General features: G+C 48.8%; 1 protein-coding gene across 1 annotated transcript; it reads right to left on the bottom strand.

Moving 5' to 3' along the window:
• Nucleotides 1–36,672: 36,672 nt before the first annotated feature.
• LOC119954805 (sulfotransferase 1C2-like) lies at nt 36,673–48,140 on the bottom strand. Its single transcript, XM_038780346.1, has 8 exons — nt 48,130–48,140; nt 46,511–46,695; nt 43,353–43,509; nt 41,233–41,553; nt 40,057–40,082; nt 38,699–38,793; nt 37,331–37,511; nt 36,673–36,836 (listed from the first exon to the last, which is right to left on the bottom strand). The coding sequence occupies exons 2-8, from the start codon at nt 46,677–46,679 to the stop codon at nt 36,724–36,726; spliced, it is 1,062 nt and encodes a 353-aa protein (XP_038636274.1). The 5' UTR covers nt 46,680–46,695; nt 48,130–48,140; the 3' UTR covers nt 36,673–36,723.
• Between the last annotated feature and the right edge of the window lie 23,949 nt (nt 48,141–72,089).

Here is a 72,089-nt window from a genome sequence, read left to right as displayed (position 1 = left end):
AATGTTATGACGTGCCATCCTGGTGAATCTCCTCTTCACCCCCCCCCAGTGCAATCACATGCAATATATTCTGACGACCAGAATTGCACAGTACTCCAGCTGTGACTTCACCAAAGTTCAATACAACTCCAACATGACCTCCCTGCTTTTTTAGTCTAAGGCTCGCTTGATAAATACAAGTATGCCATATGCCTTTTTCACCACCCTATTCACCTGTCCTTCTGCTTTCATAGATCTATAGACAAACAGGCCAAGGTTCCTTTTTTCCTCGGAGCTTCCCAGTGTCAGACCATTCATTGAATATTTCCTTCTCATATTACTCCTTCATTTGAGAGTACCTTTAAGGCATGGGTGTTTATCAGTGATGTCAGAGTGTGGGTGGAGCCTGGCTGTCTGTCAGCTTTTTACTTTCGTTTTAGGCTGTTTGCTGCAGGGTGTGTTTTAGTTTCGTTTTCAGTGTTGGAGCTGAAGCCAGACAGAGCAGGTGTACTGCTGTTCTCTCTGCCATCAAAAGACTATCTCTTGATCATTTGGTGAATTCAGAATTATAAATGTTCTCAGTAGTGAATGTAAACCGAATGTGCTTCTGTTCAAACGTGGTTGTTTTGTCTTTTGGATGCTGTTTGGGAAGTTATTAAGCATTGCTTAGTGTTGTCTTCTTTGGGGGTTGTATTTGAATTAATGGCTGCTAAGATGTTCACTGTATGTTTTAAAAAGGTTAACTTGAGTTCATAGAATAAACATTATTTTGCTTTAAAAAATACTTTTCCATTTCTGCTGTACCACACCTGTAGAGTGGGCCGTGTGCTCCCCATACCACAATCTATTTTAGGCTATTTGCTGCAGGCGTGTTTTAGTTTTGTTTTCAGTGTTGGAGCTGAAGCCAGACAAAGCAGGTGTACTGCTGTTCTCTCTGCCAGCAAAAGACTATCTCTTGATCATTTGGTGAATTCAGAATTCTAAATGTTCTCAGTAGTGAATGTGCTTCTTTTCAAACGTGGTTGTTTTGTCTTTTGGATGTTGTTTGGGAAGTTATTTGGGAACTGTGGGTCAGGTGTACTCCATGATACACTTTGGGGTTCTCTAAACCCCTGGCCCACAACACGCTGGACACTCGCTTCCAGTCACCAAATCTGTCATCACCCTCTGTATGCAACAACGAACACAGTTTTGCATCAAGTTACCCTCTGTCCCATGTGCATTTGTATTCTTGCCCTGAGGCTGCCAGACCTGACTAATCTATTCCTCATCTTCTGCCTGGAGCACAGAGGAATGCAAACCGCTGTAGTATCCCAGAGGCTAGGGATAGATTAAGAGCAGTCGAATATTACACTGCCTAAATGGATGTGGTAACTATCGGCATGCACCGATGTGGGCCGGCTTTACAGTGCGCCTCATGGGCATGACAGAAGAACCACTTGTGAGAGGGAGTGAGTGACTGATATGTGGATGGAGCAAGAAAGTATATGGGAGGTGAGCCCCGTACGGAATGGGCAGGGATGTGACCAAATAATACCAGCGGTGCAAACAGTGCACGCTGGTGGAAACGGGCCGTTCCTGCAAGATTAAAATGGGAAACCAACCCTGGCCTTTGCAGCGGCTACTCTTGTGGGAGGAATAACCTGGATTTGTCAATGGGACCCTTACCCAGTGGCGGACTGGCCAGGGTGTAAGCTTGCCCGATGGCAAGTGGGCCCCTGATGAAGTGGGCCCCCTATATCAAATAAAAATGCAATAAAGAAACAAACACAGACAACTGTTTTAGTAATAAAAAGGAATAAGAAAAAATAAGAGAACAGGACACAAATAAGCAGTGCATGAAAAGGAACGAAGCAGGGAAGGTAGTGGAAGGATGTGGAATAGGGGGGCCCGGGTCGGGCATAATTAAGGAAATTCCATGTTTTCAGCAAGAGTGTGTGAATTTAAAGATAAAGTTACAATTCGTGATTTGAGATGGTCGGCAACGTCAAAGGATATCAAGCAGTAGTCTTGGTTCAGCCGGTACATCGGTCCGGGGCCCGGTGAGCCAAGAAAGGGCCCATGAATCTCTGAAGGGCCCTTAAAATTATAATTAATTAGATAAATAAATCTCCAACTTCTTTCCTGAGATTTGTATTCTAACTTAATAAAATATAATTGTTTTTAGTAAGAGTGATACCAAATAAAAATGCAATACAGAAACAAACAAATAATCACTCAGTGTATGAAGGAACAAAGCAGTGTTAAACGGATGTGAAAAGGAGTTGGGGGGGGGGGGGGGGGTGCTGGTTCACCCAGGTTGGACATAGTTGGAAATCCACATTTTCAACAAGAATTTAAAGATAAAGTTACAGTTCATGATTTGAGATGGTCGGCAACTTGAAAGGATATCAAGCAGTACATAGGGTCATGAGGTCACCGAAAAGGAGAAGCGGGATCTTTGACCGTGAATCATGAGGTCAAAGATATTGAAGTGATAAGCCATGATCGGTAAACTCAAAGGGTTGCGACTTGTAACACTACACTGGTATCAAACTGGACATGTTAACTTTGGTCGTGGGACCATTCTTAATGTCTTACTATAGTCGGACCAAACTTCTAAGTTTCAACAGTTGTCTCAGTTGCTTGCTGGTGTGAACACTGGACAGTGGATTGTCTCCTCTTCTGAAGCTGCATAGGTCACAGTAGTATTGACTAATGAACATAGCCTATTGAAGTGTAAGTAAGTTATTTTATATTTTTTATTAAGTAGGCGTTTATCTGGCATTCCTTCAAGTTATTTGTGCAATCATCAATATTCATTTTTCCCAATGTGGGCTATTTTTAATTAAGTTTTTATTTCAGGAATATTACCCCTACCAGCATGGAAAAGAAAAAGCATAAATCTGGGACACTAAAACGCAAAGAACAAAAAGAAGCAGAAAGGAAGGAATCAGCCAAGCGATGCAGGCCTATTACAAAGTTTATAATACCACAAGCACAATCCACATCAATATCCAGTTCTGCAACAAATAATCAAGAAGCAAGAAACAATGCTCATGGTAATGATGCAATGACATGCGAGTTACAAGAACAGAGAAGAACTACTATGAATGTAGAGACAAATACAAGTGCATCCATTACTAATCAACCCAGGCCCAATATTTATTTTGACTTCCTTGTTCCGGTATCTGTACTGCCTGCAGTTGCAACATCTGAACACATAGCTTAAACTAGTGACAGGGAATCAGATATTCCTTCAAGCATAAATGACTTGGTTTCTGAAGCACATCCTGTAAATGAACCTACGCAAGAAAATGAAAGATCAATTACTGGAATCTTCCAATATCCATCACGAGCAAAGCTAAAACAGATTTTTGCTGAACATCCACTTCAGCCACTTGATGATCTGCCATTTGATGCTCGTTTGTATGAGAGGAAAATTATGAATGACTCAGTCCCAAGAAAATGGCTAACATATAACAAAAAAAATAGATGCTTATATTGTTCATACTGCTTAGCCTTTGAGTTTCCCATTACTTGTAATCCATCACCCTTTGTACGTGGCTTTAGTGACTACAGGCGTATTAGCCAGAGCTTGACTTTACATGAATCGAGAACAACACATGTCAGAAATGCTCAGCAATATATCAGTGTGGTTAATGATGGCACCTTAGATATATTTTTTGCAGCATCACTAATTAAAAGGAAAGAAGAAGTATTGAAGTAGCCAAGTATTGTCATGAGGATTATAGACATTATAAAGATGTTAGGCAAGCAAGCACTTCCTTTTCGAGGTCACAGAAATGAATCGGCCTACACTCTAGATAATGAGGTTCTGAATCATGGCAATTTTTAAGCTACATTGCAGTTGATGGCAAAATATGACCTCATTATGGCAGCTCACGTTTCTGCAGTGCAAAACAAGTCTAAACAAATAATCAAACGATTAGAGCAACAAGGAAAGGCTCAAAGTAAAGGCCGTGGTGGACCTGTTACATGCCTGATTAAAACAACAATAAACATGTTAATTAAAATTATGAAGAATATGATACAAGAAAGAATTAGTCATGAAGTTTCTCAAGCAAAATATAATTCTATTCAGGTTGATTCAACACAAGATAATTCATCCATCGATTAGTTTAGCATTGTTATTCGGTATGTGTTCGGTAACGTTCACAGCAAGGCTTTGGAATTTGTAAATAAATGTAATGACAGGATTTCACAGATGAATATGGATGAAAATCAAACATTGGAAATTGATGCGTTGGAAACAGCATTGCCAGTTAAGAGGCAGAGGAAGAAGAAAAGAATGGCAGATGAGCTTATTGATGATGAAAGAAATTCCTCAGATTCTCTAGCTGATTTTTGAGTAAATGTGTTTAAGGTATTATCTGTGAGCGACTACTTTCAGTTGTTCCAAGTAATGATGGTTCAGGACAGGGACTTTTTGATCTATTGATTGAAACATTACAGCATCTTAAAATTGACCCCCAAAAATGTTTATCTGATAGCACAGATGGCGCTGCAAGCTACCATGGCCAGTATAATGGTTTACAAAGTAAAATTGCTGATGTGGCTGATCAACATGTTCATATATGGTGCTATGCCCAAGTCTTGAATTTGGTGATAACTGAAACAACAAAATGTTGTGTGCCTGCAGTTTCTTTTTTCAATTTGCTCCAGAATATAGCAACTTTTGTGAAAGCATCATACAAGAGAATGGCTGTATGGATAGAAGTTGTTGGAAAATATCTAGGCCAAGAAAAAATGAAACGATTAAAGCTAATTGGTGAGACCAGATGGTCAGGTAAATCCAATGCAGCAACAACTATATTTGGACGTTTTGGTGATGCCGCTGCCAGTACTTTCGTAAATCTATTGACATGCTTATCAATGATACAAGATTCAGAAAAGTTTGATGCAAAAACAAAACATGAAGCAAATGTTTTACTTCAAAGTCTTCTAAAGTTTGAAACCATATTGACAGCATTTACTTACTTGTATATATTTGAAACTACAACCCCGTTATCAAGTTATCTACAGACACGTGGTTTAGATATGTTTACTGCATGGAGTTTGGTAGATTCAGCTACAACAAAGTTGAAGGAACAGAGAAGAACATTTGATAACGTTCACAGCAAGGCTTTGGAATTTGTAAATAAATGTAATGACAGGATTTCACAGATGAATATGGATGAAAATCAAACATTGGAAATTGATGCGTTGGAAACAGCATTGCCAGTTAAGAGGCAGAGGAAGAAGAAAAGAATGTCAGATGAGCTTATTGATGCTGAAAGAAATTTGTCAGATTCTCTAGCTAATTTTCGAGTAACTGTGTTTAACCTAATAATGGATTGCATTGTCCAGTCACTAGAATCACGCTTTGTACAACACAAACAGTTGTATAAAAATTTGTCCTGCTTGGACCCAGCAAAGTTTAAAACTATTGCAGAGAAGGGCCTTGAAGATGAAGCATTGGAAGGTATTATTAAGCTGTTTCCACAAATCAGCAAAGATCAAGTAATATTGGAATTGTTTTCTTTTGCTTCAAACTTTGATATATTAAAGCTATTGCTTAATGAATATTCGTTGTCTGAGGAGAATTTGGAATCATACATGTTGCTATCCATTGAAAAGGAATTGTTAGACGAATTGGATGCAGAAGCAATTATTGGCAGATTCACACAATCATCTAGCGAACACAAACGATTGCTCTTAATATAGTGGACTGCATGCAATGCTCTATTGTGCTTTTGAACTATCTGTTAATGTGTAAATTGTGCAGTAAACTATTAAAAATTATCAACCAATTACTTAATATTTTTTTTAAAAAAAATTAAATTATAACATTCTGTATTTACATTTGGTATCTACTGCCAGCACATGTACACTGTAATTACTAAGAAATATACATTTTTCCACCAAAATGTTAATTGTACCCTTTTTTCCATATGTATTTTTTGAAAATTTTATTTTTTCGTTATGAAAATTAAATGATAGCATTGTAGTTGTGGGTGGGCCCCCCTTGTCTCCTGGCAACCAATATTTTTAGACCCAGTCCGCCACTTCACTTACCACCCCCCCCCCCCCCCCCAGGCAAGGTGACGTTGTTTATTAAAATGACAGATCAGGAAACGTTAAATACGCTCGACAACCCGAATCGTCCGATTGTGAAATGTAAAGTTAGAGGGGACCGTTTAGAAATTCATTGTCTGAACCCCTTGCCAGGCACCTAACCGTACTAAAGATCAAGGGGTGATGTGTGAGAGATTGTGGGCTTTGTACCAGGGAAGGGAAGCAGGGGACCAGACTGCAGAGGAGCCCGATAATCGGGGGGAGGGGGGGGGGGGGGGGAGGGGAGATATTGTAGGAAGCAAGGACCCCACCAGGTAAGGGTAGGGACCAGGCAGAAACCTACCACCACCACTGTGACACCGGAGATCCCCGGCTTGGATACAACCACGAGCCCAAGGACCACCCCCAGGTCCGAATGTGATGAGCAAATCACTGGCCACACTATGGGACACGTGTTAGTCCTGACCGACACTGACCAATCAGTGACAATACGAATATGTCAAATGGATGGATACGAACATGTCAAAGTTCTGGTTACTCTCACCATCCTTGACCTATCAGCCAGAGCTACGGCCAGGGATTATTTGTGCCCCTGGAACAGGAAACTCTGGAGGGGAGTGGCCTGAAAGCGCGTAATCGACAACAGAGAGGGAGAGTGGAACTAGCGGTTGGACGATATGGGGCAGGAGGTTCACCAGTTATTGCCCTTGACATTGCAGAGATTAGTGCAGAGACTGAGGTTGTGAAAGGGCCAATGAGAGCGCCAGTTAAGGACATATACCAGGATGGCGAAACGGCTACAGACTTCAGCCAGCGAGTCAATCAGCTCGCGTGGAAGGAGTGTGCAGCCGTATCAGACAACGATTAACGAGTTCATTGACAGACAGGGAGAGATTTCACAGCTAGTGCACAGGGTGCAGGCATGTGACATGTATGTAACATACGCCTTACAGAGCCTCCAGGACAACTACTGCAGCTGGATTCGCACCGAGTACCGAATTGGGTGAGCAATGACCAATTGAAGGCTGGCATAAAATCCGCCCACCGAGCCTTGAACTCCTGAGGGAATTGACGTTGGCCAATCACGTTCCCTTTGAGAATGATAACCACATCCTCCTAGTGGGAATGACGTTGCATATTCCCCGGAAAGGGAGAACAGCACTCACCAGCTTCTCTAGGTGAACAATTAGGGACACGATGGGAAGGAGGTGTTGGTTAAACTAAAGGATGCCCCTGAAAATACAATCCAACAGGCAGATAGAATTTACCCAATCGACCTCGGAAATGCACAGGAGGGGGAACTAATTGGTTGCGCCCAGAGACGGCCATTAGTACAGGAGATTACTGCGGGTACACTATATACGGGAACTGTATGTTAGCGGTCAAAATGAACAGCCAGACTGTGTTTAATAGTGCTCAACACTGGACCAATTGCTATATTGTGATGTCACATAGCAACTATGCCAAGCGTGGCAATGTGTGTGAATTGCCTGGGCATCATGTTATTCTCACCAATTTATCTGAGCCAATTATAATTGCCCACCATGAGCTAACTCCCCACAGGAATGAGTCCATCGTGGAAGCAGATGACCTCGAGCGAACTGATGATGACCAACAGACTGACCGATACGTCCAGAAGGGATTTCCACGCATCCAGCACTTGGAGCCAGACTGGGAAGGGCTTAAGCAGGAAGCCAAACAGATTGATCACCTCTGGAATAAGGAGCGGGAGCCGATTAAGCGGGAGCCGACAAGGCTGAGGAACTGTTTAAATCACAGAACTGTTTCTCGAAGATATGGACTTGGGAACTGAATGCCAATATCCATCCATGGATCCACATTATATCGCGCATTGTTGCAATTTTGCAGCTGTTTGTGCTGTTCGCCTTTCTTTATCACACTCTGCTGCCTCAGACAACGAATTAGTAAATGGCAGAAGGACAGGTGCCCCGTAGATAAAGAAGAAACGCTGCGGCTCTTACCTAATGGCCATTCCACATATAACCCTGAACCCAACAAGTTCAGCATGTCTATTCAACGGTCTATTCCTGGACTAGCCATAGGCCAAAATGTGGGACTGAAAGGGGTTCTGAGCTGAGACCACTTAGAATCTTATAGAAAGGATAACACTAGAATAACCGTTAGTGACCTTATTTCCTCCGGATGCCTTCCCCCTACGGCTTCCAACCTCATAGTCCCCCAACTCCAGACAGCCCGCTTTTACCTACTACCCAAAATCCACAAAAAGGACTGTCTCGGCAGGCCCATTGTGTCAGCATGCTCCTGCCCCACTGAACTTATTAATCTTATCTTGACTCCATCCTCACTTCTCTGGTTCATTCCATCCCCATCTACATCCGGGATTCCTCTGATGCCCTGCGTCATATTGACAGCTTCCAATTCGCGGGCCCTAACCACATTCTATTCACCATGGATGTGCAATCCCTCTACACCTCCATCCCACATCAAGATGGCCTGAGAGTTCTTCGCTTCTTTCTCGAAAAGAGACCCGGACAATTCCCATCCACCACCACTCTCCTCCGCCCGGCTGAAATCGTTCTATCTCTCAACAACTTCTCCTTTAACTCATCTCACTTTCTCCAAATCAAAGGTGTAGCAATGGGTACCCGCATGGGTCCTAGCTACGCTTGCCTTTTTATGGGGTATGTGGAACATTCCTTGTTCCCGGTCTATCCGGGCCCCCTACCACAACTCCTTTACCGATAAATTGATGACTATTTTGGTGGCGCTTCATGCTCTCGCCCAGACCTGGAAAAATTCATCATCTTCGCTTCCAGTTTCCACCCATCCATCACTTTCATCTGGACAATTTCAGACACTTCCCGTCCTTTCCTTGATCTTTCTGTCTCAATTTCCGGCAATAGACTATCGACTAATATCCACTACAAGCCCACTGACTCCCAGAGCTATCTGGACTACAGCTCTTCGCACCCTGTAAGGACTCCATCCCTTTCTCTCAACTCCTTTGCCTCCGTCGCATTTGTTCCGACGATGCCACTTTCCAAAATGATGCTTCGAAAATGTGTTCCTTCTTCCTCGACCGTGATTTCCCACCTACAGTCATTGACAGGGCCCTCAACAGTGTGTGGTCCATCTCCTGTGCCACTACCCTCACCCCCTCCACTCCCTCCCAGAACAAGGATAGAGTCCCCCTCGTTCTCACATTTCATCCCACCAGCCTCCGTAAGCAAATCATAATCCTCCGCCATTTTCGCCAACTCCAGCATGATGCCACTACCAAACACATCCTCCCTTCACTCCCTCTGTCAGCATTCCGCAGAGACCATTCCCTCCGAGACAAACTAGTCCACTCCTCCACCATACCCAGTACCTCTCCCATCACCCATGGCACCTTCCCATGCTATCGCAGAAGGTGTAACACCTGCCCCTTGACCTCTTCCATGCTTAACATTCCAGGTCCAAAACACTAATTCCAGGTTAAGCAGCGTTTCACTTGCATCTCTTCCAATTTGATCTACTGCATTCGCTACTACCAATGTGGACTCCTCTATATCGGAGGGACCAAATGCAGACTGGGTGATCGCTTTGCTGAGCATCTTCAGTCTGTGCGCATTTATGATCCTGACCTTCCTGTTGCTTGCTATTTTAACACAAGACCCTGCTCCCATGCCCACATGTCTGTTCTTGGCCAGCTGCAATGTTCCAGTGAAGCGCAACGCAAACTGGAAGAACAACATCTCATCTTCCGGTTAGGCACGCTACAGCCTTCCGGCCTGAACATCGAATTCAACAATTTCAGATGATCAGCCCCACCTCGGCCCATTTGGTTTCATTTTATTTTCACTGTCTTTTACTATTTCATTCTTTCCTGCCCCTTCCCCTCCCGCCACACCTACAGTTCACCCTCTGATGTTAGTTTCTATGCTGTTTGACCTTTCACATCTTTAGTCCTCTCTGGGGACTGCCATTAGCACTCTTTCCCCTTGGTTTCTGTGACCATTAGCACCCGGTTTCCCTGGGTTTCTGTGGTTATGACTCATCTTTCATTCTCACTCCACAGTATAAATATTTCCCACTCTCTCTGTCTGTTAGCTTTGACAAAGAGTCATCGGACTCGAAACGTTAGCTCTTTTCTCTCCCTACAGATGCTGCCAGACTTGCTGAGATTTTCCAGCATTTTCCCTTTTATAACACTAGAATAGCTCTCCATAAGTTAATTCATTGAGGACTGAAACTAACCATAGAAAATATATCCAGTGATCATTATTAACCATTAAACATGTATTCTTAGAAAATTGCATGAACAAGCATTTCAACTCTTGCTAATAGTAGTGGTTGCAATGTATGCTGTGATTTAAGCCAGATAACTTGACCACATTACTGGGAAAGACAGAATCATGTGGAAATAATGTGGTCAGCAGAAACATATCCAGAGGAAGCAGTTCTCATCAGGAAACCCAGACTTCCCACACAGAGACAGACAATGGTACGACGAGGAACCACACTATGATAAGAGAACATGGGAGTGAGGGATAGCAAAGGACAGCTGATGAGGGGGTCTTTAAAGAACAACAGGTGGCCAGTGGGCAGGACATGACTACACCATGACTAAGGGCAGCACGGTAGCATTGTGGATAGCACAATCGCTACACAGCTCCAGGGTCCCAGGTTCGATTCCGGCTTGAGTCACAGTCTGTGCGGTGTCTACACATCCTCCCTGTGTGTGCGTGTACTTCCTCCGGGTGCTCCGGTTTCCTACAACAGTCCAAAGATGTGCAGGTTAGGTGGATAGGCCATGATAAAAAATAGCCCTTAGTGTCCAAAATTGCCCTTAGTGTTGGGTGGGGTTACTGAGTTATGGGTAGGGTGCACTTTCCAAGAGCCGGTGCAGGCTCGATGGGCCGAATGGCCTCCTTCTGCACTATCAATGCTATGTAAAAAAAACCATGAGCATATCACGGAGTTACCATAGCGCATAAAGTAAAATGCATTGATCTATAGCTATGAAATTCATTGGTTAAGATATAATCTATAGTTAGAAGGATCGGATCTAGTCCAGCTGAGGCAGGGCTACTGATTTTTGGCAATTGTATAACTGTTGAACCGAGAGCAAGGTAAAGCAGTTCTGGTTTTGTCACTAATCCAATTTACTCTCCCTCGTACGTAGACCAAACTTGGAAAGTAGAGCCTTCTTAACCAGCGATACTGTCTCGGAGAGTCTTTGTGTCAACGGAGTCGAAATTAAGGGAGGAAATTCCCCACGTAAATGCCAACTCAATACTCAGTCTCTGCTAACGCTCCAATGATACCTACATGAACTGTTTAAACGTTCTCTCGAGTTTATTTGAGCCAGAGGTGCTACTATCTGCATTTCACAGACAAACCCTCACACTCATCAACATTCAGGACTCGCTGCAGAGTGGGATGCCCACAAGGGAACTCCTGCACCACATGTCAGTTTCTTATCGATTGTCTTGGATAGGAGGAGCGACATGGAGTTCCCACAAATCACAGGTACGGGCTTTCCAGGGGAGGAGGTGCCCGGTGCCACGTCAATCAATCATCCCACTCTCCCCCCCTCAGCAACAGCGAGCTGCGGTGAGGAACCGGCCCTGGCCTCCACACCACGGGGATTAACAAACAGGCACAGGAAACTCAGGAATGCGGGCCATGACTTCTCGGAGCGACTGACCATTAGATTCTGGCTCAATAAAGGAGCTGATGGCACTTTTCCGATCAAGGAACGGACTCCATGGGCCTGAGTCGGAGATTCACCATTCAAACCCCAAACTAATCCCAGAGTTCAGTGGAACCACCCAGAGAAACACACTGACAATTGGAACTGAATCACTGAATGGTCACAGTTACAGAGGCAGCTACACCCAGAGTGCAGGGGAACCACCCAGAGAAACACACTGACAATTGGAATTGAATCACTGAATGGTCACAGTTACAGAGGCAGCTACACACACAGTGCAGCAGAACCACCCAGAGAAACACACTGACAATTGGAATTGAATCACTGAATGGTCAGTTACAGAGGCAGCTACATCCTACAGTGCAGCAGAACCACCCAGAGAAACACACTGACAATTGGAACTGAATCACAGAATGGTTACAGTCGAACGTGGGATCTCACTGAAACAATGTGAGATCTAGAGATGGTGTTTGAGTGGACGGCATCCTTTCTGTTATTGTTGGTTGTTCAATGTGATCAACACAGTCCAGTGTTTGGAAAGAGGTCACTTCATCAAACTAATATTTAGCATCACTGAACTCAATGTCATAATCTCTCATCATATATTTAAAAATAGATTGAAGGATTTTGCAACTTCAACATCCCTGAGGTGGTTCCACAGGGTATCAATGAAAGAGCTTGGCAATATATAACCTCAGAGTTTAAGACAGAGAGACTCACAGCAGCACGAAGGGACACATCGCTTCACACTGAACATGCTTTATCCAATTGAAATTGCTGAGAAAATATTCTACCCAATCATTGCTATTGTTGGAGTTCCTGGTAAGTGTCTATCACCATTGAAGTTGTGGAAATCTGTGTGTGAGCAGCTCTCTGATTGTAAACTGAGACTAAACATGTGTGATGCTGATCTCGTGCTCAGTGCTGTACAGGCACCTGATCAATGATATTATTGCATTCCTGTTGGGGGTCGTTCTAACTCAGCACCTTGTCCTCCTGTCCACATGCATGTCCTTGGCCAGCTGCAAGGTTCCATTGAAGCCCAACGTGAGCTAGAGGAGCAGCATCTCATCTTCCAATGAGGCGCTTTGCAGCCCTCAGGACTCAACATTGAGTTCAACACCTTCTGACTGGGATCTTTCTCTTCCATCTCATCGCCCTTGTTTTGTTATAACCCGTTTATTAATCTAATTCAACGGGTCCGAATCAGGAGAGGGTCAACTGCTGACACTGGAATCCTGGGGAAAGTCCAATGCTGTCGAGGAAATATGACTGAGAAAAGATTGTCTGGGATAGTTTCTAAAACGGGAGAGGATGTATTCACGGGAATAGTGAGAATGGGAAGGGTCGGAACTTGACTATGGAGTGCTCCTGGGACAGGGTGCCTTGCGATTTGCTGAACCTGGGAAGGGTGTGCCCTGGGAATATTCTGTGGACTGGACAGGGTCCATTAGTTCCATGATTATGAACTGGGGAGGTCCTCCACCTGTTTTATTTTTCCAGTGATCATTGAGGATTCCAATAATCCAGGAGTGGTGCCCAGCTCAATCAGGATCCCAGTCCAGGGAACGTTCCAAACTGGGGTGTCGTCCAATAATTGGGAGTGAGGAAGGATGACAATCTCTGGTACATTTCAATCCTGCTTGTGACACCTGGCCAGTCTGAGTTAATCCTGTAAATCAGATTGATTCAGAAATGTAACCTCTCCCAAAGATATTTGAATTATGTACATTTTCCTACCACTGCCATCAAACTGATATGGCTTCAATCCAGAATTTCTACCACACCCTGCTTAAACACATTTCCTACTTCCCTCTCTGCAATTCAAATACACCCCTCCTCTACCAACACCCTGCCCTGTTACCTTCTGGCTGCTGTTCAGTAAAGAAACAAGAGTCCCGCTCCTTTCCCAAAACACCTTTATTTTCCTTAAACATACTCTAAACAAAACACGATCACCACACCAAACCAGGCCATCTGCAACCTCTTGACATATCAGTGTCAATTATATGATACTTAACACCAATAAGACATCTAATGGTTATGTCGCTCAACCCATTCCTTAACGTCCCCCACCACCCACCCTCTGCCCAGATTATTGTCACTGAGCTCCTGTACTTACTGTCAGCTAAGACACAACGAATGTTTAATCAGTAATCTCCAGGTTCTTCTTCCTACTTTCTTTGACAGTTAACTTACTGGGAAGTGCAGTTCTGTGTCGGGGAAAGTGTGGCCTCTCTACCTGCACTACTCGCTACCTGGTGGCCATGGCCACAGCAGATCTGCTGTTTATTATCACTCACCCCATACTGACCTTCATCAATGATTATTATTTCCCCTGGAGTGTCCTGTCACTCACCACTGGGTGTAGTGTTATCAATGCCCTGCTGTCTGCATCCAGAGACTGTTCTGTATGGTTCACCCTCACTTTCTCTTTTGATCGATTTGTGGCTATTCGATGCCAGAAACTGAAAACTAAATATTGCACTGGGAAAACTGCGGCTGTGGTTCTGTCAACAAGCGGCCTTCTGCTCTCTGTCAAAAACATCCCCTGGTACTTTACATATGACCCTGGAGTGATAATCGACAATGTCCAGTGGTTCTGCCAGACAAAGAAAAGCATTTTGACTGAGCCCGGGTGGGTTGTATTTAACTGGTTTGATCAGATTTTAACCCCATTGATCCCATTCTTCTCAATCCTGTTGATCAACGCTCTGACAGTCAGACACATTTTAATCATCAGTCGAGTCCGGAAGGCACTGAGGGCTCAGAGTCAGGGAGAGAATCGCACAGACCCAGAGATGGAGAACAGAAGAAAGTCAATGATTTTACTCTTCAGCATTTCTGGAGCTTTCATTCTCCTCTGGACGGTATATGTTGTTACATTTTTCTATTTGTATTTGAATGGATTATATTACCTCACCATTCCCCAATATAATTTACAACAAGTCGGATATATGCTGCAGGGTTTAAATTGCTGCACAAACACATTTATTTACATGGTGACTCAGTCCAGGTTCAGGGAGCAGATCAAGGTCATGATGAAATATCCGGTTACATTAATTATTAAATTGATCAATAAACAAAACTGACTGATATCCCACAGCCAATCAGGAGCTCCAACTGCTGAATGTCGGTCCCTGATCCAATCCGGAGTTTCTGCAGTCGATAGACAGCCCCTCATCCAATCAGAGACTCCGCTTTCAGAATGACAGCAGCTCCATCCAGTCACGCAGATTCACCGTGTGAGTGCCAGAATGTTTACCCAATCAGAGAGCTCAGTCTGTTATTGTGAAAGCGCTGCTACCTATCAGCGCGCCTGAATCCAATAGTGATCCAACTCTATTGGACAGGCATGTTGAGCCTATGGGATGACAGTTTCTGAGTAACTTTGTAATGTGAAGTTACCCGACTGTGAAAACACACACATACACACGCACGCGCACTCATACATGCACATAGACACATACATGCATACACATACACACACAGCCAGAGACACTCACAGACAGGTACACACGCACGGCCACACACGCGCACATGCATACATGCGCACACAAACATATACATACACTCACACGCACACACTGACACACACATATACACACATTATCTGAAAACAAAGAATGTGCAGGTTTTCGGCGAGAAGACAGGGAAGTGGCACTCAATGAATTGCTTTTTGGGAGAGCTAGTACAGACACGATGGGCCGATTGGCCTCCTTTGCTCTGGAACAATTGTGCGATCCAGTGATGGATTCGACAGAACGAGAGAGGAAATATGAAGGTCGAAAGACAATGGTCCCTGATCGAAACAATACAACCAGCAAGAAATATTGATTTCCATCTATCTGGTCAGTTGCCATTGTTCTCCTGTCAACTTTGATCAAATTCTCCCGGAAACTCCCAACTTCCCCACCTGAGACCTGTTGGACTTTAACCTGGTGTTGTAAGACTTCTTACTGTCCCCATAATGCATCCCTGGTTTGTGTCTCCATATCTGCCTCTGTGTCACATTTAATGCACAAACATTACCTTCGAGCGGAGCCAGCGCTGTGATGAATGTCTCAGTGCTTTGCTGACTGATGTTTGTGGATTTTATTTCCAGATTCCTAGACACAGTGAGAGAGAGATGGAGAGATCAACAGATGGCACATGGGGAGAGAGTGAGTGAGAGAGAGAGAGAGAGACATTGAGAGAGTTGGAAAATGTCTCCCTGTTCCTGCTCCCATTTTGACTTGGTGTCGTTTTGTTTATATTTTATCTCCTCACCTTATTGTCCAAAACACATCAGTTCCCCTTTCTGTCCGTTTCATTGAAATTCCCTCTGCAAAATTTCCAGAACACAAATAATCGCCTTGTGGAAAATGATGAGGAGCCTCGATAGTGAGGATGGGAAGGAGTGAATGGAGCGCTGCAGAAACGCTGAACACATTTCAAAATGACATTGATTTTAACTTGAAGCAATAACTTCCCCCTATCTACACTGTCCAATCACAGCCCCACAGGAGAAGGTGCAGTACAAAGTGACGTCACACTGTCCCCATCAAATACTGGCAGCAAAGGTACAGCATGGGGTTACACACAGATTAAACTCCCACGACAGTGTCCCAATCAAACACCCCCGGCACTGGGAGTAGCGAGTCTGTGAACATCTCCCACAGGTGCGGGGGCAGTGCTGTTGCAAGCTTTTTGTAGAAGTCCGCCGGGAACCCGCCCGGTCCCGGCACCTTCCTCGCCTGCAAGAAGCTAATGCTGTCCATGATCTCTCCCAGTGCTAGTGGCACTTCCCAGTCCCGTTTTCTGCTCTCCCCTACGACTGTTATGTCCAGTCCATCAAGGAACCGTTTAATCTATTTCAAGGTGAGAGGGGGAAAGTTTAAGAGAGATGTGCGCGGAAAGTTTTTTACGCAGAGGGTGGTGGGTGCCTGGAACGCTTTACCAGCGGAGGTGGTAGAGGCGGGCACGGTAGCATCATTTAAGATGCATCTGGACAGATATATGAATGCGCGGGGAACAGAGGTAAGTAGACCTTGGAAAATAGGAGACATGTTTAGATAAAGGATCTGGATCGGCGCAGGCTGGGAGGGCTGAAGGGCCTGTTCATGTGCTGTAATTTTCTTTGTTCCTTGTTCTATCTTGGGGTTAAATACAGATTAAAATTCTCTCTCAGAATCACAGAATCATATAGTGAAAAATGAGGCACTTCAGCCATCGAGCCTGCATCGAAAGACACTTGACCTATCTTCCTAACCACATTTGCCTGCATTTGGCCCATAAGCATATATGTTACGATTTGCCAAGTACTCAATCGGGTACTTCTAAAGAATGTGAGACAACCCGCCTCTCCCACGTTCCCAGGCAATACATTCCAGACTATCACCAGCCTCCGGGTATAAAATCTTTCCTCAAATCGCTCCTCAACCTCCTGCCCCTGTCCTTGAACGTGTGCCCCAACATGACTGATCGTTCCACTAAGGGAACAGCTTCTCCCTGTCCAATCTGTCCATGCCCCTCATAACCTTGTTCACCTGGATAAGGTCACCCCTCAGTCTTCTCAGCTCCAGCGGAAACAACCTAAGCGATCCAACCTCTCTTCATAACTTAAATGTTCCATCCCAGGCAATATCCTAGCGAATCTGCTCTGCACCCCCTTCAGTGCAATCTCATCCCTCCCATAATTTGGCAACCGGAATTACACACAGTTCCAGCTGTGGCCTCAGCAAGCTCCAATATAACTTCAACATGACTTTCCTGCTTTTGTAATCTGTGTCTCGACTGATGAAGGCAAGTGCTCCATCTGCATTTTCACCACCCTATTAACCTGCCCTTCTGCATTCAAGGATCTCTGGACAAATACAGTCCCTTTGTTCCTCCGAGCTTCCCAGTGTAAGGCCATTAATTGAAAACGTCCTTGTCACATTACTCTTTCAAAGTTCTCACACTTTTCTGGGTTAAATTCTATCTGCCACTCTTCTCATCATTTGACCATCCCGTCTGTATCGTCCTGTAACCAAAGACAATCAACTTCTGTGTTAACCATCCACCAAATTTTCCTCTCTCTCAGGGAGATATCTGTACACTGACAGTTGTCTCTCAGTCCCCTCTCTCTCTCAGGGAGATATCTGTACACTGACTGGTGTCTCTCAGTCTCCTCTCTCTCTCAGGGAGATATCTGTACACTGACTGGTGTCTTCCGTCCCTCTATTCATCAGCGAGATATCTGTACACTGAATGTTGTATCTCTGTCCCCTCTCACTCTCGGACATATTGTACACTGACTGGTGTCTCTCAGTCCCCCCTCTCTCAGGGAGATATCTGTACACTGACTGGTGTCTCTCAGTTCCCCCCTCTCTCTCAGGGAGATATCTGTACACTGACTGGTGTCTTTCAGTCCCCCCTCTCTCAGGGAGATATCTGTACACTGACTGGTGTCACGCAGTCCCCTCTCTCTCAGGGAGATTTCTGTATACTGATTGGTTTCCCTCAGTCCCCTATATATTTCAGGGAGATATCTGTACACTGACTGGCGTCTCTCAGTCCTCTCACAGTGAGATATCTGTACACTGACTGGTGTGTTTCAGTCCTCTCTCTCAGCGAGATATCTGTACACTGACTGGTGCCTCTCAGTCCCCCCTCTCTCTCAGGGAGATATCTGTACACTGACTGGTGTCTCTCAGTCCCCTCTCTCTCAGGGAGATATCTGTACACTGACTGGTGTCTCTCAGTCGGCCCTCTCTCTCAAGAAGATATCCGTAATCTGTTCAATGATGGATCAGAGTTGATGGGAAATAAATGAGTTTGTATTTCTGGTAATTGGGGTGGTACAGGACGTTGCTAAACTTCAATGAGCTGTGAACCATCTGTCTCTCATATTATTCATCAAAATATTCATTCTGTGAAACTGTGAATTGATTCTTCCAGTCTCCAACCTCACTTGTGTGAGAGAGAGAGTGAGTGAGAGAGAGAGAGAGAGATAGAGAGAGTGAGACAGAGAGAGAGAGTGTCCCAGATAGAGCGAGAGACAGGAAAAGAGAGAGGTAGAGAGAGAGAGAGACAGAGAGCACAAGACATAAAAAGCGAGTGAAACGGACAGAGTGAGAGACACAGGGGGGAGAGGGTGAAATAGAGGGAGAGAGTGAGATGGTAAGACAGGGAGAGAGAGAGAAAGAGACAGAGTGAGACAGAGAGACAGAGAGCACAGGACAGGCAGAGAAAGTGAGAGAGATGGAGTCAGCGAGAGCGATTGAGGGAGAGAGAGAGAGAACGTGTGAGAGAGACAGAGTGCGAGGGCGCCGGTGAGAGAGGGGGAGTGAGAGTGAGACAGGGACAGAAGCGAGGTGGAGAGTTGGAGTCAAAGGGGAAGAGATGAAGAGAGAGATAGAGAGACGGAGATAGAGAGAGACAGAGACAGAGGGAGAGAGACACAGAGAGAAAGAGAGAAGGGCAGACAGAGAGACAGAGAGAGAGTGAGCGCGAGAGGGAGAGAGAGCGTGTCTTGGAAAGAGAGGGAGACAGAGAGAGAGTGTGTGTGTGCGTGGGTGAGAGAGAATGAAAACCAGAGTATGCCACGGGACAGAGGGAGAGAGAGTGTGAGGAATGGAGAGAGTGCGAAAGAGAGAGGGAGAGAGTGTGTCAATATATTTGGGCATCATTCCCATGTTGATGTGTTTGGATTTTCCTCTTCGCATCCATTCCCTCCCTGGGATCAACATACCCCTCGCCCCCTGTTGACGGAGGCTTGGTGACTTCCTGCAGGGTCTCTGGCCAATGGTAGCCCCCCAGGATGTCGATAGTGGGGGATTCAGCGATGGTGATGTCATTGAATGTCAAGGGGAGATGGATTTGGACATGGATGGCTTCAGTGTCTGAGGAGTTGTGAATGGTACTGAGCATCGTTCAGTCAGCGGCGAACATCCCCACTTCGGACCTTACGATGGAGGGAAGGTGATTGATGAAACAGCTTTAGGTGGTTGGGGCCGAGGACACTCATCATCGCCCCTTGACATTTGAAGGCATTCCCGTCGCTGAATTCCCCCATCAACATCCTGGGGTTCCCATTGATCAGAAAGTGAACTGGACCCAGTCATATAAACACTGTGGCTCCCAGAACAGGTCAGAGGCTGGGAATCCTGCGGAGAGTAACTCACCTCCTGACCGCCCCCCCCCCCCCCCGCCCCAAAGCCTGCCCACCATCTACAAGGATACAAGTCAGGAGTGTGATGGGACCCTCTCCACTTGCCTGGATGGGTGCGGCTCCCAACAACACTCGAGAAGCTCAACACCATCCAGGACAAAGCAGCTCCCGCTCGATCGACACACTAACCCCCACCTTCCACATCCGCTCCCTCCCCCACCGACGCACAGCGGCAGCCGTGTGTCCCATCTACAAGTTGCACGGCAGCCACTTGCCGAGGCTCCTTCGACAGCACCTTCCAAACCCACCACCTCTCACACCGAGAGGGACAAGGGGCAGGAGAGGCACGGGGAACACCCACCGGCTGTAAGTCGCCCCTCCAAGCCCCACCCCCTTCCCCACCCCCAACCACCGCACACACCCCCATCCTGACTGGGAAATATATCGGCCGTTCCTTCACTGTCACTGGGTCAGAATCCTGGACCTCTCTCCCTAACAGCACTGTGGGTGTACTTACACCACGTAGAAGTCTAGTTTCTCAATATGGTGCCTCAAGGGGCAATTAGGAATAAGAAATAAATTCTGGGCCGAGTCAGCAATGTCCCACATCCCGTGAATGATTTAGTACAAAGGCGGGACACAGCTTCAGACTTTCCTGGTGTGTGCGTGTGAGGAGAGAGAGACAGTGTCTCAGGGAGCCGCCCCGCATGCTCTACAATCTATATTGACCCTTTTCAATGGCTGGATCGTCTCTCCCAGCCCAGAATAGACGGTTCAGGTGGTCGGTTAAGGGGGGTGGGCAATCCGGCCTACCTGGTAAGGCTTGTCCCAGGGCTGGTCAGGGCACAGGGCCCAAAAGGTGAAAGGTCAAACCCGATCACCCTGCTCTCGAACCCTTGAACCCTGGAACCTACCTTTGCCTATGAACCTGGAGATGTTCTGATTCATGATCTAGGGGCAGCACGGTAGCATGGTGGTTAGCATAAATTCTTCACAGCTCCAGGGTCCAAGGTTCAATTCCCGGCTGGGTCACTGTCTGTGTGGAGTCTGCACGTCCTCCCCGTGTGTGCGTGGGTTTCCTCCGGGTGCTCCGGTTTCCTCCCACAGTCCAAAGATGTGCGGGTTAGGTGGATTGGCCATGCTAAATTGCCCGTAGTGTCCTAAAAAGTAAGGTTAAGGGGGGGGGGGTGGTTGGGTTACGGGTATAGGGTGGATACGTGGGTTTGAGTAGGGTGATCATTGCTCGGCACAACATCGAGGGCCGAAGGGCCTGTTCTGTGCTGTACTGTTCTATGTTCTATGATGTCCATCGGGAAGTTGGTGTAACTGGTCATCGGATTGTCCTTCATGACCTCGAAAGAGGAAAGGTGAACAATCTTCTCAATGACGTCCTCCTGCAGAACCTCCTTCATGAACTTGGCCACTTTTTGGATCTCCTGTCTGGGATTCTGTAGGGTGGGGATAGGCCAGAGTTAGAGACCTCTGGGTCAGTGAGACAGGGGGACTGAATAACCAGAAACGGGAGTCAGAGGTTAGTGAGACAGGGGGACCGAAAAACCAGAACCGGAGTCAGCGTTCAGTGAGACAGGGGGACGGAGAAACCAGATCCAGATTCAGGGTCAGTGAGACAGGGGGACCGAGAAACCAGAACCGGGATCAACGGTCAGTGAGACAGGAGGATCGAGAAACCAGAACCGGGGTTAGGGGTCATTGAGACAGGGGCACCGAGAAACCAGAACCAGATTCAGGGGTCATTGAGACAGGGGGACCGAGAAACCAGAACCAGATTCAGGGGTCAGTGAGACAGGGGGACCGAGGAACCAGACACGGAGTTAGGGGTCAGTGAGACGGGGTACCGAGAAACCAGAACCAGATTCAGGGGTCAGTGAGACAGGGGGACCGAGAAACCAGAACCAGATTCAGGGGGTCAGCGAGACAGGGGGACCGAGAAACCAGAACCAGGGTCGGGGTCAGTGAGTCAGTGGAACCAAGAAACCAGATGTGGCGTCAGGGTTCAAAGTGAGGGGCAATGACCATCCAGACTGCGGATCAGAGATCTAACCTGACCAATTTTATTTCTTACTCTCTTGCTTCCCCTTTCACTATCTCGCTGTCTCTCTCTAACTGTGTCCCTCACTGTCTTCCTCCCTCTGTCTCTCTCTCCCTGTCTCCCTCCCACTGTCTGTCTCTCTCTCTTACGCTGCCTCTCTCACTCTCCCCCTGACTCTCTCCCACCTTCTGTCTCCCTCCCTCTGTCTCACCCTGTCTCTCTCTGTCTCTCTCTCTCTGTCTCCCTCGTACTCTCTGTCTCTCTATCTCTCACGATGCCTCTCTCTCTCCCTCTGTTTCTCTCTCCCCTTCTGTCTTCCTCCCTCTGTCTCCCTACCTGTCTGTCTCTCACACACTCTGCCTCTCTCTTCTTTCCTCTGTCTCACTCTCCCTCGTCTGTCATCTCTCCCTTCGTCTGACTATCTCTCACTCCTTCTGTCTCTATCTGCTTTCCTCTGTCTCTCACTCTCTCCTTGCCTCCCTCTCTCTCTCTTCCTTCCTCCGTCTCTCTCTCTGTGTCTTCTCTCCCTCCACCCTCACTCTATTTTTCCGAGGCTCTTGTTACATATGAAACATGGCAGAAAACACAAAGTGCAGAAGGAGGCCATTCGGCCCATCGAGTCTTCACCGACCCACTTAAGCCCTCACATCCACACAGTCACTCTGAATTGGACACCAATGAAATCTTCGAGCGCTAGATATTCACAAAGCGTCTATAAGGTAAAGATGAATCTTTCAACTCCTCCTTAACTAACCTCCACCTTCTAGCACTGTCCTGCAACTTTCGTGATATTGCTGACTCCATGAACAGAGACCAAATCGTGTTTGGAGTTCACTCTGATCCTCTGAGAGAGCAGCTACTGAAAATCAAGCATATGACCCTGCCAGTCGCGATTGAAACATGCACAGTGCACGAGCACGCCTAAAATCGCGATGCCCAGGACAAATCGGCTGAAAATGAGAAACTTGCCTCCCACAAAGCAGAGTGTGTGCAAGCCATCTGCCGGACGCAGTGCCTCAGCATTGTTGAAAGCGGCCATTTGCGCGCTTTACCCGGGGCCCCATGCATGCGCGATGTGAACGGGATAACGAAGCGGCCGACACTCGGACTGCGCATGTGCGAAGACGCATGGAGCGTCATAACGCCGACGTCATGACATGCTTGAACTGCGGCAACGCACACTAAAGGGACACTGCCCTGCAAGAGGCAGACAATGTTTAAACTGCAGGAAGCCTGGACACTATACAACCTAGTACAGGTCTGCACCACCAGTCAGGGGCAAGCTCTCCCAATTCCGACGACGGCGCGTTCAGAGTGTGCAACGATTACAGGATTCTGATCCTGGCAGCACAATAGCTCCAGAGGTAGACTGCCTGGACTCCGCCTACTGTGTGGGCATCACTACCAAATGTGAATATGTCACATCCAACTCATCACAAATTCAATCCATCCTCACTGTGGATTCTGCGGACGGGTAGCATGCGGTGATGCAGGTCAACCGCTGCTCCATCCAGTTCAAGCTGGACACAGGTGCTTCTGTCGAGATCTTCGTCTCATTGTCTGGGAGATTTCAAACTCATCAATAAGCCCTACAAGGTCCTTCCAGCATCCTGCATTCTCCTGGACTACAACGGAAATGCCATCACGGCACTGGGTTCCTGCCATCTACCCGTCTCCAACCGGAGCACCCATGCACGGTTACGTTTTGAAATTCTCAAGCCAGACAGGGCATCCCTCCTTGCCGCACATGCCTGCAGTAGCTGAACCTCGTACAGCGGGTTTACACAACGACATCCTACAATGTGGAACTTCAGGCCGGCATTGATGACATCCTTGCTCAGTATACAGAGGCGTTCAATGGGATGGGTACGTTGCCATATCGATACAAGATTCTGCTACGACCTGATGCCAAGCCAGTGGTCCACGCACAACGCCGGGTCCCGGCTCCGCTGAGGGAGCGCTTGAAGGCACAGCTCAAGGATCTTCAGCAACAGGACATCATTTTCAAGGTAACCGAACCGACTGACTGGATCAGCTCGATGGCATCCGTTAGGAGCCTTCGGGAAACCTGCGCATCGGCATTGATCCCAAGGATCTAAATAATAGTATAATACGTGAACACTACCCCATCCCGAAGCAAGAGGAACTCACCAGTGAGATGTCACACGCACGTTTTTTCACCAAGTTAGATGCATCACATGGATTTTGGTCAATCCAGCTGGATGAGTCCAGCAGAAGGCTCTGCACCTTCAACCCAATGCTTGGCAGAAACTGCTATAATTGCATGCCATTTTGCATTGTCCGGAATCGGAGATCTTCTTTCGCATCATGGAGCAGATATACAGCAGGTATTCCGCCGTGTCCATGTAAATGGCCTGAAGCTGAACAGGGCCAAATGTTGCTTTGGCATGTCGACACTCAAGTTCCTAGGTGACCAGATCTCTCAGCAGGGCGTGCGCCCAGACACAGACAAGGTCAAGGCCATCGCAGCCATGAAGGGCCCTGACGACGTGAAGGCGGTGTTGCACTTCCTGGGCATGGTCAATTTTCTGGGCAAGTTCATCCCAAACCTGACCTCACACACCATGGCCCTACGAAACCTGGCGAAGAAGTCCACTGCCTTTGAATGGAAGGCAGCACATCAGGCAGAGTGGTTGGAGCTGAAAGCCAAGCTCACCACTGCACCCGGATTGGCATTTTTCGACCCAGACAGGGAGACGAAGATCTCGACAGATGCGAGCCAGGATCATAGGCCTCTTCTTGTATGTGTGACTCTCTCCCTCTGTGTTTGAGTCTCTCCCACTGTGTCTCACTCTCTCTCTCCCTCTGTTTGTGACTCTGTCTTTCCCTCTATGTGCAACTCTCTCTCCCTCCCTCTGTGTGTGACCCTATCTTCCTGTTTCTCTCTCTCCCCTGTTTCTCTCTCTTTTTGTCTGTTTTTCTCTCTTTCTCTTCGTCTCTCTTTCTTTCTGTCTCTGTTACTCTCCCCTCTCTCTGTCTCCTCTCGCTATCTCTACTCTCTCTCTCCTCTCTATCTCCCACACCCTCGGACACTCAACTTCCTCCACACTCAGTCCCCCACACTGCCGTTACCTCCTTTATATCATCATAGAAGAGGAAAAGAAACAGATGTTTGATCTTCGCTTCCCACCATTCCTTCACATTGTGGTATCAGGAACCGCAGCTCACTGAAATAGAACAAGAACAGGCACAGTATGATTGCAGCGAGATTATCCCAGTTCCGAAAGAAAAGAACAGGGACAGTGCATAGGTAGCTTTATCTGTATCTAACCCTGTGCTGTACCTGTCCTGGGAGTGTTTGCTGGGGACAGTGTAGAGGGAGCTTTACTCTGTATCTAACCCCATGCTGTCCTGTCCTGGGAGTGTTTGGTGGTGACAGTGCAGAGGGAGATTTACTCTGTATCTAACCCCGTGCTGTACCTGTCCTGTGAGTGTTTGCTGGGGACAGTGTGGAGGGAGCTTTACTCTGTATCTAACCCCGTGCTGTACCTGTCCTGGGAGAGTTCGATGGGGACAGTGTAGAGGGAGCTTTACTCTGTATCTAACTCCGTGCTGTACCTGTCCTGTGAGTGTTTGCTGGGGACAGTGTGGAGGGAGCTTTACTCTGTACCTAACCCCGTGCTGTACTGAGGGAGGAGGGAGTGAGGGAGTCCCATATTTTGGAGCCTGAGGGAATGGGGAGCAATGTGCCATCAATTGACATGATGTGGAGATGCCGGCGTTGGACTGAGATCAATTGACGTCAGACGAGGAGTCAGGAGCAAAACTGGCTTGAATCACTTTAAAGGCACCTACTGGCAGCCGGTCCCAGAATGCGGGCAGGGCCGGAGGTCAGCCACCTTTGTACATAAACCCGAGGGGGGAGGCACAGGCGGACCCAGCAAGGACAAGCCCAGGCATGTAAAAATACAACAGAACAAGACAATACAATACAGTGGTTTACCAAAGGGAGTGAGGGAGTCCCAGAGTTTGGAGACTGAGTGAGGGGAGGGTGAGGGATGTGTCCCGGGTCCCTAACTTACAGTCCTGCTCCCAGAAGGATTTGGGAACCAGATGGATCGGGAGGTGAGTTTTAATCAGCCTCGGAGACGCAATTTGCAGTTCAATACCTCCGAGATGGAGATGTTACAGCGTTCCGCTCAAATAATCCTGCCGATATTGTACACGACTCTCCCCCGGGGTACGGGCCCCTCCCCACGGGCACCGACTCTCCCCGGGGTATGAGACCCACCCCACGGGCAAAGACTCTCCCCGGGGTACGGGTCCCTCCCCACGGGCACCGACTCTCCCCGGGTTACGGGTCCCTCCCCACGGACATTGACTCTCCCCGGGGTATGGGTCCCTCCCCCCATGGGCACCGACTCTCCCCGGGGTACGGTTCCCCCCCCACAGGCACCGACACTCCCCGGGGTACGGTTCCCCCCCCACGGGCACCGACTATCCCCGGGGTAGGGGTCCCTCCCCCCACGGAACTGACTCTCCCCGGGATACGGGACCTTCCCCACGGACACCGACTCCCCGGGATACGGGTCCCTCCCCACGGGCAAAGACTCTCCCCAGGGTACGGGACCCTCCCCACGGACACCGACTCTCCCCGGGGTACGGGTCCCTCCCCACGGACACCGACTCCCCTGGGTACGGGACCCCCCACAGGCACCGACTCTCCCTGGGGTACGGCCCCCCCCCCCCACGGTCACTGACTCTCCCCGTGGTACGGGTCCCTCCCCACGAACACAGACTCTCCCCGGGGTACGGGTCCCTCCCAAAGGGCACCCAATCCCCCCGGGGTGCGGGTCCCCCCCAACGGGTACTGACTCCCCCCGGGGTACAGGTCCCCCCCACGGGAACCGACTCTCACTGGGGTACGGGTCCCCTCACGGGGACCGACTCCCTGGGTACGGGTCCCTCCCCACAGACACCGACTCTCCCTGGGGTACGGGGCCCCCCACGGACCGACTCTCCCCGGGTTACGAGTCCCCCCCAGATACTGACTCTCCCCGGGTACGGGTCCCTCCCCACGGACACTGACTCTCTCTGGGGTACGGGTCCCTCACAGACACCGACTCTCCCCGGGTTACGGGTCCCCCCCAGATACTGACTCTCCCCGGGGTACGGGTCCCTCCCCACGGGGACCGACTCTCCCCGGGTACGGGTCCCCCCCACGGACACTGACTCTCTCTGGGGTACGGGTCCCTTTCACAGACACCGACTCTCCCCGGGGTACGGGTCCCTCCCCATGGTCACCGACTCTCCCCGGGGTACGGGTCGCTCCCCTCGGGCACCGACTCTCCCCGTGGTACGGGTCCCCCCCACGGGCACTGACTCTCACTGGGGTACGGGTCCCCTCACGGGGACCGACTCTCCCTGGGTACGGGTCCCTCCCCACGGACACCGACTCTCCCTGGGGTACGGGTCCATCCCTCAGGTACCGACTCTCCCCGGGGTACGGGTCCCTCCCCATGGGCACCTACTCTCCCCGGGGTACGGTCCCTCTCCACGGGCACCGACTCTCACTGGGGTACGGGTCCCCTCACGGGGACCGACTCTCCCTGGGTACGGTCCCCCCATGGGCACTGACTCTCCCCGGGGTACGGGGGCCCCCCACGGACCGACTCTCCCCGGGCTACGAGTCCCACCCACGGGCACCGACTCTCACTGGGGTACGGGTCCCCTCACGGGGACCGACTCTCCCTGGGTACGGGTCCCTCCCCACGGACACTGACTCTCTCTGGGGTACGGGTCCCTCACAGACACCGACTCTCCCCGGGGTACGGGTCCCCCCCAGATACTGACTCTCCCCGGGGTACGGGTCCCTCCCCACGTGGACCGACTCTCCCCGGGTACGGGTCCCTCCCCACGGACACTGACTCTCTCTGGGGTACGGGTCCCTCTCACAGACACCGACTCTCCCTGGGGTACGGGTCCCTCCCCATGGTCACCGACTCTCCCCAGGGTACGGGTCCCTCCCCACGGGCACCGTCTCTCCCCGGGGTACGGGTCCCCCCCCCACGGTCACTGACTCTCCCCGTGGTACGGGTCCCTCCCCACGAACACAGACTCTCCCCGGGGTACGGGTCCCTCCCAAAGGGCACCCAATCCCCCCGGGCTGCGGGTCCCCCCCAACGGGTACTGACTCCCCCCGGGGTACAGGTCCCCCCCACGGGAACCGACTCTCACTGGGGTACGGGTCCCCTCACGGGGACCGACTCCCTGGGTACGGGTCCCTCCCCACGGACACCGACTCTCCCTGGGGTACGGGGCCCCCCACGGACCGACTCTCCCCGGGTTACGAGTCCCCCCCAGATACTGACTCTCCCCGGGTACGGGTCCCTCCCCACGGACACTGACTCTCTCTGGGGTACGGGTCCCTCACAGACACCGACTCTCCCCGGGTTACGGGTCCCCCCCAGATACTGACTCTCCCCGGGGTACGGGTCCCTCCCCACGGGGACCGACTCTCCCCGGGTACGGGTCCCCCCCACGGACACTGACTCTCTCTGGGGTACGGGTCCCTTTCACAGACACCGACTCTCCCCGGGGTACGGGTCCCTCCCCATGGTCACCGACTCTCCCCGGGGTACGGGTCGCTCCCCTCGGGCACCGACTCTCCCCGTGGTACGGGTCCCCCCCACGGGCACTGACTCTCACTGGGGTACGGGTCCCCTCACGGGGACCGACTCTCCCTGGGTACGGGTCCCTCCCCACGGACACCGACTCTCCCTGGGGTACGGGTCCATCCCTCAGGTACCGACTCTCCCCGGGGTACGGGTCCCTCCCCATGGGCACCTACTCTCCCCGGGGTACGGGTCCCTCTCCACGGGCACCGACTCTCACTGGGGTACGGGTCCCCTCACGGGGACCGACTCTCCCTGGGTACGGTCCCCCCATGGGCACTGACTCTCCCCGGGGTACGGGGGCCCCCCACGGACCGACTCTCCCCGGGCTACGAGTCCCACCCACGGGCACCGACTCTCACTGGGGTACGGGTCCCCTCACGGGGACCGACTCTCCCTGGGTACGGGTCCCTCCCCATGGACACTGACTCTCTCTGGGGTACGGGTCCCTCACAGACACCGACTCTCCCCGGGGTACGGGTCCCCCCCAGATACTGACTCTCCCCGGGGTACGGGTCCCTCCCCACGTGGACCGACTCTCCCCGGGTACGGGTCCCTCCCCACGGACACTGACTCTCTCTGGGGTACGGGTCCCTCTCACAGACACCGACTCTCCCTGGGGTACGGGTCCCTCCCCATGGTCACCGACTCTCCCCAGGGTACGGGTCCCTCCCCACGGGCACCGTCTCTCCCCGGGGTACGGGTCCCCCCCGGATACCGACTCTCCCCGGGGTATGGGTCCCTCCCCACGGTCACTGACACTCCCTGGGGTACGGGACCCCCCTATGGGCACCAACTCTCCCGGACTGGTCCCTCCCCACGGGCACCGACTCTCCCCCGGGAGCCTCCCAAGTGACCCTGGAGCTGTCGGCCATTAAACCCCTGGAGCCGGTCGGCAAACCCCCGAGAGAGGAAATACCTCCTCATTTACAACTCCAACCGGAGAAAAGGTAAAATCCCCACCTTTTATACTCCACCCTCCCCCCCCCCCCGCCCCCCCCCCCCCCCCCCCCCCCCCGCTCCTCCCACCTCCCCACTGTAACGGTCTCACCAGTTGGTCTCTCCTCCGGAAACATTTCGAGGAAGGGGACTCGTTCATGGACGGGATCTCGTTTCTACATCATCACATCACTGTTCTGATTAAAAGTTTCCTGGATCCACGTTTTCGCTCTGAAGAGAGAGAGAGAGAGAGACAGAAAATCAAAGAGAGACAGAGAGAGAAAGACAGAGAGAGAGAGAGACAGAGAGAGAGAGAGAAAGGGAGAGAAAGAGACAAAGACAGACAGACAGGCAGAGGGACAAAGAGACAGAGAGAGAGGGACAGATATATAAGAATCAAGAGAGAGGAAGGGAGAGAGAAAGTGAGATGGGGGGAAAGAGGACAGATGGAGAGAGAGATAGATGTTGAGAGAAAGATGGAGTAATAGACAGAAAGGCAGTGAGAGAGAGCGAGGCATAAAGTAACAGCGACAGACATAACGTGTAAGAGAGAGAATGGGAGAGGGCGAACAGAGAGAGTGGGAGAGATTGTCAGAGAGATGGAGGAACAGAGTTAGAGGGAGAGACACACAGACACTTGAAACTGCCCATGTGTGGCCGAGAGAATCAAATTCACACAGATTCCAACAGCCCTCCTCAAGCCTGGGTGCTCCCGCTCCACCATGAACAGAGTGCCCTTATATTCCACTGTGAGGCCTGGGCCGCGCTCCCTCCACCGTGAGGCCTGGGCCTTCCTCATCGACCATGAGGCCTGGGCCCCTCTCCCTCCACCGTGCGGCCTGTTCCCCACTCAGCTGATTTGAGGTAGAACAAAGAACATAGAGAACAAAGAAAATTACTTCACAGGAAAAGGCCCTTCGGCCCTCCCAGCCTGCGCCGATCCAGATCCTTTATCTAAACCTGTCTTCTATTTTCCAAGGTCTACTTCTAGATGCCTCTTAAATGATGCTATCGTGCCCGCCTCTACCACCTCCGCTGGTAAAGCGTTCCAGGCACCCACCACCCTCTGCGTAAAAAACTTTCCACGCACATCTCCCTTCAACTTTCCCCCTCTCACCTTGAAATCGTGACCCCCTTATAACTGACACCCTGACTCACGGAAAAAGCTTGTTGCTATCCACCCTGTCCATACCTCTCATAATTTTGTATACCTCAATGAGGCCCCCCCTCAACCTCCGTCAATCTCCGGTAGGTGGCGATGAGCAGGTCATCGATCTTTGCTTGGAAGTTTTTCACTGTCTCCCAGTAATCAGTCACCCAGTCGGGTAATGCGACATATTCCAGCAGTTTCAGCTGCGGCCTCCTGACTGTATTGTCTCGCAGCTCCGGATGATCGTCCAGCTCCATCTCCAGGATCCTGAAACTGGGCAGCACCATCGTCAATTCATTCAGCACCCAGAGGATCCCCCCTCTCTCACCACCACCAACCCCACCCTCTGACCCTCACCCACAGGGACCGAGAGGCTCCCGTCTCTCTCGCACCCCACTCCACCCCGCCCACTGAGGCTCTGAGAGGGAGAGAAAAGTGTGAGAGAGGGAAAAAAGAGAAAGAGCGAGAGAGACAGATTAAAGAGAGGCACAACAAGAGAGATAGAGCAAGAGAGAGGCAGAGGGGGAGAAAGGCACAGCGAAAGAGTCAGAGGGACACAGACAGATAAATAGACAGAGAAAGAGAGACAGTGAAAGAGAGAGAGCACGAGAGAGAGACAGAGAGAGACAGGGAGAGAGACAAAGAAAGAGGGAGAGAGACAGAGAGAGAGAGAGAAAGGGAGGCAGAGAGAGACAGAGAGAGACAGCGGGGTAGAAAGAGCTCCTGCTCTAACCTTGTTTCTCTCCAAGTCTCACATGGTTGACGTTGTTTTCCAGTTTTGTCAGATGGGATGTGCAAATATATGAAGCAGATGATGATGTGGCTCTGCCCAGGGCAGTCGTCTGTTAGACTCTCGGGGAGAATTTTGGGGATGTCAGAGCTCCAGGCCTAATCTGTAACCTGTTCTGATGTAGTTCTAAGAAACAAGTGTTCAACAGATCCCCCAATATGTCTGCCGTCTGCCCCACCCCGAGAGCCCAAGATAAAAGGACCCAATTATATACCGTGGTGGCAGCGTTGTCGACGCCGCGGTAAAAGACACATCGGTGCTTTATCGAAGGAATCACTGTGAAGAAACACGTGAAAGCAGCTCTGGGCGGCTGGAGGTGCACTGGAGAAGAGAGGAAATGATGGCGGAACCTCATGGTCAGGCCGTGTCCTTGCCCCAGCCGCCTGACTGTCTCGAGGGGCAGTAGGGAGGTCCACAGTGGGAGTTATGGGAACGCAATTATCTCCAGTACACAACAGCGTCCGATCCTCACGTTAAAGAGGCAAAGCTCCATGTAACTACCTTCCTTTATTCAGGCAGTCCAGCAGCAGACGTCCCTCAGCTCTGTCTACTCAATATAATGAGAAAATAACTCTTTATTTTCATTGTGTCCTGGGCTGGGGCTCTTTATAACTGGAAGATGTTGCCCATTTTCAGACTTGACAGACAAACCTGGAATAATATCTCAGTGGAATGTGGAACATCTTTTTCAGGATATTTGCATTGTGCATGCAAAGGTTGTTTGGGGGCTCCTGAGTTTTGGGTCTTTCGGATGTGGCTGTGGGATATCGCGTGGAGCCAGGTTCAAAGAAGCCGAGATGGATGCATAACATGAATACTCTTTCCTAATTGGCTGATCATGAGGCTTTGGGGGTGGAGTCTATATTTGCGGGTTTGCTTCCAGCTATGGCTGCAGTGTTGGGGCAATTCCAGGGGTGGGCAAACAATCCCTCCTCACCCCAGTCCTATCTCTAAATTGAGTGAGAGGGTGGGAGCCCCTGGAGTGAACTGAAAGCACAAAAACACTCAGGCTGCACGGTGTGGGACACACACACACACACACACACACTGCTCCTCAACCACCTCCTCCTCCCTCCCCAAAAAAAGCTTAATCGCGCCAACTGGGGGAAAACCAGAGTGAAACTCAACCGGCTTCCACTGAGACATCTTGGAATCTGCATGATCAAAGACAAATGAAAGGCGGGTGTGAGTTATCCCAACTTCCTCCCCCCCCCCCCCTTCCGCCCCCTTCCCTAGTGACCAACTTTCGGATCCTCGTCAATCTCTCTCTACCTCTGCTCCGGAAGTGAAAAGGCAAAAAATATATATTTTTTATCATATCGCTCCTCCGCTTGACACTTTTCAATGATCATCCTTGTTAATTCCTGTGTTTTTTAATTATCAATTTATTGCTTTGAACTTGATTTCACTTTTTACTCAGCGAGTTGTTTTTTTCTTTTTGCATTCGTCAGACCTCAGCAGTTGCTGCTGAATTTGATATTTAATGTTGCTCTAAACCAAATTTGAGTTGGCGGCTGTTAGGTTCCCTGCTGAAGGGAAATGAGACGCTCGCAGGATGTACGACAGCTCTTCAGTGCCCGGGTGAAAAGGGTCAATTTAGGCCCAATTGCAATGGGAAGTTGGAAAATACTCAGCAAGTGTGGTAGTCTCTGTATGTGGAGAAACCGAGCTCAGTGGCACCACTCCACCGTCCAACTCCCGCATACCCCCCTCCCACCTTCCCCCAGAGTGAGTGCAGACCCTGGATTTGAAATGTCACCTCGCTGTATCTCTCTGCACAGGTGCTTCCTGGCTCGAAGAGAATTTCCAGGGACTGCTGTTGATATTTCAGATCTCCAGCATCTGCCGTTCTTCATTCCCCTCGTACATGCTCCGGCCAAGTTGATCTAAGCGTGGTTCTCGTTACAAATCGTTACAAATGGGCAGCACGGTAGCACCAGTGGATAGCACTGTGGATTCACAGCGTCAGGTTCCCAGGTTAGATTCCCTGCTGTCTGCGCGGAGTCTGCACGCTCTCCCCGTGTCTGCGGGGTTTCCTCCGGGTGCTCCAATTTCCTCCCACGGTCCAAAGATGTGCAGTTTGGGTGGATTGGCCATGATCAAATTGCCCTCAGTGTCCAAAAAAGTTAGGAGTGGTTATTGGGTTACGGGGATAGGGTTGGTCGGTGCACACTCGCTGGGCTGAATGGCCTCCTTTTGCACTGTATGTTCTATGTTATAAATCAGAATGGCAAAAAATAATTATCGCTCAGAGCAAAATGTAGATTTTTCAGTCAACATTTGCTGCTGAAACATTTACTGGAAAGTTCAGCCAATATCATTATGGAATAAAATCCTGACGTGGTACCCCAATAGAATATGTCTCTGCTAATTCAAGACATTCTCAGCTGTACATAAGATCGTTGTTTGCAGCGCTCTGAGCTTCACGCAATTTGTATGTTGTTATCTCGATATTTAACAAGGCAGATACAATGGAGCAGTGATGTATTAGATATGATGCATGACTGTGCCAAGTAAAATGGCCGGATAAAACAAGGGTTTTAAATATTATCGCTCTGAAAGTTTAGGTTGTGATGGGATTTTGAACAAACGGTAAAGGTAAGGATTTTGCGCTATTTGTCCAGAGGTGTTGAGATCGCAGTGATCATTTTTCCCACTTGGGGCATCCAAAGGATGTGTGTGTGTGTGTGTGTGTGTCTGTGTGTGGGGGGGGGGGGGGGGGGGGGGGGGTGCTGGGGGTAAAAGACAAATGGGGCGCGGGACGGCAAAGTAGGGTCTGAAATGACAAAAAGGAGAACAAATTACTTCAGTTCCTTCAATCCCACTCCCCACAAGTTCAGGACAATATCTCTACACTGACTGGTGTCTCTGTCCCCTCTCTCTCTCAGGGAGATATCTGTACACTGACTGGTGTCTCTCAGTCCCCTCTCTCTCTCAGGGAGATATCTGTACACTGACTGGTGTCTCTCATTCCCCCCTCTCTCTCAGGGAGATATCTGTACACTGACTGGTGTCTCTCAGTCCCCTCTCTCTCTCAGGGAGATATCTGTACACTAACTGGTGTCTCTCAGTCCCCTCTCTCTCTCACGGGGGTATCTGCACACTGACTGGTGTCTCTCAGTCCACTCTCTCTCTCAAGGAGATATCTGAACACTGACTGGTGTCGCGCAGTCCCCTCTCTCTCACAGGGAGATATTTGTACACTGACTGGTGACTCTCAGTCCCCTCTCTCTCTCAGGGAGATATTTGTTCACTGACTAGTGTCTCTCAGTCCCCTCTCTCTCAGGGAGATATCTGTACACTGACTGGTGTCACTCAGTCCCCTCTCTCTCAGGGAGATATCTGCACACTGACTAGTGTCGCTCTGTCCACTCTCACTCTCAGGGATATATCTGCACACTGACTGGTGTCTCTCAGTCCCCTCTCTCGCAGGTAGATATCTGTACACTGACTGGTGTCTCTCAGTCCCCTCTCTCTCTCAGGGAGATATCTGAACACTGACTGGTGTCGCTCAGTCCCCTCTCTCTCTCAGTGAGATATCTGAACACTGACTGGTGTCGCTCAGTCCCCTCTCTCTCTCAGTGAGATATCTGTGCACTGACTGGGGTCTCTCAGTCACCCCTCTCTCTCAGGGATATATCTGTACACTGACTGGTGTCTCTCAGTCCCCTCTCTCGCAGGTAGATATCTGCACACTGACTGGTGACTCTCAGTCCCCTCTCTCTCTCAGGGAGATATTTGTACACTGCCTGGGGTCTCTCAGTTCCCCCCCTCTCTGTCAGGGAGATATTTGTACACTGACTGGCGTCTCTCAGTTCTCCCTCTCTCTGTCAGGGAGATATTTGTACACTGACTGGTGTCTCTCAAACCCGTTTCTCTGTCAGCGGGATATCTGTACACTGACTGGTGTCTCTCAGTCCCCTCTCTCTCAGGGAGATATCTGTACACTGACTGTTGTCACTCAGTCCCCTCTCTCTCTCGGGGAGATATCTGTACACTGACTGCTGTCTCTCAGTCCCCTCTCCTTCTCAGGGAGATATCTGTACACTGACTGCAGTCTCTCAGTCCCCTCTCTCTCTCAAGTAAATATCTGTACACTGACAGGTGTCTGTCAGTCCCTCTCTCTCTCTCTCAGGGAGATATCGGAACCGTGACTGGTGTGTCTCCGTCTCCCCTCTCTCTCGGGGAGATATCTGTACACTGACTGGTGTTTCTCAGTCCCCTCTCTCTCAGGTTGATATCAGTACACTGGCTGGTGTCGCTCAGTCCTCTCTCTCTGGGAGATATCTGTACACTGACTGCTGTCTCTCAGTCAACTCTCTCTTTCAGGGAAGTATCTGTACATTGACGGGTGTCTCTCAGTCCCCTCTTTCTCAGGGAGATATCTGTACACTGACTGCTGTCTGTCAGTCCCCTCTCGCTCAGGGAGATATCTGTACGCTGACTTGTGTGTCTCAGTCCCCCCTCTCTCTCAGGGAGATATATGTACACTAACTGGTGTCTCTTAGTCCTCTCTCTTAGGGGGATATCTGTACACTGACTGGTGTCTCTCAGTGCTCTTTCTCAGGGAGATATCTGTACACTGAGTGGTGTCTCCCAGTCCCCTCTCTCTCTCAGGGAGATATCTGTACACTGATGTCGATTAGTCCCCTCTATCTCAAAGGGAGATACATGTACACTGGCTGGTGTCTCTCTGTGCCGTCCCTCTCTCTCAGAGAGATATCTGTACACTGACTGGTGTCTCTCAGTCCCCCCTCTCTCTCTCAGAGAGATATCTGTACACTGCGTGGTGTCTCAGTCCCCTCTCTCTCAGGGAGATATCTGCACACTGACTGGTGTCTCTCAGTTCCCACTCTCTCAGGGAGATTTCTGTACATTGACAGGTGTCTCTCAGTCCCCTCTCTCTTTCAGGGAGATATTTGTACATTGACGGGTGTCTCTCAGTCCCCTCTCTCTCAAGGAGATATCTGTACACTGACATGTGTGTCTCAGTCCCCTCTTTCTCTCTCAGGGAGATATATGTACACTGATGTCGATTAGTCCCCTCTCTCACAGGGAGGTATCTGTACACTGACTGGTGTTTCTCAGAGTCCCCTCTCTCTCAGGAAGATATCTGTACACTGACTGGTGTCTCTCAGTCACCCTCTCTCTCAGGGAGATATCTGTACACTGACTGGTGTCTCTCAGTCCCCTCTTTCTCAGGGAGATATCTTTAATCTGTGTAACGATGGATCAGAGTTGATGTGAAATAATCCGAGTTTGTGTTTTTGGTGATTGGAGAAGTTTATTTGCTTTATCGCTCAGAGTGGTTACAGGACGTTGCGAAACTTCAGTGAGCTGTGACCCATCTGTCTCTCATAGTGTTCATCAAAATCTTCATTCTGAGAAACTGTGAAGTGCTCCTTCCAGTCTCCAACCTCACCTGTGGGAGAGAGAGAGAGTTAGTCAGAGTGAGGGAGAGAGAGAGGGGGAGAGAGAGAGAGAGAGAGAAATCTCCGATCTCCCTCCCTACAAGCACTATGGGTGTATCTACATCGCACTGGACTGCAGCAGTTCAAGATGGCGGCTCACTCAACACCTTCTCAAGGGGCAATTAGGAATAGGAAACAAATTCTGGGCCGAGTCAGCGATGGCCCACATCCCGTGAATGATTTAGTACAAAGGAGGGACTTACAGCTTGAGCCTTTTCTGGCGTGTGTGAGGAGAGGGAGACAGTGGATCCTCTCTCCCAGCCCAGATTGGAGGCGGTTCAGGTGGACGGTTCATTGGAGGCCAATCTGGCCTACCCGGAAATGCTGGTCCTCGGGATTGTCAGGGCTCAGGCCCCTGAAAGGAGTGAAAAATTAACCCTGAACCCCGCCCCCCCCCCCCCCCCCCCCCCCGCCAGCTCTCTCGCCCGTGACCCCTGGAACCTACCTTTGCGCATGAACCTGGAGATGTTCTGATTCATGACGCTCTCCGGGAGGGTGGCGTAATTGACCATCGGATTTTCCTTCATGATGTTGAAGGAGGAAAATTGAATGATCTTCTCAATGACGTCTTCTTCCAGAACCTTCCCCATGAACTCAGCTACCTTCAGGATCTCCCGTCTGGGATTCTATAGGGTTGGAATGGACCAGAGTTAGAGACCTCATGGGTCAGTGTGACAGGGGGGGACTGAATAACCAGAACTGAGGGTCAGCGGTCAGCGAGACAGGGGGACCGAGCAACAAGACTTGGGTCAGCGGTCAGAGACAGGCGGACCGAATAACCAGACCTGGGGTCAGGGGTCAGTCAGACATGGGTCTGAGTAACCAGAACCGAGGTCAGTGAGACAGGGGGAGGAAGATACCAGAAATTAAGTCAGACGTCAGTGAGACAGGGAGAGTGGGCAACAAGATAACGGGTCAGAGGTCAGTGTGACCGGGTGAACCGAGAAACCGGATCTGGGGTCAGGGGTCAGGGGGACAGCAGGACCGAGAATCGGGAACCAAGGTTAGGGGTCAGTAAAAGAAGGACTGGTCATTCAGACCAGAGGTCAGCGAGATAGTGACTGACCATCTAGACCGGAGGTCAAAGGTCACGGAGACAACAGGAGCGATAATCCAGAACCAATCAGACTAAGGGTCAGGGGTCAATGCGAGAGAAATTGACCATCCAGGTCAGGGGTCATTGATCATCCAGACTAAGGGTCAGGCACCACGGTAGCATTGTGGATAGCACAATCACATCACAGATCCAGGGTCACAGGTTCGATTCTGGCTTGGGTCACTGTCTGTGCGGAGTCTGCACATCCTTCCCTTGTGTGCGTAGGTTTCCTCCGGGTGCTCCGGTTTCCTCCCACAGTCCAAAGATGTGCAGGTTAGGTGGATTGGCCATGATAAATTGCCCTTAGTGTCCAAACTTAGTGTCGGGTGGGGTTACTGGGTTATGGGGATAGGGTGGAGGTGTTAACCTTGGGTAGGGTGCTCTTCCCAGGAGCCGGTGCAGACTCGATGGGCCGAATGGCCTCCTTCTGCATTGTAATTTCTATGATAATCTATGAATCATCTGTAACTCTGTCTCACTATCTCATCTCTCTCGCTGTCTCGCTGCACCTCTGTCTCTCTCTCTCGCTGACCTTTCTCCCTCTGTCTCTCTCTCTCACTGACCTTTCTCCCTCTGTCCCTCTCTATCACTTGCTGATCTTCCTCCCTCTGTCTCTCGGTTCCACTTTCGCTCTCTGTCCCCCTCTCTCTCCCTTGCTTTGCCACACGCTCAAGACCTCCATCCTCCTCCACACTCGGTCCCTCGCGCTGCCGTTACCTCCTTTATATCCTCATAGAAGAGGAAGAGAATCCGATGTTTGTCCTTCGCTTCCCACCATCCCTTCACATGGTCGTACCAGAAGCCCCAACATACTGAAACAGAGCAAGAACAGGCACAGTAAGATCCCACTGAGTTTCTCCCTGTTCCCAAAGACAAGGGGCTGGATTATCCGCACCCCAGCGCCGACATTTCAGCCAGCGCTGAAGCAGGAGCCTGCTTCCATGCTGAAAACATCTATGACTCTATGACAAGAACAGGGACAGAGCAGAGGGAGCTTTACTCTGTATCTAATCCCGTGCTGTACCTGTCCTGGGAGTGTTTGATGGGGACAGTGTAGAGGGAGCTTTACTCTGTATCTAATCCCGTGCTGTACCTGCCCTGGGAGTGTTTGACGGAGACAGTGTAGAGGGAGCTTTACTCTGTATCTAACCCCGTGCTGTACCTGTCCTGGGAGTGTTTGATGGGGACAGTGTAGAGGGAGCTTTACTCTGTATCTAGTCCCGTGCCGTAACTGTCCTGGGAGTGTTTCATGGGAATAGTGTAGAGGGAGCTTTACTCTGTATCTAACACCGTGCTGTACCTGTCCTGGGAGTGTTTGATGGGGATAGTGCAGAGGGAGCTTTACTCTGTATCTAACCCCGTGCTGTACCTGGCCTGGGAGTGTTTGATGGGGACAGTGTAGAGGGAGCTTTACTCTGTATCTAACCTTGTGCTGTACCTGTCCTGGGAGTGTTTGATGGGGACAGTGTAGAGAGAGCTTTACTCTGTATCTAGTCCCGTGCTGTACCTGTCCTGGGAGTGTTTCATGGGAACAGTGTAGAGGGAGCTTTACTCTGTATCTAACCCCGTGCTGTACCTGTCCTGGGAGTGTTTCATGGGAACAGTGTAGAGGGATCTTTAATGTATATCTAACCCCGTGCTGTGCCTGTCTTGGGAGTGTTTGATGGGGACAGTTTAGAGGGATCTTTACTCTGTATCTAACCCCATTCTGTACCTGTCCTGGGAGCGTTTGATGGGAATAGGGTAGAGGGAGCTTTACTCTCTATCTAACCCCGTGCTGTACCTGTCCTGGGAATGTTTGATGGCGATAGTGTAGAGCGAGCTTTACTCTGTATCTAACCCCATGCTGTACCTGCCCTGGGAGTGGTTGATGGGGACAGTGTGGAGGGAGCTTTACTCTGTACCTACCCCCGTGCTGTGCCGCTCCTATGGGAGTGGTCATTGAGGTGTTGGTGATGTGCGGATAAATCTCACATTTGCCCTCCATGAATCTTTGGGAGAATTCTTGCCAGGTTCCCGGTTCCGGCATCAGGAGAAAGGTGTGATGGAAGTGAAAATATGATACGAGACTATACTTGGCGTTACGAGCGACAGATATGGTCTAGGAACAGGAAGAATCATCAATGAGTAATATTTTTGCCATAATATTGTCATCATGTCAGATACGGGGAAGGAACTTTCGTGTGTGAGCATGGGTCTCACTGGCTTAATTAAACTCGAGGAAAAGGTCAAATCATTAATATAGGTGTGAAGGCAAATAGTTGGAATAGTAATGAATGGGACCGGGGTGGAGGTTGTGCAACCGTTAAACCAGATATTTACATTAGGGAGATAAGAGCAATGATTTTAAACCTGCCTGTTAGGACTTCAAAGGAAACATATACAATTGGGAGATCGTAAATGTGTGAGGCAAAATAGTAAGTTATCTTTAATTAAAAAACAACACCCATCAGCTTAGTCAGAAAAGCGTTGATTAAATCTGGGAAAGGGAATGTCTAATGGGTTGTAGATGCAATAGAATGGGAGATTAAATAGGGCGAAACCAACATTATTAATGTGTGACTTAAGGCTTTCGTGGGTGTGGCTCTGAAATGTTGAAAAAGACCGTTTGCGCTCAAACCTGACATATGAACAGTGATTTTGACATCACCCTCGCAGGAGAATTATGGCTGAGATTCCCTGAAGACCATCAGAGCATTTCTGGCAATATTACGGAAACTCCTCTGGATTAAATTATCCATAAGGACTGTTGCCATCAACATTTTTTTTCCCTCAGAGTTTATTCAATCAAATAAAATTTAGGACATGTTTGTGTAGTATTGGTAATGGTGTCAAGGTGTTATCGCTTCTGTCGGTGTTGTCCTATTTTCTCTTCATTGCATAGATGTTTACATTTATCATTTAAAATGATCACAAGTGATCTTGGATTTTTACTTATGTTGACTTCAGACAATTCCTCATAATGGACAAATTATAAGACGTGGTGGCAGCTTGTTCCCAGTTATCCGCTGGGACTGGTCAGCCAGAGTCACAACATTCCACAGTTTGGTGTCTGAGGGAGGGGTGTGTGAGGGAGTCCCACAGTTTGGAGACTGAGGGAGTCCCACAGTTTGGAGACTGAGGGAGGGAGAGTAAGGGAGTCCCACTGTTTGGAGACTGAGGGAGGGGGGAGTGACGGAGTCCCACTGTTTGGAGACTGAGGGAGGGAGGAATGAGGGAGTGTTGAACAGGGCGAGGGATCAAGCGTTTACATGGTCGATGGGGGTGATTGGGAGAGGGTGGTGAGTGTTGTGTCCCGGGTCTCTACCTTACAGTCCTGCTCCCAGAAGGATTTGGGAACCAGTTGGATCGGGAGGTGAATTTTCATCATCCTCGGAGACGCCATCTTCGCAAGTAAACCAGTTTCTCCTGTGAAATGGGAGGTGTTGCAACATTGTGGTCTAATAATCTTGCTCACATTGTAGACCCGACTGCCCGGGGTACGGGCCACCCATGGCTCCCACTCTCTCCGGGGTATGGATTCTCCATGGGCACTCACTTTCCCCGGGGTAGGTGTTCGCACCCCCCACGATCACTGACTCTCCCCGGTGTACGGGTCTTCCAGGGGCACTGACTCTCCTCGGGGTACAGGTCCCCCCCCCCCCCACGAGTACTGACTCTCCCCAGGGTACAGGTCCCCCCACGGCCATTGACCCTCCCCGGGGTACGGGTCTTCAAGGGGCACCGACTCTACCTGGGTTATGGCCCACCCCGACGGCACTGACGCGCTCCGGGATACGGGTGCCCCCCACATGGGCAGCGACTCTCGCCGGGGCACGGGTCCCTCCAGGGGAGCAGACTCTCGCCAGTGACACTCGAGTCCGCTCCGCCCTCAATCGATCTTGTGGCTAATCTTTTCCCTCACCTTTGCCTCACCCCCGTCCTCTCTCCTCGATACCCCCCCTCAGCCTTGACAATTCTCTCGATCTCGTATCTACTCGGTGACTGAGCGACCCACAGCTCTCTGGGGGCAGGGGGTGGAGGAGAGAATTCCTAAGATTCACATCGCTTCGAGCAAAGACATTTCTCCTTCGTCTGTCCAAAGTGGACGACTTCTTACCCTCAGACTGTGAACGTCCCCCCTCCTCCCGTGTCCCAGACGCTCCAGCCGAGGCGCGGTTGGGGGTGGGGGGGGGGGGGGGACTGGAAACAACCCCTCAGAAATGTGGTTGCCTTTCATTTCCATAAACTCCAGGGAATACAGACCCTCCTATCTCTCCTCATTGGGGGAACAATCCCTCTTATCCCGGTAGCAAGTCCTTACTCTCCCCCTCAGCCAAATGTTGGGAAGTTGGATTCAAAACAAAGATATTAATAGGGATTCAGCTGCACTGAGGGTTTGTCAGATTAGACACATAGCAGGATGTAGCAGATGCTTTGTTAGGCAAAGTACCCAGGAACAGCCTCGGACCCAGCACAAAGCCCCACCCAGTTGCAAAGCAGAGCTCCATCTCTCTGGGTGAAGCAAACTGTTGTGATGAAAATTCGACAGCAGGCTTCTGTCTGAGCAAAACATGAATGTTCTACGCTAAAGCAAAAGAAAGGTTCCCAAATGAAAGCTATCTGCTCTGTGTGGAAATTGCTTCCTGGTTTGGGCTCACCAAAACCTATGGGATGTTGTTTTAGGGCGCTGTATACTTGGAGCTCTGGAAAGATTTAGCATTTTGTTGGGAGGGGGTTTGGTTTCTGTGTAAACTGTCTGCAGATTTGCTATTGCAGCTACTTATAAGTGCTGTTTACTGTTGCCCATCTTGTCGTGTGTCTTTTTTAGTTTCGAGTACCCAATTAATTTTTTCCAATTCAGGGACAATTTGGCATGGCCCATCCTCCTACCCTGCACATCTTTGGGTTGTGGGGGCAAAACCCACGCAAACACGGTGAGAATGTGTAAACTCCACACGGAGGGTGACCCAGAGCCGGGATCGAAGCTGGGACCGCGGCACTGTGAGAATGCGAATTGTTGTGTGTTTTGGAGTTTAATAAGCGTTTTGTTATTTGAATAATTTAAGACAAGACTGAACCGCTCCACACCCTCCTCACACGGTTTCATCTCTTTTCACACATTTCTTTCCAAATCATAACACATACATAGTTAAGAACTGGCGTTCCCAGTTTCCCCTTTGTCGTGTGGGTTGCCCTCATGATGTGTGTCAGCGAAGGTCATATCAAGAGGATGTCCCTCCATCGATCAGGAGACTAAAAGTGGGCACATTGCTCCAGACGCCGTCTCCCTGATGGGGACAGTTGTCATAAGACTCCCCGAATTTGATGCTCCACCTCCCCCCCTTGCCCGCCCCTGCCCACCCCCTTCTCTCGCCAAACCCTCCCCCACCCCGCCCCCTCGTCATAACCTGTCTGAGCAGTCGGCAGAGTGTTATCTATGAAGAATTCCATGATGGGAACTCGGTAATAGACGGGAGCTTGTTTACACATCTCCACATCACCGTTCTGACAAATCAGATCCACAATTTCCTGCATCCATGTACTTCCTGTGGAGAGAAAAAGAGACAGAGAATGAGAGAGAGACAGAGAGAGAGAGAGAGAAAGAGAATGAGAGAGCGAGAAAAAGAGAGAGTGAGACAGAGAATGTGAGAGAGACAGAGAGAGAGAAAGAGAGAGAAGGAGAGAGAGACAGAGAGAGGGAGAGAGACAGAGAGAGAGAGAGATAAAGAGAAGGAGAGAGAGACAGAGAGAGAGAGAAAGAGAGACGAGAGAGAGAGAGAGAGAGAGAGAGAGAGAGATACAGAGAATGAGAGAGAGAGACTTAGAGAGAGCGAGAGAAACACACGGAAAGTGTCAGGCAGACAGGCAGAGAGAGAGGGAGACGGCGAGAGAGACAGAGAGAGAAAGAGAAGGAGAGACAGTGAGAGATAGAGAGAGCGAATGAGAATGAGAGAGAGATACAGAGAAAGAGAAAGACAGACAGAGGCAGAGAGAGAGAGAGACAGAGAATGAGAGACAGAGACAGATAAAGTGAGAGAGACAGAGAGAGAGAAAGAGAGACAGAGAATGAGAGAGATTAAGATAGAGAGACAGAGATAGAGAAAGGTAGAGACTGCGAAAGAGAGAGAGAGACAGAGAGAGAGAAAGACAGGCATGCAGGCAGGGAGAGAGAGACTGGGAGGAAACCGGAGCACCCGTAGGAAACCCAAACAGACACGGGGAGAACGTGCAGACTCCGCACAGACGGTGATCCGAGTCGAGAATCGAACCTGGGACACTGGAGCTGTGAAGCCACAGTGCTATCCACTTGTGCTACCTTGCAGCCCAGAGAGAGAATGAGAGGGAGAGAAAAAGAGAGCGAGAGAAAGAAACAGCGAGAGCGGTACAGAGAACGAGAGAGAGAAAGAGAGAGAAAGGGAGACAGAGAGACAGAAGGAAAGGGAGAGAGAGTGAGTGACAGAGAGAGAGACAGAGAGAGAGTAAGACAGAGTGAGAGAGATAGAGAAAGACAGAGAGTGTGAGAGAGAGTGAGACAGAGAGAGACAGAGCGAGAGAAAGACAGACAGAGAGAGAGAGGCCTAGAGAGAGAGAGACAAGGAGAGGACAGAAAGAGATAGATAGAGAAATACAGCACAGAACAGGCCCTTCGGCCCACGATGTTCTGCCAAACTTTTGTCCTAGGTTAGTCATAGATCATATAATTTTGGACACTAAGGGCATTTATCATGGCCAATCCACCCAACCTGCACATCTTTGGACTGTGGGAGGAAACTGGTGCACCCGGAGGAAACCCACGCACACACGGGGAGGATGTGCAGACTCCGCACAGACAGTGAGCCAAGCCGGGAATCGAACCTGGGACCCTGGAGCTGTGAAGCAATTGTGCTATCCACAATTCTACCCTGCTGCCCTTAAGAACAAATTAATCTACACTCCATTATTCTACCCTAATCCATGTACCTATCCAATAGCCGCTTGAAGGTCCCTAACGTTTCCGACTCAACTACTTCCACAGGCAGTGCATTCCATGCCCCCACTATTCTCTGGGTAAATAACCTACCTCTGACATCCCCCCTATATCTTGCACCATTTACCTTAAATCTATGTCCCCTTGTAATGGTTTGTTCCACCCGGTGAAAAAGTCTCCGACTGCCTACTCTATCTTTTCCCCTGATCATCTTATAAACCTCTATCAAATCGCCCCTCATCCTTCTCCGTTCTAATGAGAAAAGGCCAAGCACACTCAACCTTTCCTCGTAAGACCTAATCTCCATTGCAGGCAACATCCTGGGAAATCTCCTTTGCACCTTTCCCAAAGCTTCCACATCTTTCCTAAAATGAGATGACCAGAACTGCACACAGAACTCCAAATGTGGCCTGACCAAGCTTTTGTACAGCTGCATCATCACCTCACCGCTCTTAAATTCAACCCCACTGCAAATGAACGCTGGCACACCATGGGCCTTCTTCATAGCTCTATCCACTTGAGTTGCAACTTTCAAAGATCTATGAACATAGACCCCGAGATCTCTCTGCTCCTCTACATTGCCAAGAACCCTACCGTTAACCCTGTATTCCGCAGTCAAAATTGTCCTTCCAAAATGGACAACCTCACACTTGTCAGGGTTAAACTCCATCTGCCACTCCTCAGCCCAGGTCTGATTCCTATCTATGTCTCTTTGCAGCCGACAACAGCCCTCCTCGCTGTCCACAACTCCACCAATCTTCGTATCATCTGAAAATTTACTGACCCACCCTTCAACTCCCTCATCCAAGTCGTTAACGAAAATCACAAACAGCAGAGGACCCAGAACTGATCCCTGCGGTACGCCACTGGTAACTGGGCTCCAGGCTGAATATTTGCCATCCACCACCACTCTCTGACTTCTATCGGTTAGCCAGTTCGTTATCCAACTGGTCAAATTTCCCACTATTCCATGCCTCAGTACTTTCTGCATAAGCCTACCATGGGGAACCTTATCAAATGCCTTACTAAAATCCATGTACACTACACCCACAGATAGACAGAACGAGAATAACAATGCTGTCAGCTTTAAAATGCCTTCGAACAGCAAACCTCACCCGACCATTTATTTTAAATGGGAGCATCAGTTTGCATTTTAACAAAGTGCTGGAGAATTGTTGATGTCTCCAGAAACTTATTCTTCTGTGTTATCTCTCGAGCAAACAATGATGTTTCCTCAGTGGAAATTGTGTCTACCACTGTGCTGACTGGTCTGGGGTTGAGCTTAGGGTAACAATGCTTAGCAATGTGATTTTTTTCCTTTGCATCTGGAACAAATCTTGCCAAACGCTGGACACGGCCTTAATTTGTGCATTTGAAACATCTTTTACACAGAAATACTTCCTCCTGAACTTTAACAGGTTTGCTGGTGGGCGAAGAGCTGCAGGAACCTTCCTGCCTATTCTTGGACGTTTACCACCTTTTTGGAAAAAGGGCGGTAGCCGGAGTGCTTTCCAGCGTTGACCTCTCTTCCTCCGGCGTGGGCCCCTCTTCCTCCGGCGTGGGCCCTCGGAGCTACTCACCTGCTTTGGGATAGGTGGCGATGAGCAGGTCATCGGGCTTGGCCTGGAAGTTTTTCACCGTCTCCCAGTTATCAGCCAGAAAGTCGGGTAAGGGGACATCTTCCAACAGTTTGAGCTGCGGCCTCCTGATTGTCAAGTCTCGCAGCTCCGGATGATAGTCCAGCTCCATCTCCAGGATCCTGAAACTGGGCAGCAGCATGGTCAATTCATTCAGGACCCAGAGGCTTCCGTCTCCCTCGGCCCCTCTCCGATCCCGCACTGACCCTCACCCACAGGGACACAGAGGCTCCCGTCTCCCTCACTCACCCCCTCCCCAGCTGACCCTCATCCATAGGGACCGAGGCCGCATACATTCACACATACTGACACTCACAAACTCACATTCACCGTTGCACACTCACACTCACACTCGCGCAAACACAGTGACACACACACACACTCAGACACATACACACTGGCACACACATAGCCTCAGACACACACACACGGAGACACACACTCAAACATTCAGACAGTCACACTCAGACACACACACACACTCAGACATTCAGACTCAGTCACAAACACTCAGACACACACATACAGACATTCAGACACACACCTGGGCACACACACCTTCAGACATTCAGACAAAGACAGACAGACACACCCTCAGGCACACACACTCAGTCACACACTCGCGCACACACGCTAAGACACTCACACATTCAGAGATAGAGACAGGAGGAGATAGAGACAGGGAGAGATAGAGACAGGGAGAGATAGAGACAGGGAGAGATAGAGACAGGAGGAGATAGAGGCTGAGAGATAGAGACAGGGAGAGATAGACAGGGAGAGATAGAGAGGAGATAGTGACGGGAGGAGACAGAGGCAGAGAGAGATAGAGACAGGGAGAGATAGAGACAGGAGGAGATAGAGACAGGAGGAGACAGAGGCAGAGAGAGATAGAGACAGGGTGAAAGATAGGGAGAGAGATAGAGACAGGGAGAGAGACAGATAGATACAGAGAGATTGAGACAGAGAGTGATTGAGACAGAGAGATTATCATAGAATTTGCAGTGCAGAAGGAGGCCATTCGGCCCATCGAGCCTGCAGCAGCTCCTGGAATGAGCACCCTACCCAAGGTCAACACCTCCACCGTATCCCCATAACCCAGTAACCCGACCCAACACTGAGGGCAATTTTGACACTAAGGGCAATTTATCATGGCCAATCCACCTAACCTGCACATCTTGGACTGTCGGAGGAAACCGGAGCACCCGGAGGACACCCACGCACACACGGGGAGGTTGTGCAGACTGTGCACAGTGAGTGACCCAAGCCAGAATCGAACCTGGGACCCTGGAGCTATGAAGCAATTATTATATCCACAATGTTACCGTGCTTCCCTAAATAGATAGAGATAGTGAGAGATAGAGACAGGAAGAGCGCGACCGGGAGAGATAGAGACTGAGAGAGACAGGTGGAGAGGGATACTGCAAAGTTGAGACAGAGAGAAAGAGAGATGGATAGAGAGACAGCGAGGGGACAGACAGAGAGAGACAGCGAGGCAGAGAGAGAGAGAGACAGAGAGAGCGAGAGATGAGACAGCGGGGCAGAGACAGATAGAAAGCTGTTACCTTGTTTTCTCTCCGAGTCACAAATGGTTGACGTTGATCTCCGGGTTTATTGGATGGCATATGCAAATATACGCATTAGATGATGATGTGGCTCTGCCCAAGGCAGTCACCTGTTAGACTCTCGGGTGAGAATTTGGGGAAGGTCAAAGCTCCCGGCCTCATCCTTTTCCCAAATTCCAATGAAGGGGCAATTTGGCGTGGCCAACTGCTGAATCTCAGTCCCCTCTCTATCGGAGATATCTGTACACTGACTGGTGTCTCTCAGTCCCCCCTCTCTCTCAGGGATGTATCTGTACACTGACTGGTGTCTCTCAGTCCCCCCTCTCTCTCAGGGATGTATTTGTACACTGACTGGTGTCTCTCAGTCCCCCCTCTCTCTCAGAGATGTATCTGTACACTGACTGGTGTCTCTCAGTCCCCCCTCTCTCTCAGGGAGATATCTGTACACTGACTGGTGCCTCTCAGTCCTCTCTCTCAGGGAGATATCTGTACACTGACTGGCGTCTCTCAGTGCCATCGCTCTCTCAGGGAGATATCTGTCCACTGACTGGGGTCTCTCAGTCCCCTCTCCCTCTCAGGGAGATATCTGTACACTGACTGGTGCCTCTCAGTCCTCTCTCTCAGGGAGATATCTGTACACTGACTGGTGTCTCTCAGTCCCCTCTCTCTCTCAGGGAGATATCTGTACACTGACTGGTGTCTCTCAGTCCCCCCCTCTCTCTCAGGGAGATATCTGTACACTGACTGGTGTCTCTCAGTCCTCTCTCTCTCTCTCTCAGGGAGATATCTGTACACTGACTGGTGTCTCTCGGTCCTCTCTCCCAGGTAGATATCTGCATACTGACCGATGCCTCTCAGTCCTCTCCCTCTGAGTGAGATATCTGTCCACTGACTGGTTTCTCTCTGTCCTGTCTCACTCTCAGTGAGATATCTGTACTCTGACTGGTGTCTCTCAGTCCTCTCTCTCTCAGGAAGATATCTGTACACTGACTGGTGTCCCTCAGTCCCCTCTCTCTCAGGGAGATATCTGTACACTGACTGGTGTCTCTCAGTCCCCTCGCACACTCAGGGAGATATCTGTCCACTGTCTGGTGTCTCTCAGTCCTGTCTCTCTCTCAGGGAGATATCTGTACACTGACTGGTGTCCCTCAGTCCCCCCTCTCTCTCCGGGAGATATCTGTACACTGACTGTTGTCTCTCAGTCCTGTCTCTCTCTCTCAGGGAGATATCTGTACACTGACTGGTGTCTCTCAGTCCCCTCTCTGTCAGGGAGATATCTGTACACTGACTCGTGTCCCTCAGTTCTCTCTCTCAGGGAGATATTTGTACACTGACTGGTATCCCTCAGTCCCCTCTCTCTCAGGGAGATATCTGTACACTGACTGGTGTCTCAGTCCCCCTCTCTCTCACAGGGAGATATCTGTACACTGACTGGTGTCTCTCAGTCCCCTATCTCTCTCAAGGAAATATCTGTACACTGACTGGTGTCTCTCAGTCCCATCTCTGTCTCAGGGAGATATCTGTACACTGACTGGTGTCTCTCAGTCCCCTCTCTTTCAGGGAACTATGTGTCATGATATGCCGACATGCAGATAATGATATACTAACAGGCACCGACAGGCAGACAATGAACGCAGAGAATAGGACATGGCCAATGAGCAGTCAGGACACTCAGGGGTGGTATATCACTATAAAAGGTACGAGGCACTCACTGCGTCTTTCAGGGTTAATATACAGTATCTCACCTCCAGCACGTGCTGAGAGCTAGTCTGGTTCAATCAGACAGAGCAATTAGCTGAGATTCAGGGCAGCACGGTGGCCTAGTGGTTAGCACAACCGCCTCATGGCGCTGAGGTCCCAGGTTCGATCCCGGCTCTGGGCCACTGTCCGTGTGGAGTTTGCACATTCTCCCCGTGTCTGCGTGGGTTTCGCCCCCACAACCCAAAAATATGCCGAGTAGGTGGATTGGCCGCGCTAAATTGCCCCTTAATTGGAAAAAATAATTGGGTAATCTAAATTTAAAAAAAAAAATGTTAGCAAATATTCGAACACACAGAGAACTGTGCTAACTGTGCTACTGGTTCAATAAATCAGATTGAGTACTTCAAGATCTGGAGTATATTTTGGTTAAAGCTGCATCCAGTTGCAGATTGTGTTATCCCAGAGTACATAACACTGCAGTGCCTTGGGTGATGGGAGAGGTACTGTGTATGGTGGAGTAGAAACAGACAGAGAGGGACAGAGAGAGGGTAAGATAAAAAGAGAGAGATAAGCACAGACTGAGAGACAGGGAGAGAGAAGGAGAGTCAGAGAGAGGCAATGAGAGTAGGAGAGAGAGACAGAGGGAAAGAGGGGGACATAGAGACAGACAGAGGGAGAAAGAGGGGCAGAGACAGAGAGGAAGACGGAGTGCTCGGCAGAGAGGCAGACGGAGACAAAGATAGACAGAGAGAGATGGAGTCAGAGAGACAGATAGAGACTGAGATAGAGAGAGAAAGAGAGAGGGAGGGAGGGAGAGTCAGAGATAGAGACAGAGATAGAGACAGAGATAGAGACAGAGAGACAGCGAGAAAAACAGAGAGGTAGAGAGAGTGAGAGACAGTCAAGAGAGTGAGAGACAGTCAGAGGGACACACATAGAGAGACAGAGCGACACACAGAGATAGAGAGAGAGATGCAGAAAAAATAGGGAGACGGAGAGCGAGACAGAGATGGAGAGTGAGAAAGAGAGTGACTGAGAGAGAGAACAGAGAGAGAGGGAGATGCAGAGAGAGATTGAGAGACAGATAGAGGGGGAGAGATAGGGGAGGGTTGTTTCCTTGGCTGTCAAAGTGACAACTGTTTTTGTGGAATTATTTAGGGGATTCAAATAGGATTTGCAAATGTGTGATGTCGGGAATGACGTTCCACTGAAACTTGTCAAGCTTGTGTCAGAGACTGGAGAGAAAGGTTGGAAACATTGCCAAGCTCCACCTGTACGGAATTGTAACACATATTTATGATTGGAACACGGTAAACTCCTCAGTGAATACTTCGAGAACAGGTACACCACGGGGTTAGATACAGAGTAATGCTCCCTCTACACTGTCCCCATCAAGCAGTCCCAGGACAGGTACAGCTCGGGGTTAGATACAGAGTAAAGCTCCCTCTACACTGTCCCCATCAAACACTCCCAGGACAGGGACAGCACAATGTTAGATACAGAGTAAAGCTCCCTCTACACTGTCCCCATCAAACACTCCCAGGACAGGGACAGCACAGTGATAGATACAGATTAAAGCTCCCTCTACACTGTCCCCATCAAACACACCCAGGACAGGTACAGCACGGGGTTAGAAACAGAGTAAAGCTCCCTCTACACTGTCCCCATCAAGCAGTCCCAGGACAGTTACAGCACGGGGTTAGATACAGAGTAAAGCTCCCTCTACACTGTCCCCATCAAACACTCCCAGGACAGGGACAGCACAATGTTAGATACAGAGTAAAGCTCCCTCTACACTGTCCCCATCAAACACTCCCAGGACAGGTACAGCACGGTGTTAGATACATAGTAAAGCTCCCTCTGCACATCCCCATCAGACACTCCCAGGACAAGTACAGCATGGGGTTAGATACAGAGTAAAGTTCCCTCAACACTGTCCCCATCAAACTCTACCAGGCCATGTACCGCACTGTGTTAGATACAGAGCATAGCTCCTTCTGCACTGTCCGCATTTTACACTCCCCGAACAGGTAACGCACGAGGTTAGATAGAGTGTAAAGATCCCTGGACACTGACCCTATCAAACACTGCCAGGGCAGGTAGAGCACGGGATAAGATGCAGAGTACATTTCCTTCGACACTGTGCCGATTAAATACTTCCAGGACAGGTACAGAACGGGATGAGATACAGTGGAAAGCTGCCTCTACACTGTCCCCATCAAACACTCCCAGGACAGGTACAGAACGGTGTTAAATGCAGAGTAAAGCTCCCTCTACATTGTCCTCATCAAACATTTCCATGACAGGTACAGCACGGGGTTAAATGCAGAGTAAAGATCCCTGTAAACTGTCACAATCAAACAGTCCCAGTACAAGTACAGCACGGGGTTAAATGCAGAGTGAAGATCCCTGTATACTGTCCCAATCAACAGTCCCAGGACAGGTACAGCAACGGGTTAGATACAGAGTAAAGCTCCATCTACACTGTCCCCATCAAACACTCCCAGGACAGGCACAGCACAGGGTTAGATACAGAGTAAAGCTCCCTCTACACTGTCCTCATCAAACACTCCCAGGACAGGTGCAGCAGGGGATTAGATACAGAGTCAACCTCCCTCAACACTGTTCCCTTCAAACACTCCCAGGACAGGTACAGCACGGGGTTAGATACAGAGCATAGCTGCTTCTGCACTGCCCCATCAAACGCTCCCAGGACAAATACAGCACGGCGTTAGATACAAAGTACATCTCCCACTATACTGTCCCCAAATCTCGCCGAACCAGGACTGGTGCTGCACAGGGTAAGATACAGAGTTACGCTCGCTCTATAATGTTTCAATTTAACACTCCTATGGCCGCTAGAACACGGGTTAAGAAACTGAATAATTCTCCCTCTACCCTGTACCCATCAAACACTCCCAGGTGAGGGAAACTCGGGGTTAGATAGAGAGTAAAGCTCCCTCTACACTGTCCCCATCAAACACACCCAGGACAGGTACAGCACGGGGTTAGATACAGAGTAAAGCTCCCTCTACACTGTCCCCATCAAACATTTCCAGGGCAGTTACCGCACGGGGTTAGATACAGAGTAAAGCTCCCTCCACAATGTCCCCATCAAACACTCCCACGACAGGTACAGCACGGGGTTAGATACAGAGTAAAGCTCCGTCTACACTGTCCCCATCAAACACTCCCAGGACATGTACAGCACGGGGTTAGATGCAGAGTAAAGTTCCCTCGACACTGTCCCCATCAAACACTGTCAGGATAAGTACAGCACGTGGTTCGACACAGAGTAAAGCTCCCTCTAAACTGTCCCCATTAAACATTCCCAGTACAGGTACAGCACGGGGTTAGTACAGAGTAAATCTCCCTCTAAACTGTCCCCATCAAACACTCTCAGGACAGGTACTGCACGGGGTTAGATACAGAGTAAAGCTCCCTCAAAATGGCACCATCAAACAGTTCCAGGACAGGTACAGCACGGGGATAAATACAGAGTAAAGCACCCTCTATACTGTCCCCATCAAACACTCCCAAGGGATGTACAGCACGGGGTTAGATACAGAGTTATGTTTCCTTGACACGGTCCCCATCATACACGTTTAGGACAGGTACAGCACAGTGTTAGATACAGAGCATAGGTGCTTCTGCATTGCCCAATGAAACGCTCACAGGACAGATGGAGCTCGGGGTTGGATACGGAGCAAATGTCCCTGAATACTGTCTCCATTTCAAGCTCCCAGGAAAGGTACCACACGAGGTTAGTTGGAGAGTAAAGTTGAGTAAAGTTCCCACCATACTCTCACCAGCGAATACTCCCAGGTGAGGGACAACACGGAGTTAGATACGGAGTAATGCTCCCTCTGCGCTGTCCCGATCAAATAATTCCAGGATAGGTGTAGCACGGGATGAGATTCTGAATGTAGCTCCCTCTACACTGTCCCCATCAAACACTCCCAGGACAGGTACAGCCCGTGGTTAGATACAGAGTAAAGTTCACTCGACAGCGAACCATCAAACACTGACAGGAGAGGTACAGCACGGAGTTAGATACAGAGTAAATATCCTTGAATACTGTCCCCATTTCAAACTTCCAGGACTGGTACCGCACGTGGTTAGTTGGAGAGTAAAGTTCCATCGACACTGTCCCCATTAAACACTCCCAGGACAGGTACAGCACGGGGTTAGATACAGCGTAAAGCTCATTCTACACTGTCACGATCAAACACTCCGTGGACAGGCACAACACGGGTTAGATACAGAGTAAAGCTCCCTCTACACTGACAGCATCATACAGTCCCAGGATAGGTATAGCACAGGGTTAAATACAAAGTAAAGCTCCCTGTACACTGTCCCCATCAAACACTCCCAGGACAGGTACAGCACGCGGTTAGACACAGAGTAAAGCTCCCGGTACACTGTCCCCATCAAACACTCTCAGGACAGGTACAGTACACGATTAGATACAGAGTAGAGCTCCTTGTACACTGTCCCCATCAAACACTCCCAGGACAGGTACAGGGTGTTAGATACAGAGTAAAGCTCCCTGTACACTGTCCCCATCAAACACTCTCAGGACAGGTACAGCACGGTGTTAGATACAGAGTAAAGCTCCCTCTACACTGTCCCCATCAAACACTCCCAGGACAGGTACATCACGGGGTTAGATACAGAGTAAAGCTCCCTCTACTCTGCCCCATCAAACACTCCCAGGAGAGGTGCACCACGGGGTTAGATACAGAGTAAAGCTCCCTCTACACTGTCCCCATCAAACACTCCCAGGACAGGTACAGCACGGGGTTAGATACAGAGTAAAGCTCCCTCTGCACTGCCCCCATCAAAAACTCCCTGGACAGTTACAGCACGGATTTAGATACAGCGTAAAGGTCCCTTGACACTGTCCCCATCAAACACTGCCAGGAAAGTTAGAGCACAGTGTTCGATACTGAGCATAGCTCCTTCTGCAATGCCCCATCAAACGCTCCCAGGACAGGTATAGCACGGTGTAAAATACAGAGTAAATCACCAGTGAATTAAGTTTGGAATCAGGCAGGACGTCAGGGGCCATTACTACACTGCCCACAGCAAACGTCCGGGTGAGATTATTTTGTGTCATCTGGTGATATCATTATTTCACAGTCTGAATTCAAATAGAAACAGAGAAAATGTGGCAGAAGGAGGCCATTCGGCCCTCCGATCCAGCTCCAAAAATCACCATTATGACCATGTCTGATCATCCAATGTAACTGCCTAATCCCGCCTTCCTCCCATATCCTTCGACCCTCTTCGCCTTAATTGCGATATCGAACTGTTTCTTGGAGACATTGAATGTTTTGGCCTCAACTACGTCCTGTGGGAACGAATTCCACAAGTGACCTCTCTCTGGGTGAAGACATTTCTCCTCATCTCTGTCCTGTCGGTCTACCCCGTATCCTCAGACTGTGACCCCTGTTTCTGGACACATCCACCAGCGGGAACATCCTTCCTGAATCTACCCTGTCCAGTACTGTTCGAAATTTATGGCTGTCTATGAGATCCGCCCTCCAGTCTTCTGAACTCCAGCGAATACAATTCTAACGGATTCAAACTCTCCCCATACGTCAGTCCCGCCATCCCAGGAATCAGTCTAGTAAGCTTTCTCTGAACTCCGTCTGGAGCATGATTGGATTGCCCTGGATTGCTCCTCTCACCAATTCCAGCTTAATTCCCAATTGAGTTGGTAAAGCATGCATTTTCTTTTTTTCCACCTTAGTGTTTGTGGGGTTACTGCGTTATGGGGATAGGGTGGAGGTTTTGACCTTGGGTAGGGTGCTCTATCCAGGAGCCGGTGCAGACTCGATGGGCCGAATAACCTCCTTCTGCACTGTAAATTCTATGTAAATCCTTCCTCTCATAAGGAGAACAGAACTACGCACAATATTCCAGATGTGCCCTCACAAAGGCCCTGTATAATTGCAGCAAGTCATTCCTGCTCCCGTGAAAGAATCCTCTCGCGATGAAGGCCGACCATTTACCGCCTGCTGTACCTGCACGCTTACCTTGATTGACTGATGTACGAGGATACCCAGGTCTCATTGCACATTCTCCTCTCCTAATTTATGGCCATTCAGATAATGGTCTATCTTCTTGTTTTTGCTCGCAAAGTGGATAACGTCACAATTCCCCAAATTGTACCGCATCTGCCATTCATTTCCCACTCACTCAACTTCTCAAAATCACACGGAAGGATCTCTGCACCCTCCTCACAGCTCACCCTCCCGTACAAATTGGTGTTATCTGTAAATTTGGAGATATTACATTTTGTTCCCACAAATAAATCATTCACATATATTGTGAATAGCTGGGGTCATATCACCAATCCCTGCCGTACACCACTATTCACTGCCTGCCAAATCCGGCCAGCATGTCTGACGCCAGGTGGTAAGGTGGTGAACCAGAAACTGAAGAAGGGGACAGAAAACCACTGCAGCATCCTGCCAAGCATAAGAATGAAGAAAACATGGAAGGCCAGGTTCCTTTTCGGGCATCGTGCCCGTAGAAAGAGATTGAAGATCATGAGGGGTTGAGAGAGAGATAATCGGGAGAAATTGTTTGCACCCATGACAGGATGGAGATCGAGCGGGTCACAGATTTTAAGCACTTGGTTCAAACAATTTTAGATAAAATTTTATCATTTGGAAGGTTGTTGATGTAAAACCTTTTGTCTGTCCTGTGTTTCTTTTTATTCCCAATCTGATTTGATCTACAGTCTCCTTGTTAGCTGCTACAAAATTATTGCCCCCTTTGGGATTTCTGTTAAACTACAGATTTTAGGCATAGCTGGAACACCTCTTGTCCTGATGGACCAGGCCAAGGCATCCCCTCTCGGTTCTGTGCGAGAAAGTGTGATGCTGTTTGATTGACTTGGCAAGAAGCCAATTGGTGTATGTGGGACTCTCGGCTGGCTCCTGTTGTTACCTGTGGTTGGTGAAGCCAGTCAGAAACGTTCAAGGATGAAGGTGGGTCTTCTGGAGAGTTCCACCTATTGTTCAGCTCTGTGTGGAAAGTCAGCTCGAAGGGATCTTCAGGAGTCTCTCTCTCCTTCACTCTCCCTGCCGGACGATTTGAAGAGACATTCCGGCCAAATCTGTGAAGACTTTCTTGTTTGAAGGGGCACATATAGCCAACGGAACTGGAAAGGGATTATGAATGTGAAAGGGCCAGTCGTTTCCCCAAAGGTCAGTACCTATCGAATTGTGTGCGTCAGGGGCTGGGAAGAGCTCGAAGTTGAAGCCTAAGCCGAGGATATTCCTCAAAGTACGGCCAGGGTTCCGGTGCAGAGTTCAGGTGAAGGAGAATAAACCTATGTACCCAGGAAGGGAGCAGGATTAATCGCACCGGGAGGCCAGCGTTCCACCTGGTGGCAGAAGAACAGAAATAGATCAATCTGAACATCTTGTGTACAGCACCATCTGGTGGCGGTCGAAGTGAATTGCACTCATCTGAACGCCCTGTACATCGCTCCATCTGGTGGCCGGAAAGTGGCATTGCACTGACCTGGAACTCTTGGCTAAAAACACCAACTTGGGTAAAATAGCGATGGCTCTTGGCATCCTAATTATGACCCAGAAATCCCGATTCAATAATGGTACATACACTTATACTTTGAATTTCCATTAGAATAAATTAGCACTTACCAATTAAATGGTATTCTTATCTATGTCCTGTCATGACTATCGATTATGGTTACATCATGCATGGTATATGAGAATAATTAACCAATCGCATTAAAGCTCCACATGCTGAATTAAACGAACCAAACGTTACAAAGACACGTGTGTTGTCTTGCAATTAATGATATTTGTGATCCAATACCTCGGTGAGGACATTAACACCTTTTGCTATCAGTAGACTTACTGTGGGCATTACATTGGTACCTTGCTACACATTGTAGAACAGACCTTTAATTGTAACATGTGCAGTTTATCTGCCTGGAAACTGGCTTCTCATAGACACACTGTATCCATGTAATATCTGTTACACATGGCAATTCCATAGTTTGAATTAAAGAACTCAACTTCTGCAATAAAATGATGGACATGTAGGTTTTAAAATGGTTGCATAATAAGCTCTCATATCTAAGGAGGACCAAATTGTCCTCTTGAGGACTCAACCATAGCAGTGAAGACTCATCTCAAACATACCCTTCAATCCGTGTTCTTTTTTATTCCTGACCAACCCTTACCTTGTATCTATCTTATTTATGTGCCGGGGTAGAGGGTGGGATGGGGCTCTTGGATTAGGTAGACTGGTCGACTATTGTTCAGTTATTTCTTTATATATTTAACTTTTCCTCTTGATATTAATAAAGAGTTTGTTAATGTTTTGCTTATAAACCTGGTGTCTCCAACTCATTGAAGCAGTGAAGGGTGACAGATTTTCAGAAAATATGAATCACTGATATTATTACTCTGGGTTCTGTGGGGCTGGTATTGACCACACACACTCCTAAGGTGTCGGAAAATCATACAGGGAATTGTTAAGGTCTGGAATGCACGGTGTGAACAGTGTGGTGGAGGCAGCTTCAAAAGGGAATGCGGTCATTATCTGAAAAGGAAAAATATGCAGGGTTCCGGCGAGAAGCCAGGGGAGTGACACTCGATGAATTGCTCATTGGGAGAGGTAGGTCAGACACGATGGGCTGAATGGCCTCCTTTGCACTGGAACAATTGTGTGATGCAGTGATGGGATGGACAGACCGAGAGAGGAAATATGAAGATCGATAGACAATGGTTCCTGACCGATAAGTGTCTCAAAATGGAGAAGGGTGACTAGTGGTGTTCCACAGGGATCCGTGCTTGGACCACTGCTGTTTGTGATCCAAATAAATGACCTGGAGGAAGGTATAGGTGGTCTAATTAGCAAGTTTGCAGATGATACTAAGATTGGTGGAGTTGCAGATAGCGAGGAGGACTGTCAGAAAATACAACAAAATATAAATAGATTGGAGAGTTGGGCAGAGAAATGGCAGTAGGAGTTCAATCCAGGCAAATGCGAGGTGATGCATTTTGGAAGATCAAATTCAAGAGCGGACTATATGGTCAATGGAAGGGTTTTGGGGAAAATTGATGTACAGAGAGATTTGGAGTTCAGGTCCATTGTACCCTGAAGGTGGCAACGCAGGCTGATAGAGTGGTCAAGAAGGCATACAGCATGCTTGCCTTCACCGGACAGGGTATTGAGTACAAGAGTTGGCAGGTCATGTTACAGTTGTATAGGACTTTGATTCGGCCACTTTTGGAATACTGCGTGCAGTTCTGGTCGCCACATTACCAGAAGGCTGTGGATGCTTTGGAGAGGGTGCAGAGGAGGTTCACCAGGACGTTGCCTGGTATGGAGGGTGCTAGCTATGAAGAAAGATTGAGTAGATTAGGATTGTTTTCGTTGGAAAGACGGAGGTTGAGGGGGCACCTGATTGAGGTCTACACAATTATGAGAGGTATGGAAAGGGTGGATAGCAACAAGCTTTTCCCAAGAGTGTCAGTTACATGGGGTCACGATTTCAAGGTTAGAGGGGGAAAGTTTAAGGGAGATGTGCGTGGAAAGTTTTTTACGCAGAGGGTGGTGGGTGCCTCGAACGCTTTACCAGCGGAGGTGGTAGAGGCGGGCACGGTAGCATCATTTAAGAGGCATCTAGACAGGTATATGAACGGGTGGGAACAGAGGGAAGTAGACCTTGGAAAATAGGAGACAGGTCTAGATAAAGGATCTGGATTGGCGTAGGCTGGGAGGGCCGAAGGGACTGTTCCTGTGCTGTAATTTTCTTTGTTCTTTGTTCTTTGATACTATACAACCAGCAGGAAATATTGATTTCCATCTATCCGATTAGTTTCCATTATTTTCCTGACAACTTTCATCAAATTCTCCCTGAAACTCCAAAATTCCCAATAATACAACCCTTGTTCCCTTCTCTCTCCATTCTCAATGTGGTGTCATCCCACAAATTTGGCAATTGCGTGATTGACTTCAAAGTGCAAATGACAAACTGCCAACTGTGATCAACAGAGGTTCCAGAAACTTCTGTCATTCTGGGAAATAAACCCTGTTCCCAGGACCTGCTTCCTGTTTGGAAGCAGTAGCGAGCAATCCATTCAGACACTTTCCCCTGGCTCCAAATTCCCAGACATTCATCTGATCGGGAACACTTTGTGAAAGGGCTTTTTATATTCGGATCAATATTGAGAGAGACAGTGAGGGGCGGAGAGAGACGGACGGAGATAGACAGAGAGAGTCAGAGAGAGACAAAGAGAGAGAGACTGAGAGAGAGGACAGACATAGAGACAGAGAGAGAGATTCAGACAGAGTGAGAGATAGAGAGCGGCAGAGACAGAGACAGAGAGAGAGAGAGAGAGAAACAGACAGAAACAGAGAGACAGAGAGAGAGAAACAGACAGAGAGAGATATAGAGAGGCAGACACAGAGACAGACACAGAGAGAAACAGTGACAGAGATACTGATAATAATAATCTTCATTGTCAGAAGTAGGCTTACATTACCACTGCAATGAAGTTACTATCAAAATTCCCTAAATGCCACATTCCGGCGCCTGTTCGGGTACACAGAGGAATAATACAGAATGTCCAAATTACCTTAGAGCACGTCTCTCGGGATTTGTGGGAGGAAACCGGAGCACCTGGAGGAAGTCCATGTGGACACGGGGAGTACGTGAGAATCAAAAATGAAAATCGCTTATTGTCATGGGTAGGCTTCAATGAAGTTACTGTGAAAAGGCCCTAGTCGCCACATTCCGGCGCCTGTCCGGGGAGGCTGGGACAGGAGTCGAACCGTGCTGCTGGCCTGCTTGGTCTGCTTTAAAAGCCAGCGATTTTGTTCAGTGAGCTAAACCAGCCACTGCAGACTCCGCACAGAGTGACCCAAGCCGGGAATCGAACCTGGGACCCTGGAGCTGTGAAGCAAAAGTGTTAACCACTGTGCCATCGTGTCGCACTTTTAGACAAATATTAGACACATTGTTAGCAGTGTTATGGGGCGGGATTTAGAAAACTCCAAAGTATATCATGTCATTCACCTGGCCTACAATTGTTTATTGATTTAAGTTACGAGGAGCACAAGGGCCTGCCTTTCAGGTATTATTCAACACAGGTCATAAGCATTTTTAATCAATAAATAAGCTTTATTCTACAAGCTTTATTAATTTAGATAACATTTTTATAAAAACACACATAAAGCATTTTTCTAAACTACAAACATAAATACACCACACAGCTACAGTAATCTATGTCAAATCATTAATGAATTCCACCTTTAGTTGTTCCAAGTTACTAACAAGATCCCATAAACCAGAAACCCCTTTTGAAAAGTGTGGGCCAGCATACGGCACTCTTACTGTCTTTAAGACTTGGTATTGAAACTCCTGTTTCCCTCCTCAAATAGCAGGTATAAATTCCTACCGGAAAGCAGTTATATCTTTTAAGTTATCAAGTAGTCTGGAAACAGCTTTTAAAATAAAGATAGGGAGGGAGCCCCAATAAGGGAGGTGAAGAGAAAGGGGGAAGAAGAGCTGGGTGGGGAGCTGGAGGCTGGAGTATTGGAGGAGGCCATAAAAGAGTTAATGGTTCCTCATCGTGCGCCAGGCTCAGCCTGATACAGCTTAAGGTGGTCCACAGAGCGCACCGAACTGTGGCCCGGAGGATCCGGTTCTTTGAGAGGTTGGAGGACAGGTGTGGGTGCCGCGCGGGGGTCATGCGAACCATGTCCATATGTTTTGGGGATATGCGATGCTGAAGGGTTTCTGGCAGGGGTTTATTGACGTTATGTCAGAGGCTTTAAACCTGAGGATGGTGCTGAGTACAGATGTGGCGACCTTCGGCGTGCCGAAGCACCCGGGAGCCCAGGGGGTGAGAGAGGCCGATGCCCTAAACTTTGCCTCCCTGGTGATCCGGAGACAGATCTTACGAGGATGGAGGGATTCGGAGCCCGCGAAGTCGGGGGTATGGGCTCGCGACTTGGCCGGGTTATTTTCTTGTGTTTCTGTTGATGTCGAAATTGAGGTTTAAAATTGTATAAATTATATATGCCTCAATAAAATATTTTCAGAAAAAAATGCAGTCGCTGGAGCTGCTGATTGACTGAGCTGGCTGTCAGTCAGAGGCTGGAGCCCCTGATTGGCTGAGCGACTTTCAGTCAACGCTGGGAGCACCTGATTGGCTGAGGAATTTTTACTCAGCGGCCGCAGCTGCTGATTTGCTGAGGAGCTGCCAGTCAATTTTGTTTATTGTTTAATCTAATTATTGATGTAACCGGATATTTCACCATGATCTTGATCTGCTCCCTGAACCTGGACTGAGTCACTACATAAATTAATGTGTTTGTGCAGCTACTTAAACCTTGCAACATATATCCGATTTGTTGCAAATTATATTGAGGCAGGGTGAGGGTATACGATCGATTCAAATAAAAGTAGAAACATTTAATAACATAGACTGTCCAGAGGAGAATGAAAGATCCGGAGATGCTGAAGAGTAAAATCATTGATCTTATTCTGCTCTGCATCTCTGGGTCTCGACGATTCTCTCCCTGACGCTGAGCCCTCAGTGCCTTCCGGACTCGACTGGTGAGTAAAATGTGTCTGACTGTCAGAGTGTTGATCAACAGGATTGAGAAGAATGGGATCAATGGGGTTAAAACCTGATCAAACCAGAGAAATACAACCCACCCGGGGTCAGTGGTAAAGCCTCTCTTTGACCGACACATCCACTGGACATTGTCGATTATCACTCCAGCTTCATATGTAAAGTACCATGGGATGCTTTTTACACAGAGCAGGAGGCCACTTGTTGACAGAACCATGGCCGCAGTTTTCCCAGTGCAATATTTATTTTTCAGTTTCTGGCAGCGAATGGCCACAAATCGATCAAAGGAGAAAGTGAGGGTGAACCAGACAGAACAGTCTCTGGATGCAGACAGCAGGACATTGTTAATACTACACACAGAGGTGAGGGACAGGAAACTCCAGGCGAAATAATAACTATTGATGTTGTTCAGTATGGGCTCAGTGATAATAAACAGCAGATCCGCCATTGCCATGGCCACCAGGTAGCGCGTGGTGCAGGTAGAAAGGCCACACTTTCCCCAATACAAAATCGTAATTCCCAGTAAATTAACTGTCAAAGAGAGAAGTAAGAGATTTAAAATGACTGGTTAAGCGTTCTGCGTGTCTGAACGAACAATAAGTAGAGCAGCTCAGCAACAATACATTGGGGGGTGGGTAGGGGGGTGCGGGTGTTGGTAGATGAGTGTTTACAGAGGGGGTGTAGGAAATAACCTTAAAATAAAGATAGATAGTGTTTTGAAGAATAAAGGGGTTAAGGGTTATGGTGTTCGGGCCGGGAAATCGAGCTGAGTCCACAAAAGATCAACCATAATCTCATTGAATAGCAGAGCAGGTTCGAGGGGCCATATGACCTACTCCTGCTCCTAGTTCTTATGTTCTTATGTTTTAGGGAGGGGGGAAACTCTGGATTGCAGCCATGTCAGATGATGGCCGAGGTAGAAATATGTTCATAATTCAATATCTTTGGGAATGTTTTATTTCTCATTGAATCTGATTTACAGGATTAACTCAGACTGGCAGATTTTCCAAGCAGAATAGAAATATACCAGAGTTGGTCATCCTTCCTCACTCCCAATTACTGGACCACAGCCCAGATTGGACAGTTCCCTGGACTGGACTCCTGATGGAGTTGGGAACCACTCCGGGATTATCTGAAGCCTCCATGATCAATGGAAAATAAAACAGGTGCAGGACCTCCCCAGTTCGTAATAGTAGAACAGTACAGCACAGAACAGGCCCTTCGGCCCTCGATGTTGTGCCGAGCAATGATCACCCTACTTAAACCCGTGTAACCCGTATACCCGTAACCCAACAATCCCCCCATTAACCTTACACTACGGGCAATTTTAGCATGGCCAATCCACCTAACCCGCACATCTTTGGACTGTGGGAGGAAACCGGAGGACCCGGAGGAAACCCACGCACACACAGGGAGGACGTGCAGACTCCACACAGACAGTGACCCAGCCGGGAATCGAACCTGGGACCCTGGAGCTGTGAAGCATTGATGCTAACCACCATGCTACCGTGAGGCCCCCTCATGGAATCATGGAACTAATAAAGGCTGTCCAGTACCAGAACATTTCCACGGCACACCTTTCCCCTGGTCAGTCATTCATAAGCCACCCTGTTCCAGCAGCACACCATCGTCATGTTCTGAACATCCCGAGATCACACTATTCCCTGGAATACATCCTTTCCAGATTTGGAAAAAAATCCCTGTCAATCTTTTCTCAGTAAAATGCCTGTCGGTCAGTAGACATTCCCCAGGATTCCGTTGTCAAGAATATACCCTCTTTAGATTCGGACCCATTGCATTTGATTAAAAACTGGGTATAACAAAACAAGGACGATAAGATGGAGGAGAAAGATCCCAGTCTAAAGTTGTTGAAATCAATGCTGTGTCCTGAGGCCTGTAACGTGCCTCATTGGAAGATGAAATGCTGCTCCTCCAGGTCATGTTGGGCTTCGGTGGAACCTTGCAACTGTCCAAGGACAGTCGTGTGGGGAGGAGGACAAGTTGCTGGGTTAAAATAGCCCCCAGCAGGGAGGCTGGGGCAATGCACGCTGGGTGAGTTAAGGTGTTCTGCAAAGTGACCGCACAATCTGCGTTAAGTATCCCCAATGTAGAGGAGACAGTGTTGGGAACAGCTAATACAGCCGTCAAATGGAAGGAGACGTCAGTGAAACGCTGCTTCACCTGAAAGGAGAGTTTGCTGCCTCGAATCATAAGACGGTTGGGGGCAAAGGGGCAGTTATTGTACCGTCTGTGATTGTCGTGGAATCCAGACTCAGTACAATTCTGTACTGACAGATACTTCCATTAATAATTGCTCACTGCTGTCAGATATTCCACTCTGGTTAGTGACCCACACTCAGTACAATTCTGCACTGACAGACACTTTCAGTAATTCTTGTTCACTGCTGTCAGACATTCCACTCTGGCTACTCACGCACTCTCAGTGTGATTTCGCTCTTGATCTCAGTAATCCTTCTTTCAGAGAGGTTGACTTCACCGAGATCCAATCTAACATTGCACAACATTCCACTCAATATAATATTCATTGATCAATGATCCAGTGAGATACAAGCAGAGGATTATTGTCAATTGATGACAGGGATTTAAACCATAGATAAATGTCAAGACATTTTACTGAAGTGAATGCTATCATTAATCAGCTGTATATATAAAAGTGAGCACGAGATCAGCATTAAACGTTTTCAGACACAGTTTAAAATCAGACATCTTCTCACACTCAGATTTCCATAACTTCAATGGCGATAGTCACTTACCAGGAACTCCAACAATAGCAAGGATTGGGTAGAATATTTTCTCAGCAAAATTAATTGGAAGATGCATGTTCAGTATGAAGTGATGTGTCCCTTCGTGATTCTGACAGTATATCTGTCTTAAAGTCTGCGGTTATATATTCCCAAAGTCTTTAATTTGTACCCTGTGGAACCACGTCAGGGATATTGAGGTTGCAACATCCTTTAATCTATTTTTAAATATATGAACAAAGAGATTACGACATTGAGTTCAGTGATGGAAAATATTATTTTGATGAAGTGACCTCTTTCCAAACACTGGACTGTGTTGATCACTATGTTCAACTAACAATAACAGAAAGGATTCGGTCCACTCAAACACCATCATTCCCATCACTAGATCTCATATTGTTTCAGTGACATGCCTCACTCGACTGTAACCATTCAGTGATTCAGTTCTAATTGTCAGTCTGTTTCTCTGGGTGGTTCTACTGCACTCTGGGATGTAGTTGCCTCTGTAACTGTGACCATTCAGTGATTCAGTTCCAATTGTCAGTCTGTTTCTCTGGGTGGTTCTACTGCACTCTGGGATGTAGCTGCCTCTGTAACTGTGACCATTTAGTGATTCAGTTCCAATTGTCAGTTTGTTTCTTTGGGTGGTTCTACTGCACTCTGGGATGTAGCTGCCTCTGGTACTGTGACCATTCAGTGATTCAGTTCCAATTGTCAATGTGTTTCTCTGGCTGATTCCAATGAACTCTGGGACTAGTTTGAGGACTGAATGGTGACTCTGCGATTCAGACCCATTGTGTCTGCTCCTCCATCGGAAACCTGCCACCCAGTCCTTTATTGATCCAGAATCTATTAGTCACTTGCTCCGAGAAGGCACGGCCCACACTCCTGAGTGATCTCTGAATGTTTGCCAATTCCTCGCGGTGCCCAGGCCAGGGCTGGTTCCTCACCCCAGTCCACTGCTGCTGAGTGGGGAGAGTGGGATGTCAGATTGAGGTGGGGCAGGGCACCTCGCTCCCTTGAAAGTCCGTCCCTTTGCTTTTTGGGAGCTCCAGGTCGCTCCCCCTGTCCAGGACAGTGGATAAGGAGACACGTGGGGAAGGAGTTTCCTTGTGGGCAACCCACTGTTCACCCAGTCCTGACTGTTGATGTGAGTGAGGGTTTATCTGTGGAATGCAGCCAGGAGCTCCACTCTGGCAGACTAGGTAGCTGAGTTCCACCTGGGACAGGAAGGAGGCTGGAAGAGCAATAGTGATAGGATATCTGTTAATTCGAGGATTGGGCAGTTAATTCTGCAGCTGTATTCAGGGTGGTTTATTGGCTCCCTGTCGCAAGTGTTACCAACGTCACTGAATGGCTGCAGAGCACACTGGACGCTGAAGGCGAAACTGGGAGGAGGTGTAGAAACAAGGATGTAACATCAGAGGCAACTATCATGCCAGAGATATGCAGCTCTAATGTAGGAAGTGGTTGAGTTATTGGTGGGGTCAGAGTAAAGGGGAAATGTAATAGAATCTAAATCAGGGTCACTGTGCATGTGTGTGAATACACCGGGTGTTGTAAATAAGATTGCTGAGTTACTGACGCACATTTTCCTTTGGAGATAAGATTGAAATTATCTGTGTGTGTGTGATTGTGTGTCTGTGTGTTTGTGCACCTATGTGACTGTTTTTAGCACGTGCCCGTGAGCGTGAGTGAGCATGCGTTTGCGTGTTTCTTTCTGTTTGAATGTCTTTTCAGTATCTTCATATGAGAGTGAATCGGTGGGTGTGAGAGGGTGTGTTTTGTGTGTGTTTTTGAGTTTTGGGCTGTATATGTAAGTCTGTGTGAGTGTGCATATGTGTGTGTGTTTTGTGTGCGAAGTTACTGTTGTAAACCCCATTCTGTCTGTCCTGTGTTCCCCTGTTAATCCTCCCTCTGCTACCTGTCGTCTGTTTAAGCTGCTACAACGTTACTACACAATCTTGGATTTCTGTTTAGCTGCAGATTTTAGTCAGAGCTGGAACCCCTGTCGTGATGGACCACGTCAAGACATTCCCTTTATGCCCTGTGGCAGAACCGGTGATAATGAGTTGATAGACTTGGAAACCAGCCAATTGGAAATGTACAAATTGCTCTTGGGGCCTGAGGTTCATGGGGCCAGAGAGAAAGTTCCAGATGGACGGTGGATCTTTTGAAGAGTGACATATTGTTTCGGGTGTGCGCTATGAAGAGAATCAGGCAGGAGGCAGCTTTGAATCTCTCTCTCTCTCTCTGCCTGCTGATTTAGATAGCTTTCTGCAACCTGCAGTTTGAGATTGGTTTCATGATTAGGAGATCTCTGGCTACAAAGAGCTAGATAGGCGGCAAAGAACAATCCCATAAATATTAATCCTATTTCAGTTTAAACCTTTCCCTCCATTCCCACCGTCTGTGCCTGTCTTGTGTGGGACTGGGTGGAGTTTATGTTTTGGGATTAGGTAGATTGTTAGATCATTGTTCTGTTATTACTTCATATACTCATTGCTACCTCTTATTATTAATAAATAGTTTGTCAACTTTTTTTACTGATAAATCTGCTGTCTGCATCTGGTTGAGCAGTCTAGGGCCAGAATCTCGATATATTAATCAGAATTAGTGCTTAATTCACTTATGTTGCGACCCCGGGTCGAGGGGGCTGGAACTGACCGTACGCTCACTCAGTCTGCCGTGACATGCGTAGAAGAACAAAGAAAAAAGTCATGTATAGAACAGTAACAGGCCCTTCGGCCCACCAAGGGTGAAGTCACTTTGACAGGACTTTACAACGGGCCCCAAATAGTCAGAGGGATATTGAGGAGCAAATATGTAAAGAGATAACGGGTAGCTGCTGGAAAAATAGGGTGGTGATAGGTGGGAGACTTTAACTTTCCCAACATTAACTGGAACAGACATAGCACGAGGGGTTTGGATGGAGATAAATTTGTCGAGTGTATTGAGGAGGAATTCTTCATTCATTATGTGGATGGTCCAACTAGAGAGCGGGCAAATCAGTGATGGAAGTGTTCGTGAGTGATCACATTGGGCTCAGTGACCATATTTCCCTTAGCTTTAAGATAGCCTTGGAGAATGACAGTTCAGAACAGAAGAACATAAGAGCAGGAGTAGGTCATCTGGCCCCTCGAGCCTAAACCACCATTCAATGAGATCATGGCTGATCTTTTGTGGACTCAGCTCCACCTGCCGGCCCGAACACCATAACCCTTAATCGCTTTATTATTCAAAAAAGCATCTATCTTTACCTTAAAAATGTTTAATGGATGAGCCTCAACTGATTCACTGGGCAAGGAATTCCATAGATTCACAACCCTTTGGGTGTAGAATTTCCTCCTAAACTCAATCCTAAATCTACATCCCCTTATTTTGAGGCTGTGCCTCCTAGTTCTGCTTTCACCCGCCAGTGGAAACAACCTGCCTGCATCTATACTATCTATTCCCTTCATAATTTTATATGTTTCTACAAGATCCTGTAGCCACCGAAGTTGGCCATTCCCTGAATACAAAATGCAGGAACACAAAGCAGACAGGTTAAAATGGACAATGTTTGCAGCACCAGCAGGCTGCACCAAGCAAATGTGGATTCTGTCTGCTAAGAGAGCAGACAGCACCGAAACAAACATTCCGCATACTAATGAGGCAATCTCCGAGGCAGTTAGCATAGTAATGGAACGATCCCAGAGACAATGGACACAAATGGGGAAGTAACTGCAACATTTTATAGGATACCAGACACCCCGGCACCAGCGGCGTCCGAAAACAAAGCACCTGAAAGCCCGCCCAGTAGCCAAGGAACAGCCTCAGTATTGGGGGGGGGGGGGATTCAAACATATCGATTGGGAAGAGACCCAATCGATTCCGAGTAGGTAAAGGGGTCCGCCCAAAGGGGCGCGGATCCCTGGGACCTATAATAGACTGGTCCCACACTTAGTTCGTTCTTCTTGTCCAGCCCTCCTCTCTGCATGACGGGCAATGACACCCACAGAGCAGGGGTACGCCCAAATTGAAAAGGAATCCTGGGCCTTCTCACTGGAATTAACAAGTTCCACGATTTTGTCTACGGCCTGCCGACGTTCACCGTCGAGACGGACCACAGGCCTCTGGTCAACATTATCCACAAGGACCTGAATGATCCAGCAGGGGGCAGCAGAGCAGAGCTTCTGATTGGCTGTTCCGGGGAGATTTGCATACGTGCAGTGCGGTCAGCGTAAGTTGAAGGTGCACCTGCATCAGTGACCCAAGGAGTTCGACAGAAGTCAAGCATCCAGCAGGGGGCAGCAGAGCAGAACTTCTGATTGGCTGTTCCGGGGAGAGTTGCGTACGTGCAGTGCGGTCAGCGTAAGTTGAAGGTGCACCTGCATCAGTGACCCAAGGAGTTCGACAGAAGTCAAGCATCCAGCAGGGGGAAGCAGAGCATAGCTTCTGATTGGCTGTTCCGGGGAGAGTTGCGTACGTGCAGTGCGGTCAGCGTAAGTTGAAGGTGCACCTGCATCAGTGACCCAAGGAGTTCAACGGAAGTCAGGTACCCGAGACACTACACGTGTAGTGTCTCCCACCCGCCCTCCTCCTCAAACCTAATAAAAGACCCATTGGGGTGAGCAGGTGAGTGCCTTATTACATTATTATTTTTATTTTTCTTATTTGTTAACCAGAACTAGGTTGAAAAAGACTATCGCAGAGGTATCCAAGTTTGGTTTTTTTTAAACTGAAATTTATACAAAGTAATAAATTAATTAACTAATCAGAGATGGCTGGGCAGGTGATGTGCTGTAGCTGTATGATGTGGGAGCTGGCTGTTCCCCTTGTGAATGGCAATGACCACATCTGCAGCAAGTGTTGGTTGCTGGAAGAACTCCGGCTCAGAGTTGATGATCTGGAATCTGAGCTTCAAACACTGCGGCACATCCGGGAGGGGGAGAGTTACCTGGACACTTTGTTTCAGGAGGCAGTCACACCTGGGAGTTTAAGTAATTCACATTCAGTAAGTGATCAGGGATTTCAGAGTGTGACTGTTAGTGAGGCAGGCAGGGGGAACCTGAGTTCAGGAGTGCAGGAGCCTCAGCCCTTGACCTTGTCCAACAGGTATGAGACTCTTGCTCCCTGTATGGATGAGGAAAAGGGCTCTGGACAGGATGAGCCAGCTGACCACGGTACCATGGTGCAGAAGGCCATTCAAGAGGGGGGAGTAAAAAGACAAGTAGTTGTTATAGGGGATTCTATAATTAGGGGGACAGATAGTATCCTATGCAAGCCGGATCGGGAGTCTCGTATGGTGTGTTGCCTACCCGGTGCCAGGGTGCGGGGCATCTCTGACCGGCTTGAAAGGATATTGGAGCGGGAGGGGGAGGATCCAGTTGTTGTGGTCCACGTTGGGACTAACAACATAGGTAAAGCTAGGGTGGAGGACCTGTTCGGGGACTATCAAGCACTAGGAAGAAAATTGAAATACAGGTCCTCAAGGGTCATAATCTCCGGATTACTGCCCGAGCCACGTGCCAATTGGCACAGGTACAAGAAAATTAGGGAAGTAAACACGTGGCTAAGGGATTGGTGTGGGAAAGAGGGATTCCACTTCATGGGACATTGGCATCAGTTTTGGAACCGGGGGGATCTGTACCGTTGGGACGGTCTCCACCTGAACCGATCTGGAACCAGTGTTCTAGCGAAGAGGATAAATAGGGTGGTCAGTAGGACTTTAAACTTCTGAGTTGGGGGGAAGGGAAAGTGAAAGCGACAGGGAGCATGGAGTTAAATGCCAAGATACGCAGGAGGATAACATGTAGGCAGGTGGATTTATGCTTGAGGCAGACTAGGAATTCAACAAAAAGGAAGGATAACTTTGGACATCTTAGGACTTCCAATATCTGTAATGATAAGAAAGTTAGCATTAAGGCACTTTACCTGAATGCTCGTAGCATTTGTAACAAAGTAGACGAACTAATGGCACAGATCATCGTGAATGATTATGATGTGGTAGGTATCACAGAGACATGGCTGCAGGGGGTTCAGGACTGGCAGTTAAACATCCAAGGATATACAACCTATCGAAAAGACAGGGATGTGGGCCGAGGGGGTGGGGTTGCCTTGTTAGTTAAGAACAAAATTAAATCTATGGCACTAAACGACATGGGGCTGGATGATGTGGAGTCTGTGTGGGTAGAATTGAGGAACCACAAAGGCAAAAAAACCATAATGGGAGTTATGTACAGACCTCCTAACAGTGGTCAGGACCAGGGGCGCAACATGTACCGGGAAATAGAAAAGGCATGTCAGAAAGGCAAGGTCACGGTGATCATGGGGGACTTCAATATGCAGGTGGATTGGGTAAATAACGTAGCAAGTGGATCCAAAGAAAAGGAATTCATGGAATGCTTACAAGATGGCTTTTTGGAACAGCTTGTCATGGAGCCCACAAGGGAGAGGCTATTCTGGACCTAGTGCTATGTAATGAACCAGACTTTAAAAAAGATCTTAAAGTAAGGGAACACTTAGGAAGCAGCGATCATAATATGATTGAGTTCAGTCTGCAGTTTGAAAGAGAGAAGGCAAAATCGGATGTAATGGTGTTACAGTTAAATAAAGGTAATTACGAGGGCATGAGAGAGGAACTGGCGAAAATCGACTGGAAGCAGACCCTAGTGGGGAAGACAGCAGAGCAAAAATGGCAGGAGTTTGTATGCATAATTGAGGACACTGTACAGAGGTTTATCCCCAAGAAAGGAAGATTATCCGGGGAGGGATTAGACAGCCATGGCTGACAAAGGAGGTCAGGAAATGTATCAAAGAAAAAGAGAGATGCTATCAAGTGGCCAAAAGCACTGGGAAATCAGAAGATTGGGAAGGCTAC

The sequence above is a fragment of the Scyliorhinus canicula genome, chromosome 20 (assembly GCF_902713615.1).
Source record: "Scyliorhinus canicula chromosome 20, sScyCan1.1, whole genome shotgun sequence".
NCBI lineage: Eukaryota > Metazoa > Chordata > Chondrichthyes > Carcharhiniformes > Scyliorhinidae > Scyliorhinus > Scyliorhinus canicula.
The sequence above is the reverse complement of the archived record's forward strand: the minus strand, read 5'-3'. Positions and strand labels throughout refer to the sequence as shown.

What these genes read in the sequence shown, in the direction of transcription:
- LOC119954805 (XM_038780346.1), bottom strand. Translation starts at nt 46,679, where the DNA reads ATGGAGCTGGACTATCATCCGGAGCTGCGAGACTTGACAATCAGGAGG. An exon ending in CGCCACCTATCCCAAAGCAG is followed by an intron (nt 43,510 to 46,510) that starts GTGAGTAGCTCC and finishes TTCTCTCCACAG; the next exon opens with GAAGTACATGGATGCAGGAA. An exon ending in CAATCACCCCCATCGACCAT is followed by an intron (nt 40,083 to 41,232) that starts GTAAACGCTTGA and finishes TCCTGTTCCTAG; the next exon opens with ACCATATCTGTCGCTCGTAA.